The sequence below is a fragment of the Calidris pugnax genome, unplaced genomic scaffold, assembly GCF_001431845.1.
Source record: "Calidris pugnax isolate Ruff unplaced genomic scaffold, ASM143184v1 scaffold12, whole genome shotgun sequence".
NCBI lineage: Eukaryota > Metazoa > Chordata > Aves > Charadriiformes > Scolopacidae > Calidris > Calidris pugnax.
In genome coordinates, this window is record NW_015090767.1 from 605,071 (window position 1) to 676,283 (window position 71,213).

General features: G+C 40.4%; 2 protein-coding genes across 3 annotated transcripts; both read left to right on the top strand.

The window, feature by feature from the left end:
• Positions 1-858: 858 nt before the first annotated feature.
• LOC106885040 (probable lysosomal cobalamin transporter) lies at positions 859-2,671 on the top strand. Its single transcript, XM_014936868.1, has 3 exons — positions 859-939; positions 1,453-1,629; positions 2,551-2,671. The coding sequence occupies exons 1-3, from the start codon at positions 880-882 to the stop codon at positions 2,572-2,574; spliced, it is 261 nt and encodes an 86-aa protein (XP_014792354.1). The 5' UTR covers positions 859-879; the 3' UTR covers positions 2,575-2,671.
• Positions 2,672-5,978: 3,307 nt separating this feature from the next.
• Positions 5,979-59,247, top strand: LMBRD1 (LMBR1 domain containing 1). 2 transcript variants are annotated; one of them, XM_014937065.1, is made up of 16 exons: positions 5,979-6,059; positions 6,573-6,749; positions 12,409-12,469; positions 20,315-20,412; positions 21,389-21,456; positions 27,700-27,788; positions 34,523-34,596; positions 42,012-42,137; positions 44,538-44,690; positions 50,040-50,104; positions 51,294-51,396; positions 52,830-52,934; positions 54,157-54,306; positions 54,920-54,998; positions 57,957-58,048; positions 58,213-59,247. In XM_014937065.1, exons 1-16 carry the CDS (start codon positions 6,000-6,002, stop codon positions 58,330-58,332), a joined length of 1,620 nt encoding a protein of 539 aa, XP_014792551.1. In that variant the 5' UTR covers positions 5,979-5,999; the 3' UTR covers positions 58,333-59,247. The 2 variants fall into 2 exon arrangements, with proteins under 2 accessions (XP_014792551.1, XP_014792543.1); XM_014937057.1 differs by lacking the exon at positions 50,040-50,104 and adding an exon at positions 50,388-50,452.
• Positions 59,248-71,213: the final 11,966 nt, after the last annotated feature.

Genomic DNA, 71,213 nt, shown 5'->3' on the forward strand with positions numbered 1-71,213 from the left:
TGGACTATATGATATTAAAGGTCCCTTCTGACCTAGGCAATTCTGTGATTCTATGAGATATAAACATTTAATAGAACAAAACTAGATGCTTAATAACGCTAAAGAATCAATATTTCTCCTGATACCAATATAAAATATATGAGGATTACACTCAGCCCGTTCTCTCAGCAGGGGGCCGTACACCCCCAGCAGGGGCAGCCAGTGTGGGGCCCTGCGAGCGCTGCGGCTTTGGGTGGAAGGGAAGGGCTCAAGGCTCTGGCACCTGGAGCAAGGAGTTATCTGGACCATCACCATCAAGTAAGAAAAAACTTTGCAACCAACTTTCTCATTTTTATTGAATATGACATTCATGGTATGAAATAATCCTGTTGGCCAGCTTGGGTCAAGTGCCCAAGTCTTGTTCCTCATCCCTGCACCTGGCCATCTCGAAAGCACTGAGACCTTGAAACCCACACAGCATAGCTGGCTATAAAGCAAAAATTTTCACAAATCCAGGCGCAAGAGTCTTCTAGAAGTGCAGTTTTGCCAAGCATGAGGAGAGAAACTAGCTGCCCTGTGTCGCTCAAAGGTATATCTCTCTCCAAACTCCCTCCTTTCCCTCCCTCTCCCGTCAAGGAGGAGACCCCAGGGGCCCAGCGCGGCCCTGTCTTCGCCCCCCGTCCCCGGGAAGGGGAAGGGGAGCGGGGAGGGGAGGCCACCCAGCCGGCCCCTCGCAGCGGCTCCTGCTCCGCCGCCTCCCACCCCTCGGTAGCCGCCAGCCGCTGGCTGAAGCGGACGCTTGCCCCGGCACAGGCCGCGTCCCCATGGTGACGCGACGCTCGCCCCCTTAAAAGTCCCCGCCCGGCGGGGGCGGTCACGCCGGTGCTGACGGGAACCAAGATGGCGGCGGCCGCCTCCGACCTGCTGACGGGATGGTGCCTCTTCGGCTTGGCGCTGCTGGTGAGCGGCGGCTGCCCCGGGCGCACGCCCCTTCCCTCCGCTGGGGTCGGCGGTACCCCCGCCTTCCCCTCCGCTCGCCCCGGCCGCCGAGCCTTTCTGGGCCCCTCGCTGTGCCGCCTCGCTCGGCCTGTGCTTCCTCAGCCCGCCCGGCTCGGCCGCCCTCGGTGCGCGGGCAGGGCTGGGCCATGGCGGCGGCGCAGGGCCCGGAGCTGAGGCCGCGGGGCTGTCCTGCCATCCAGCCTGGGCCTTCAGCCACTCTCGGCTGCGTTTGAGGCTGTTTTTCGTGTGTGAGTGCTGCTGCTCCTGTTGTTGCTGCTGCTCAAACTGTTGTGTATAAACTAGAGAGTGGGAGGAGCGAAGTGTGTGTGGTGAGTGTGCCCCTGGTGCTCGGGCTGAGGGAGTTTGTGTGTTGATGCTGTGCCGGCCCCCCACATCAGGATACAGGGCCTCAAATACCTGCCTTCCGACATCCTTATTGCACAACCCGTAATTGTCTTTCCCTGTGTATTTCAGGCTATCCTAGTTTTCTGCTGGGTTTATGTGCGAAAGTATCAGAGCCGGCGGGAAAGTGAGGTGATTTCTACCATCACAGCCATCTTCGCCTTGGCGGTCGCTCTTATCTCATCAGCGCTGCTTCCAGTGGACATCTTCTTGGTTTCGTATATGAAAAATCCCAACGGCACGTTTAAGGTATGGTCTTTTAAAAACATGGATTGCCTCATCAGAAGAAGCACTTGTGTTGAAACAGGATGTTTGCTATTGGGTTGTCGGAAGTGTTTAAAACCAATGGTGACATCTCTTCTAGTGCCTGAGTTTGAGTAGTGTGAATACAACACTGACATCAGCTTGTTATTTGAGCTGGATTTCAATTTTCATTTCTATTACATATTTTTAAGTTATTACTTCTACTACTTATTTTCAACATTCTACTCATTTCCCAAATGCTCCTTTCTCCTGTTGTGCAAAGAGCAGTGCATGTGCCATTCTGAAGATATAAATAAATCTCTTAAATGTTGCTTTTTAGTACATTGTTATGGGGAGTTTGTTGCCTCTTGGTTCAAAACCAGCCCATTTACAGTTTGAGATTATTTTGATTCTCTTTTTCATCAGCGTTCTTTTATTCTGTTACTGAGACATTAAGACTTATAAAGATTTACGATGTTAATCTATGTATAATGTAAAGCCCGAGTTAATAAGCACTTTTTTAAAGAGAGAAAATAGGGAAAACCGTTGGGCGAAGGGAATACAGTAGTAGCTCTTCTTGGCTGATACTGCCTTAAACTGAACTACTGTTTTTATACTCTTTATGTAAAACTGTAGGGGCTTGCTGTGCAGAATGAGTTTTTAATGAGGTGAGTACTCACTGTAGTCTGCTCTAAGCGTTGCTGTAAGTAAGAGTTCTTAGCAGTGCTTAGAGCATTGGCCTTGAAGGGAGTGACCCGTTGTCTTGGTGATAACACTGCCATTAAAGCTAGATCAAACTGGAGCATATTAGTAATTTGAATAGTTTGGTTGGGAGCCTGTCTGGATCAATAGTAAAAGAGATGATTCTGGAACAAATGAGAGTGGGCAGATGACAACACACTGAGCTCAGACTGTATTCCCTTTCAGCCTTACTTTCAAGGGACAACCTAGGTCCTGCCAGATCCTGGATAATGGTTCAAAACTAGCTTGCTGCCAGTACAGTGCCTTTTGGCTGGTGCTCACAGAATTGCAAGTCATAAGAAGCCTAAAGAATTGAGCTGTGACATGATTTTTGTCCTGTTTATTGCTCAGTGGTAATACAGAATAAATTAAACTATTCTTCAATGTTGCTGTTAAAAGTTTGTCTTCAGACCTTGTTTGTTCAAAATTAAAATGGATGGAAGAGACCTTTCATGTGTCACGGTACCAGCAGTTCAATGACGATAACACTAAGTATTAAGAAATGCATTGAGGCTGACTAGCCAGAGAAATAACAATGATGTAACTGGGCCCAGCTGAAAGATGTGCATCTGCTGAGGACCAAGCAGAATTTCCTGTTGCAAAGGAGACCTATTTTGTTAATGTATGCATTCCCTGATTTGAGAAATAAACCTGTGAGGAGAACAGGAGGCCACATGTAGTCACTACAGTCCTATTTAAGGAAGTGTAATTAACAGAAGGATAACTGCTGTACTTAAAACACTTTTTCTTGATCTAGATTTCTTTCTTAATGGCCACATGCTGGGCTATGATGGGCTGGGTAGATTCTGTTTAAAAATTGTAACTGAAAGCAAGATTTCTTGCTTGTGGTAAAGCTTTTATTTCTCGAAGTACCTTTGCCTATGCTTCTGAGTCTTTTGGTCCTGTCTAGTTCCTCATGTTTGTAGATGCTGCTGATGGCCTACTGAAATAAATGTGCTCTGTGCTGCCATGCAGGAGAGCTCTTCCTTCTCTTCTAAGGCTCATCTGAAGGAGTTTCTAGCTTTGCAGCAATGACATGAGATTTTTACGGTTGATCCAACATAAGTGTTGAAGTTGTGAAAAATACATCCCGTTGAATCTGATCTGTTTGATCTGAAAGCTTGTTGATTTATAACAGCTACTTAAAACCAGAAAACCTCACCCTAGCTTATAGACCTAAGATTGCTGCTGGAATCTGAGACCTCTGGGTCTGACCTACAAGGCGCATAAATATTTAAACCCTAGCTGATGCTGCCTTGCAGAAGGAAGCCAGCTTGAAACAAGGGCATTATCATCACCATGCTGTTTTTTTTTTTTTTTTTTTTTCAAAGCATAAAATCTTTATATACTCCAAGGGCAAATTACTTCCCTTCCCACTTGGGGATAATTTATTTTTAATGCTGTTCTTTAAGTTTTTAATTCTTCATGGGTTCTAGAGAAATTTTGAATTATAACATACATATTTAATAGTAATGACATTGGCTGTGGTGGAGATAATATGTACACATTAATAGTAATATATTAAAAAAAAAATCTAAGAGGACGTACACAATATAGTTATCATTTAACCCTAAACAGGCAGTAAGACATTATTTAAGGTAGTGTTTTCGTTCCGTGTGTTTTCACAGTTTAAAGGATAAAGGATTGATTTGCCACTTCAAGCAAACTTCGTTTCTTAAAATCATAAATATTTCAATTATTCCCAAGTCAAGTATTTCAATATCATTTGCTGAAAAAGAACTGTCTGTGTTCACATCATACAGCATTCATAAGCCTAAGGGCTCAAACAGGAGATACTTACCTTGTTAGCACCTGCAGGGCTGTTTCATGTTCTGCTTCCACAATACTCAGACCATACGCATAAAGAGATGGGAAGTGCCTTTCTGCCTTTAATTCCCTTCATCCCGAAGAGGCTCTATTAGAAAAATATTAACATAGAAAAACCACCGAGGACTTGTGTATTCACTCAATAGAACTCTTTCTGAAGTCTCTGAGTTTCCACTACAGAGAGCTCTTGGGTTCTGAAACCAGTTTTCAAAGAACGTTATCACGGGACCATAGAATAATTCAGGCTGGAAGGAGCCCCAGAAAATCGTCTAGTTCAGAGCATGGGCAAGTATCACTTGAAACCAGATCGCTCGGGGCATTATTACCCCAACGGGTTTGAAAACATCCAAGAACACACAGCCTCTCCAGACAATCTGTTCCACTGCTGAACTGTCCGCACCGTGAAAATGTTCCCTCACACCAAGTCTGTCTTCTTGTCTCAGTTTATGTCTGTTGTCCCTCCTCCTCCCACCACGGGGAAGTGCCTGGCTCCATCTTTCCAATGGCCTCCCTACAGGCACCAGCATACTGCTGTTCAGTTGCCTCAAAACATTACTTGGTTGCCTCATTACTTGCCACCACTCACACCCCCTTGCAGCAGATACCAGGAGGGTGTAGCCAGGGGGGGTCGGTCTCTTCTCCCAAGTCACAGGCAATAGGACAAGAGGAAATGGCCTCAAGTTGCACCAGGGGAGGTTCAGATTGGAGATTAGGAAACATTTCTTCACTGAAAGGGTGATTGCACATTGGAATGGGCTGCCCAGGGAAGTGGTTGAGGCACCATCCCTGGAGGTGTTCAAAAGACGAGTTTACATAGTGCTCAGGAATATGGTTTAGTGTTGGGGTTTTGGTTGGCTTTTAGGGTTTTTTTTGTTTGGTTTGGTTTGGTTTTTTGTTAGGGTTTTTTTGGTCAGAGTTAGGTTGATTGTTGGACTATATGATATTAAAGGTCCCTTCTGACCTAGGCAATTCTGTGATTCTATGAGATATAAACATTTAATAGAACAAAACTAGATGCTTAATAACGCTAAAGAATCAATATTTCTCCTGATACCAATATAAAATATATGAGGATTACACTCAGCCCGTTCTCTCAGCAGGGGGCCGTACACCCCCAGCAGGGGCAGCCAGTGTGGGGCCCTGCGAGCGCTGCGGCTTTGGGTGGAAGGGAAGGGCTCAAGGCTCTGGCACCTGGAGCAAGGAGTTATCTGGACCATCACCATCAAGTAAGAAAAAACTTTGCAACCAACTTTCTCATTTTTATTGAATATGACATTCATGGTATGAAATAATCCTGTTGGCCAGCTTGGGTCAAGTGCCCAAGTCTTGTTCCTCATCCCTGCACCTGGCCATCTCGAAAGCACTGAGACCTTGAAACCCACACAGCATAGCTGGCTATAAAGCAAAAATTTTCACAAATCCAGGCGCAAGAGTCTTCTAGAAGTGCAGTTTTGCCAAGCATGAGGAGAGAAACTAGCTGCCCTGTGTCGCTCAAAGGTATATCTCTCTCCAAACTCCCTCCTTTCCCTCCCTCTCCCGTCAAGGAGGAGACCCCAGGGGCCCAGCGCGGCCCTGTCTTCGCCCCCCGTCCCCGGGAAGGGGAAGGGGAGCGGGGAGGGGAGGCCACCCAGCCGGCCCCTCGCAGCGGCTCCTGCTCCGCCGCCTCCCACCCCTCGGTAGCCGCCAGCCGCTGGCTGAAGCGGACGCTTGCCCCGGCACAGGCCGCGTCCCCATGGTGACGCGACGCTCGCCCCCTTAAAAGTCCCCGCCCGGCGGGGGCGGTCACGCCGGTGCTGACGGGAACCAAGATGGCGGCGGCCGCCTCCGACCTGCTGACGGGATGGTGCCTCTTCGGCTTGGCGCTGCTGGTGAGCGGCGGCTGCCCCGGGCGCACGCCCCTTCCCTCCGCTGGGGTCGGCGGTACCCCCGCCTTCCCCTCCGCTCGCCCCGGCCGCCGAGCCTTTCTGGGCCCCTCGCTGTGCCGCCTCGCTCGGCCTGTGCTTCCTCAGCCCGCCCGGCTCGGCCGCCCTCGGTGCGCGGGCAGGGCTGGGCCATGGCGGCGGCGCAGGGCCCGGAGCTGAGGCCGCGGGGCTGTCCTGCCATCCAGCCTGGGCCTTCAGCCACTCTCGGCTGCGTTTGAGGCTGTTTTTCGTGTGTGAGTGCTGCTGCTCCTGTTGTTGCTGCTGCTCAAACTGTTGTGTATAAACTAGAGAGTGGGAGGAGCGAAGTGTGTGTGGTGAGTGTGCCCCTGGTGCTCGGGCTGAGGGAGTTTGTGTGTTGATGCTGTGCCGGCCCCCCACATCAGGATACAGGGCCTCAAATACCTGCCTTCCGACATCCTTATTGCACAACCCGTAATTGTCTTTCCCTGTGTATTTCAGGCTATCCTAGTTTTCTGCTGGGTTTATGTGCGAAAGTATCAGAGCCGGCGGGAAAGTGAGGTGATTTCTACCATCACAGCCATCTTCGCCTTGGCGGTCGCTCTTATCTCATCAGCGCTGCTTCCAGTGGACATCTTCTTGGTTTCGTATATGAAAAATCCCAACGGCACGTTTAAGGTATGGTCTTTTAAAAACATGGATTGCCTCATCAGAAGAAGCACTTGTGTTGAAACAGGATGTTTGCTATTGGGTTGTCGGAAGTGTTTAAAACCAATGGTGACATCTCTTCTAGTGCCTGAGTTTGAGTAGTGTGAATACAACACTGACATCAGCTTGTTATTTGAGCTGGATTTCAATTTTCATTTCTATTACATATTTTTAAGTTATTACTTCTACTACTTATTTTCAACATTCTACTCATTTCCCAAATGCTCCTTTCTCCTGTTGTGCAAAGAGCAGTGCATGTGCCATTCTGAAGATATAAATAAATCTCTTAAATGTTGCTTTTTAGTACATTGTTATGGGGAGTTTGTTGCCTCTTGGTTCAAAACCAGCCCATTTACAGTTTGAGATTATTTTGATTCTCTTTTTCATCAGCGTTCTTTTATTCTGTTACTGAGACATTAAGACTTATAAAGATTTACGATGTTAATCTATGTATAATGTAAAGCCCGAGTTAATAAGCACTTTTTTAAAGAGAGAAAATAGGGAAAACCGTTGGGCGAAGGGAATACAGTAGTAGCTCTTCTTGGCTGATACTGCCTTAAACTGAACTACTGTTTTTATACTCTTTATGTAAAACTGTAGGGGCTTGCTGTGCAGAATGAGTTTTTAATGAGGTGAGTACTCACTGTAGTCTGCTCTAAGCGTTGCTGTAAGTAAGAGTTCTTAGCAGTGCTTAGAGCATTGGCCTTGAAGGGAGTGACCCGTTGTCTTGGTGATAACACTGCCATTAAAGCTAGATCAAACTGGAGCATATTAGTAATTTGAATAGTTTGGTTGGGAGCCTGTCTGGATCAATAGTAAAAGAGATGATTCTGGAACAAATGAGAGTGGGCAGATGACAACACACTGAGCTCAGACTGTATTCCCTTTCAGCCTTACTTTCAAGGGACAACCTAGGTCCTGCCAGATCCTGGATAATGGTTCAAAACTAGCTTGCTGCCAGTACAGTGCCTTTTGGCTGGTGCTCACAGAATTGCAAGTCATAAGAAGCCTAAAGAATTGAGCTGTGACATGATTTTTGTCCTGTTTATTGCTCAGTGGTAATACAGAATAAATTAAACTATTCTTCAATGTTGCTGTTAAAAGTTTGTCTTCAGACCTTGTTTGTTCAAAATTAAAATGGATGGAAGAGACCTTTCATGTGTCACGGTACCAGCAGTTCAATGACGATAACACTAAGTATTAAGAAATGCATTGAGGCTGACTAGCCAGAGAAATAACAATGATGTAACTGGGCCCAGCTGAAAGATGTGCATCTGCTGAGGACCAAGCAGAATTTCCTGTTGCAAAGGAGACCTATTTTGTTAATGTATGCATTCCCTGATTTGAGAAATAAACCTGTGAGGAGAACAGGAGGCCACATGTAGTCACTACAGTCCTATTTAAGGAAGTGTAATTAACAGAAGGATAACTGCTGTACTTAAAACACTTTTTCTTGATCTAGATTTCTTTCTTAATGGCCACATGCTGGGCTATGATGGGCTGGGTAGATTCTGTTTAAAAATTGTAACTGAAAGCAAGATTTCTTGCTTGTGGTAAAGCTTTTATTTCTCGAAGTACCTTTGCCTATGCTTCTGAGTCTTTTGGTCCTGTCTAGTTCCTCATGTTTGTAGATGCTGCTGATGGCCTACTGAAATAAATGTGCTCTGTGCTGCCATGCAGGAGAGCTCTTCCTTCTCTTCTAAGGCTCATCTGAAGGAGTTTCTAGCTTTGCAGCAATGACATGAGATTTTTACGGTTGATCCAACATAAGTGTTGAAGTTGTGAAAAATACATCCCGTTGAATCTGATCTGTTTGATCTGAAAGCTTGTTGATTTATAACAGCTACTTAAAACCAGAAAACCTCACCCTAGCTTATAGACCTAAGATTGCTGCTGGAATCTGAGACCTCTGGGTCTGACCTACAAGGCGCATAAATATTTAAACCCTAGCTGATGCTGCCTTGCAGAAGGAAGCCAGCTTGAAACAAGGGCATTATCATCACCATGCTGTTTTTTTTTTTTTTTTTTTTTTTTTTTAAAGCCTTTTCCTCCCCCTGGTTTTTTTTTTTTTTTTTTTTTTTGATTCTATTATTGATGCAACAGAAGGTAGGGGAGATTGGCTTTTAACTTCATATAGCAGCAGTGGCCTGCCTTTCATTCTGGTTAGACTGAACACCTCATGGAACTTGGGTGTCTGCCTGAGCTGTTAAAGCCAGTTTTCTCCTTAATGATTTGAGGAGTAGCATCTGTTTAATGGGAGATCCTTTTTGCAAACCACTCTATTAGGACTTTTTGCATCTTGGAAGAGACTCATTATGTAGCTGCTCAGAATACAGAACCACTACAATGTCAGACTTACTCATTCTAGAAAGGTGTTAGCTGGGAAATTGTTACCAACTGAGGCCATGCTTCCTGCTCTGAGTAGGAATTGCTACTTGTGCAGTAACAATACTTGGTCAGCAAAATAATGATGGTAGCCAGATGTGGCTGAGATAGACATGTTTCTGGATGTCACTCTCCATCTGGCAGTCAAAGTCCTGGCTCTGTTCCATTTTGGAGATCACAACCTGGAAGATCTGAGACCTGGATATGAAATTTCTTTATATCTAAGCATGCTTTGACCCATGTTTAGTCTTTGGTATTCCATCTTCCTTTTATTGGCTAATAATTGGGAGAGGCTAATCAGTAGAATGACAGCTTCATCTGCATTTGACAAATACTGAAACCTGGAATATTGCACCACTTTAAGCTCTATCACTTTCGTAGAGAATGGGAGCTATCTTGCAGAGTCTAACTGTGACAGTAGAAATGTCCCCTTTAATGGGGATAAAAGTATGAAATTCATGCCATTCCCTCACCCAAAAGTGGAGAAAGTCAAAAGTGTCAGATTAGTTTGTAATGTTTTTGAGGGGTGGGTGTCTATTTTTGTCAGTCAGGTTGACGGTTGGACAAGATGATCTTTAAGGTCCCTTCCAACCTAGAAGATTCTGTGATTCTTCTGTGATTCTTCTGTGATTCTTCTGTGATTCTTCTGTGATTCTTCTGTGATTCTTCTGTGATTCTTCTGTGATTCTTCTGTGATTCTTCTGTGATTCTTCTGTGATTCTTCTGTGATTCTTCTGTGATTCTTCTGTGATTCTTCTGTGATTCTTCTGTGATTCTTCTGTGATTCTTCTGTGATTCTTCTGTGATTCTTCTGTGATTCTTCCTTCTGTACACTCTTACATTGGCTTGCATTACTGCCACTTGTGTGGAGTAATGCAGAGTTTGTAAGTTCAGCCACATACACACTGGTGAAATGCTCACATCTTTGCATCTTTACAGCTTTTAATCTAAGATAATATTTTAATGAGGTGTAATGTATGTTTCGTAGCATATTACTCTGGTAGAGAAACAAAATAAAAAGCAGTTACAATGTTTTAAAGTTCTACACTTGTACACTGTTGTAAATGCTTTCCTGGAGTTGGAGAAGAGGCAGGTTTTGTCAGTTCAGACCCATTACATTTCAATTACTAGCTACCTTTTTCTGTGAAGTGGCTATGCCACTTAAACTCTGGGTCTTACTGGTGCTTTTCTTGCTGATTCTTGGTTGGTGTGGCTTCTGAGCGTCTCCATAGGAGACACCTTTTTCACTTACTTGGAAGTAAATAGTGCCACCTGATCAGTTCAGTTTTGCTTTTCCCTTCGGCATAATTTAAGTAATGCATTTCCTTAATTTTTAACACTAGGCAATTTAAATATTTTAATATTCTGTGGGCTTATTTGTAACTTATTCTGACCAAATCCTTTTGTGGTGTATCTTCATACAAATGCCTAGAAATTTTTCAGCTGAAACACTGTTGGGTTTGATTTGGACAGTCTTGTAAGATTGGGCTTACTGTACCTGACAGACATTTAACTTAGAGTGTTGCTTCTGTTCCTTCTGCTAAAATATTTTTCAACCTTTCTGAGACCCCATCCAGCTCTGGGGCCCCCAGCATAAGAAGGACATAGACCTGTTGGAGCAGGTCTAGCAGAGGGCCACAAAGATGGTGAGGAAGCTGGAGCACCTCTCTGATGAAGACAGGCTGAGAGAGCTGGGATTGTTCAGCCTGGAGAAGAGAAGGCTCCGGGGAGACCTTCTAGTACCTAAAGGGGTCCTACAGGAGAGATGGGGAGGGGCTCAGGGAGTGTAGTGATAGGATGAGGGGTAATGGTTTTAAACTGAAAGAACATATTTAGATTAGATATTAGGAAGAAATTCTTTACTGTGGTGGTGGTGGTGAGACACTGGCCCAGGTTGTCCATCCCTGGAGGTGTTCAAGGCCAGGCTGGATGGGGCCTTGAGCAATGTGGCCTACTGGGAGGTGTCCCTGCCCGGGGCTGGGAGCTTGGACTAGATGACCTTTAAAGGTCCTTTCCAACCCAAACCATTCTATGATGATCTTAAGAGACCCTCTTATCAAGACACTGTGGGAATTAGCACAACACACATCGGAGCTCCCAAAAGTGCTTGATATTCTTTCTGATCTGTAAAATCTTCCGTTTATGGGATTGCCCTATGCTTATTCCTTTGTACCTTTGCCAGGGCTCTGTAGCCAGAAACTTTTTAGAAGTAGCATTTTGTTATATCTATCTCTATGTACTTGTGCTCTTTAATGAGAGACTCTCTTGTAGTGTTGCCAAGTACAGCAGTAACAGGAAGTGCTGTAGAGATTCTCAGAAGAATATGGTCTTTATATACTATCCCCATCTAGACTTACATGCTTGAAAATAGATGTTTGATACCTTAGAAAGGGCCATCCCTACAGAATTAATTTTTCTTCCTGGTTCAAAGTCCTATCAAAGCAGATGCTGCTTATCAAATTTGACTTTGCCCTTTCTGTTGAGTGGCATCTAGAAAATGTCTTTATCTTTGTTATCTGACTTGAAGGTATTCCCAGACACGTTTGTGGTGCTTTTTCTGTGACTGAAATTCAGTGACGTGGATATCAGCCTCAAGTGGGATTTTGGGGCTGCTCTTCTAGCAATTCCCAGTGTCAGCCTTACTGATAAAAGGCTAGTGCTTTTTGTGATTGAGAGATATTGACTTCAGAATGAGTGCATCCTTCACTTGATGGGGTCCCTCCATTAATGCTTTGCACATTCATATTTTCTGAAGAGTTGCAAAGCCGATATAGATATGTTAATTATAAAATTAAATCCAATGCATCCAACTACTGGGGTGGGCAACTGGTACAGCTTAAGTAGAAAACAAAAGTAAATGTACTAAACTGTTGGTAAAAATGATGTTCACTGATAATTTTATTTCAGTTGAGCATTAACCATATAATGTATGGTAACTGAGGATACTTAATCTGAAAAAAACCAAACTAATTTTGTATGAGGCTAACAGCCAAAGTGAGTATAAACAGTGGGGATACTACTGCAGTGTCTGTCCCCTGAAATGCAACACATTCCTTAATCATCTTTGTTAGGTGAATTAACTCTTACTTAAAAATTCCAGCCCTTAAAATAAGCAAACTCAGTGCTTAATTATTTTCCTTGAGCTTCTATTATGAGCAGGTTTTTTCATTTCTATAAGAATACTGTTGAATGAAGTGTTCTTTTGTTTCATTTGATGTTAAATGCTTCTATCTTTTATTACTAGGAATGGGCTGATGCTAATGTTTCAAGACAAATTGAAGATACTGTGCTTTATGGATACTACAGTAAGTATTTTTAATGTGTTTTTTTTTAATTAATAAGACCTTTAAGTGAATGCATGAAGTTTTCGGGGGTCATACCAGATTATCCCTTTTTTGGTTAAACATTAGTCTTACACTTAGTGCCCTTAATTGATTTTTATTTTTGATCAAGACCCTCCTAAAAGTGCTAATATACTGAAGGTAAATTCATGAAAAGGCTAATGGCTTGTGTTGTGTCATCTGCTGTTAACATGTTTTCTGTGCGGCCATTAAGGGAAACACAGGGCTTTGCTGTGAGTTTTGTGGCATGTCATGTATGCAGCAGTGTGGAACTTGCCTACTGGGTATATAGTTTGTGCAAATGAGAGTGTTAACTCTTGTGTTTTAAGTGTTAGATTCAGCAATTGCCATATTTAAAGGAAGAGCTACTGTAAAGGAGCATAAAGGAGTTGAATTCAAGAGTTGTAATACTAAACAAAACCGAAGCAAAAAATTAACTGCAATAAAATCTAATAAAATATCTGTTCACAAAATCTCTGTGTAGTTTTAGATCAGCTTACTTTAGTTCTTATGAAAAGCTCTATTATGAGTATACATATGTAAGAGGTAGCTATAGAAGAGTGGTGCTTATCACTGAATGAAATGCTTGTCTCCATCAGTGATGCAAATTCAGAGATACTTGCCTGCTTTTGGTCACATTTCCTAAAACTTGTGGTTTTTTCTCTTGGATGGGTTGGCTCCTGAATATATATATGTATTTATTTTTTTTTAGACAAGAAATAATTGGTTCTAAACAGTGGATTTCTTTTTAAGTTACAAAATGCTTACAGCATGCCTGAGATAATGACAGAAACTAGAACGTGCAGTGAAGCCTAAAGCAAAAAGCAGTAAGAAACTTCTCTGCTTTCAAAAAGGAACTTTTAAAATACTATTTTTATCTTCCACAAAAATTCTTCACTACAGAAGACTGGAATTGCTTTGTATTTACTTTCTACTCTTGCTAGGTTGCTAACAGCCCAAGCATTTCCCAATTCCTAATGGGGAGCAGTCTTCACACTCTTCTGTGGACCATTTTCTATAGATTTGTTGGATTAATTTCTGTGATGTTTTGGGCTCTCTTTTTAAAGCAAAATGTCTCTTGTTAAATCCTGAACTAATTTTTGGAGTAAATCTGAGGTTAAATCTGAAAACCTGTTGGTTTTGGTCTATCTGGACAGGTCTACTTCAAATATTGTAAGACTAATACTTTATTTCATAGCCTATCCTCCAGATGGTGGTAGAGATTTAAAGATTGGTTTAAAAATATTTTTCTGTTGTGATCTTAATTTGAGGAATTGATGCACATTTTTATAACTAGAGCTACATTGAAGTGAACAGTAATAAGTAACATATTTTTCAGAAATCTCCATCATTCCTATATAAAACCACAACTTAATGCCTTTCCTGCATCATTAGGTCTAGTCCCCTGCTGCTGTTTCACAGTGTAGTGACATGAAAGCTGAGATGGAACAACTTAAACAAGTCTTCCAGACTTGTAATACTACATTTTTTTTCCTACTTGTATTATCTTATGAAAGTATTTGGTCTTGGCATCATATTTATTTTTTTTTTGAATAAGCAGGATGAGCAGAACTGAAATCTCCTTTTGTCCTTAGGGACATGAATACCAGTACTTTCTTAAATCTCCTAAAATGCAATGATAACTATATATCTTACTTGTCTGCTGTAGCTATACTGGCAACTTATAGTATGAATAATTGTACACTTAGGCCACTGCCATTCAATCCAAGTCACTTCTAATCGTGGCAAGAATTTGGAGGCTGTGGTTTAACTGATGCTTTAGACTACTCAGGATTACTTTGCTACCTGTATTGCAATTTACTGAGAAAGCTGCCACAAAATATGTAAAAGCTTTTTTTACAAAGTCAATAGTCCCCATGAACAATACACACTCTCTCTCACACCCAACTGGTTTCTTGGCTAGACTGATGTAAAAGTGGAATGACTTTGTACTGGTAGAATGATAAGTGAGGTCACTTTCAGAATGAATCTTGAAATATCTATATTTTGAAGTGGGACTTCAGTAGCCTAAAAGCTTTATTTAGGGAAACAGTCTGTGGATTGCTTTGAAGCCATGGTGGCTTAGTGTGTAATTCTCATAAAATCAACTGTGGTAGGATGTGTCTGCCAGTACTTGAGTGGTTGAAGAATGGTCAGTGGTTGGCAGATGCTGTAAAACAGCATGGCAGCTTGTGTGGGGAAGGAAAATCCTTTTCAGAAATGGTTACAATTGGAAACTGTCCAAGGGCAGTTTGTTCTGTACCACAAAGAATCAGGGTGAAACAACTGGCAGTGACCTGGAGCTGTGTTCTGCAGCGTTTCTTCCTCTAGTAAGTGACTTGTACCTGTTGGAGTCAGCCTGATGTTGAGTGTTCTTTGGTACAGTTGTGTGAATGGTGGGAGGGTGCCCTTGGCAGATCCTGCTTTTACTGAGAGGTAGGCTGAGTTCTTGACCTGCATACCTTAAGTGTCTCCCAACTATAGTTTGGCAAGGAGTGTCTGCTAAATTCTATGGGCATCTCTGAATCTGCTTAAAAGTCTAAACTAAACTCCTGATTTTTTTCTATTCCCTTTTTCTGAAATAGAGGTATTTTTCTTAAGCCAACAATAGTTATTGTATGGTGGTTCCTAGGTTAAAGAAGTTCTTGAGTAAGAATTTATCCAAAATAATACTTGATATAAATGGGATGATTTTTGCATGGAGTTGTGTGTGCTTGCTGCAAGTGTTTGATATGGAGTTGTTGACATGAGGATTTAGGCTTCTAGGAGTTAGTAGGCACAAGTCCAACGCGACCACATGTTTTCATGGTCTGTTCCTAGGAGAAGACATGCTAAATATTTGTGGAAGACTTGCATAGTTGGACTTGACAAATCCAGCATTGTGGAGCTATAGCTGTAGAAGTGCTCTCCTAATAAGTGTGATTTTTGAGAAGCAATGTGTCAGAATATAAATTTCTCTGAGAAACATCTTTAAAGCAAACCCTACTGAGGAATTCTTGCTGAAAAATTGCTTACTCTGGGGCAAGAACCATTGTTGTACTGGCTATAGAGTGAAGCACTTTGCCAGTGATAGTGTTTCAAGCTTCTGATACAACCCAGAAAAATGTTTTGAAACAGAAGTTGGACCTCTGAGCAAAGAGCAGTCCCTGATGATGACAGCTGGGCAGCCTGTTGTGCCACAGGGGAGTTAGGGGGAAGGGAGGATCCCTGCCATTTGGCTGGCTGGCTGTTTGCTGCTCCAAAACCTTGGAGTGTGAAGGTTAGCTTTCTAGGGAATAAACAGCCCTTTCAGTGGGCAGAACAACAGGCAATCAGATGCTTGCCTTTAGGTAATTAACTTGTATGACCTGATGAGGAGGTATGGTTTAGTGATGATGCTCCTTGTTTGTTGTGTGGGTGTCTATTTTTGTCAGTTGGGTTGACGGTTGGACAAGATGATCTTTAAGGTCCCTTCCAACCTAGAAGATTCTGTGATTCTGTGATTCTGTGATTCTGTGATTCTGTGATTCTGTGATTCTGTGATTCTGGCTGCTCTTCCTTTTTCATAAATTCTGAAAAATAAAATTCAAAACCTAAATTGTCAATCTCCTGCCTTGTTAGGAACTGCAAATCTTTTAAAAGTTTCCTTTATAGGAAATAATATAATATATATTATCTAATAATAAAAATATATAATATAATATAATTTTATATTCATTATATGTAATATTTTATTATAATTATTATATATTGTATTATAATATATAAAATAATATAGTATAATAGAAGAACAATGTTTTACTACTTTAACTATGTTAGCTATAAATTTATTCTTCAGTTCTATCTAAAAAAATTCTTACAGACTTTACTTGATGGATGAATGACAATGTCAGGTCTGATATAAGAGGGCTTACTGGGATCTTTAAAAAATAACTTTCATCATCCTCTGCTTTACTCCATTTTCCAAAGGATTCAGTAGTCCACTACTTTGGGTTGCAAAAAGCTAGGCTAAACTCTTCCTTGTTGTTTTCCTGCTGATATGACATGCTGTTAAATTGATATGGATTTTTGCTTAATTCGGTGAGAATCTGGGGATTTGAGAACACTGGCAGGAACTTGGGGATTGGATTTAGTTAACTATGATTTCAAGCAAAGTACAATTACTTATCCTTTTGGTAAAGTTAATCTGGATAGTCACTTGCTTTGCTTACAATGACATGAAAGGGAAGCTTATAGAAGTTACCTTCAGAAACTATGAAACTTAGGGAGGATGTCAAGAGCTTTATGCAATATTCTGTTTAGAACTGCTTAGACTTGCATCTAAGCTTGATTTATGTATTCCAGAATGCAAACACTATCCTAAACGTTTTCTGGTGAGCCACTGGATGTGGAAACGGAAATGAGCTTGAAAAAATTGGAATAGAACTGTTGGTAACAGTGCCTAGTTCAGTAGAAGTTAATTTTTACTGAATGAAAATATGTTGTTTAGATGTGTCTCTGATCTGGTTTTACATGAACTCCTTACATATTGCATTTTATTACTGAAATGGTGGGTTTGGGGAACTAATATTTTAGTTTTCCTGACTGCCTCTACTGTGGAAGTTGGATCTGACAAGTAAAAAACCTTAAATTTAGCCACTTGCTTGACACACAAACTCCTCTAGGTGTTCACATAGTCATGGTATTGAACTGTTATAACTCCTGTAAAGTTCTTGCTTTATACAATTGCCTCTGACTTAAAGTTTACTGTAGTGGTTTAAGCTTGCTAATTTACCATTTGAGTTGAGAGGCACCACTTAGCCTGGAATAGATGACTTAATAAGATATATTTCAAAAACTTTTTTTGGCAACTGACTTGTCAGACACTTGTGCCAGTCCTGTAAAAGCTGAATACAGCCTTGTTAACAGCAATATGTGTGAAAACTTTTTTTTGGTAGTGTTTCTTGAACAGAGCTGAAAAATTTGTTTACTTGACTTAGGGTGTTTTGTTCAGATTCTTGTCCTATGAGGGACTTGTACAAAACCTGGGGCAGGCTGGACAAGCTGTATATCAGATCAGCAGCCTCAATCCAATTGAGTAAGACTGCTCAACAAAACCAGTTGAGTGTATCTGATTGACAGTGGCCATTTAGAATTGTCCTCTGCTAATATACTGGAGCAGATCAAAAAAAAAAAATGGACAGCTGGCCATTAGTATGAAGAATTATAAGAAAGTGTCAGGAAACAGCTTTCAGAAAAGAAAGGATTTACAGTTTTATAATACAGTGGTAAAACATACTGCATAAAACAAACTAAAGATATAGATTAGCTAATGTAGTCAGTAACTGAACACCAGCAGTTTAAATTAAAAAAAAAAACCACCTAAGTTTACTGCCAGAAGCTTGAGCTGTTCTCTTAAAATTGAATTAAGTTGCTGCAGCAACAGCATTTAGGCAGTACCAGTATTTTATTGGTGTAGAGATAAACGGTAGCCTTACTTCAGAGTTCATAGATATTCTCTTGGATTTGGAGTCACACATTTCTTCTAAGGGAATAAAGGAAGAGAATCAGTGTCATTATCTAATGAGCTATTCATAAGTAAGGTATGGTGAAATTAATGTAGTAAACCTTGGAAGTGAGAATGTTTTCTGTGCCTGCAGTGACCCCTAAGGGCTGATTATTCTGAGATTAATGATGTGTGTAACTTGCCTTATTTACTGGAACAGTCCAGTGTGCATTTAGGACTACTGTCAAAGTTAGAGAGGCTTGATTTCTGAAAACCTTGACAACACTGAAGCGGTTTGAGTACTGCTCTAGAAGGTCTAAGAATGCAGCATTTCAGAGTTATGAAGAATTATAAGAAAGTGTCAGGAAACAGCTTTCAGAAAAGAAAGGATTTACAGTTTTATAATACAGTGGTAAAACATACTGCATAAAACAAACTAAAGATATAGATTAGCTAATGTAGTCAGTAACTGAACACCAGCAGTTTAAATTAAAAAAAAAAACCACCTAAGTTTACTGCCAGAAGCTTGAGCTGTTCTCTTAAAATTGAATTAAGTTGCTGCAGCAACAGCATTTAGGCAGTACCAGTATTTTATTGGTGTAGAGATAAACGGTAGCCTTACTTCAGAGTTCATAGATATTCTCTTGGATTTGGAGTCACACATTTCTTCTAAGGGAATAAAGGAAGAGAATCAGTGTCATTATCTAATGAGCTATTCATAAGTAAGGTATGGTGAAATTAATGTAGTAAACCTTGGAAGTGAGAATGTTTTCTGTGCCTGCAGTGACCCCTAAGGGCTGATTATTCTGAGATTAATGATGTGTGTAACTTGCCTTATTTACTGGAACAGTCCAGTGTGCATTTAGGACTACTGTCAAAGTTAGAGAGGCTTGATTTCTGAAAACCTTGACAACACTGAAGCGGTTCTTAGAAGGTCTAAGAATGCAGCATTTCAGAGTTTCAAGTTTTAAGGCATGAGCCTGAATTTTATGCTCTTGGCAAATAAACCAACTTCTGTTTGTTACACTACCATACTAGCTTAGCAGTCTCAACAGTAGGTGCCTCTAACACCTTGAAATATTTTTTCCAAAGGATAAGTTCTGTTTAGAAATAATTTTCTCATTCATATTTAGGTTCCAGATGTTGATACTTTATTTGGCTTCTAAACCACCTTCGGTAAAAATTGCTGAGGTAGATTTCTGTGAAGCACATGGGTACTGTGAGGAGTGCACTAGCCAAGATAAGAGGCTGTCAACTGAAGTTAGAGATGATTTTATTGGTCACTGGTGGGAACTCACAAATATGCAAATAATGCAAAAATATGCTATACTATACAAAATAAGGCAAAGATTAAAAATAGCCAAAGATCACAGGATTTTTGTAGTCCTGGGTATCTTTACTTACTCCAAGTGGTGACTTTATGCTTTATGCAGTCTTCGTTGTGTGGTACTTGTAACATTTTCTAGGGTGGATCCCTTTCTTGTGGGGTGCCAACACTGTAACGCACTGCTTGATAGTTTGAATTTCCTAATAGTCTTCTGAAAGATTCATGGTATAAGATCTTTTGAAGTACTGAAGGATTTTACTACATGTCCTAAAAAGCACATAACATGTTATAATACACAGAGCTGAAGATTAAGCTTGAGATTCTTGATGTTTGTAAAGACTTGTGGTAGTTTAACCCTTCACTTATGTTAAACTACCTAGTTTAGAGTCTCTTAAGATCATGTGTGCATTAAAGCAATATGACAGTGGGACTGCTTCAATTTAGTGGCTACTCAGGTAACTGCCTGTTGCAACCTTCATTTAGTCCCCCATTTAAAGCAATGATAAGAGATTATACTATATTTCTGTTTTGTGACTTGAGATACGACCATGCCTTCCATCTATAATGGACTTCTATTAATAATAGAACATCCTCTGAAACTTCGCTTTAAATCGGTTCTATTTTTCTGTATATACCTTTTCTGTGAACAACTTGTGTTACTAGGTGGCATTGCTTGCTTTTATTTGCTGTCCTCTATGCTACCTTGTCCTCAGTGTGCTGCTCCTGGGTGTGACCAGCGTGTAGATGATTACTTTTAGTCTCTTTATCATTGCTGAATTGAAGGTGGATCTGAAATCCTTAGTTTGGAAGGGTTAATTCTATAAGTCCTTTGGAGTTCACAAAACATGAATAGTTCATGCCCTGACTGGTAAATTTTACTAAACTTTTCAGTGCTTGAAATTAGTAAGAGCTAGAATGATGTGAAACTAATGTTTGATTCTTTCCTTTGAATTACTATGCAGTAAATGAAGTGTCAATGTAACTTTGTCTTTTCACTTAACGAAATTCTTTCTCCTAGCTTTGTACTCCATCATCCTGTTCTGCGTCTTTCTGTGGATTCCCTTTGTCTATTTCTATTACGAAGAGAAGGAAGAAGATGATGGCAACACATGCTTAGTAAGTTCACTCTACCAAATGCACCAAGCAGTGAAAAGACAAACGAATACAGGCAAGAATGACAGTCTAACTTGAATACTGCAATGGAAGTAGCATTTCTAAGTCTATTGCTACCATTCCTTTAAAATACTGAGATAGCTCTTAAGTCTGGCATAGTTACTCTGAGCACTGTGATCTCACATGAAATGAAACTTTACTGAGAGAAGTAATTAAAATCTATATTGCCATGAATTCTTTAAGCTTCCTACAAATTCCTTTGCGTGTGACTTTTATATACAGGAAGAAACATCTAAGAAAACTTCTTAGATGAGATTTTCCTTAAAACAGAAAACATGTATGAACAGGTTTTACAGACAGGGAGATTACACTGATTCTGAGATAGATACTCAAATCTAGTTTCTTCCTTCTTGCAGCATTCACATTTTTTCTTCAAGTAGGCAATAGTACTTTACCTGAAGCTGGCACGTGGTTATTTTTGTAGTGCACTGAAGATTTTTGACATGCACAACATTCCAGAGTATACAGTAAATGCATGTCAGTAAAGTTCTATCTTCTCAAATGAAAATATTTTTCTTAAAGAATCGTTTAGTCATCGATCATAATAATTTCCTCTCTATTTGGTTGCAACCTCAACATAATAAAGACTTCTAATTATAACTATAATATAAAGCATTGGTAATAAGAATTTTCTTTGAGTGTATTTGCATGAAATAAATGTACCCTGGCTTCTGGCCACAGCTGCTCAAGCATATAGCTTATCATAGAAGCATAATTCAGTGTAATTGTTCATAGTTCTCAAGCCATGAGACTCTTCAAAAATATGTTCTTCTGACTTGTTTCTAAAATGATTCATGTTTTCCGTGGAGCTTCTTTTGTCTAACACTTGTTATGCTAAGTATGCTTTGCCATAACTTGTTGGACAAATCCCTTTGGATTTATTTTATGTTAATATATTAACTTTTTCTTTAATATACAGCAGGTTAAAACTGCACTCAAATATACTCTGGGATTCATCACAATTTGTGCAGTTCTTCTCTTAATTGGGTGAGTATTTGTTGGGTCAAACATTAGTGGGTATATACTAAGTAGAACTTTGTCCTGTGCAAGATTAAAAAGGTGGATCATGGTCCACTCGTTCTGTGTTAATGACTATCTAGTTAATCTCTAATAGGGTTTAAATAATCTGAGAACTAAGTTATTTGAAAAGTAGGAGCTAAACTAGAAGCTAGAAAGGTTTTCTTAATTGTGGAGGTACTTGTGCTTCCAAGCTCTGCCTGTTTGTGCTCATTAAGAACATGATGGCTATGGCATTTATTTACCACAGGATTGATATCTTGGTGTTCAACAGGGAGTGACAATATTTGTGCTCTTCTGTTTTCTGCCTCTATCAAATGTTTTCATGGACATCTCAAAGCAGCTTTTAGGAATACGAGGTGGTGTTGTGTGCTTGGTACTTTCCTGAATGGAAGTGTTGTGTGAAGGATGTAAATATGTGTGAGGTTAGACTTGTACCCTTTGGAGAAAGGTTTTCCTGGCCTTTCTTTGAAAGGCGGACAGGACTGAAGTAGGTAGCTTGTTTGCAGCAAGTGCTATCACTCTGAAACTCCAAGCAGTATTACAGATTGAGTTGAAGATAAGCATGAAGCATGACATGCATACCAATACTGAATGTTTCTAATGTATGCTGTGTCATAAGCTTTTTAGCATTTTGACTGCAGCAGTAGATAAAATTTACAAAATGTATGCTAAAATGATCTGTATCAAAGTACTGGAGTGTAAAGTAGGAACTAGAGTGAAATTAATGCTTCTAATTGTATACTACCTTGTTGGAATATTGTTTCTAGTTTTGTAAACACTTAAGGTCCATTTCTAAGAAGTCTGTTCTTTCAATTAGAAGTAACATCTTTGCTGTTATGAGAGACTAAGGGAGTGTGAGTTAGCTTAATCATAGTCTAGAAATATTACTAAAACTTCTGACAAAAGCTGGTTCTCTGGCTGTTGGCTCACACAACAGGCATAGATACAGGTACGTATATACATCCGGTTTAGGAAATCTCTCATTATCTCTGGGAGGTGTCATCTGAATCCCCAGTAGCTGTAAGCATGTTTGGTCCTCTCTTCCAGTGAGATGGAACTTGGGTTTTGACTTCCTAATTGTCCTCTGTCCTCTTCTGTTTGTTCTTTAAAGTCTTCCCAAGGTGTGAATTGCAGCAGTGTTCCCCTGACACTGCCCCAGGAGGGTGAGAAGGACCAGCAGAGCAGGAGCTGCAGTGCTGGGGCTGAGACTGAAGTAGATAAAATTTACAAAATGTATGCTAAAATGATCTGTATCAAAGTACTGGAGTGTAAAGTAGGAACTAGAGTGAAATTAATGCTTCTAATTGTATACTACCTTGTTGGAATATTGTTTCTAGTTTTGTAAACACTTAAGGTCCATTTCTAAGAAGTCTGTTCTTTCAATTAGAAGTAACATCTTTGCTGTTATGAGAGACTAAGGGAGTGTGAGTTAGTAATATTTCTAGACTATGATTAAGCTAAAACTTCTGACAAAAGCTGGTTCTCTGGCTGTTGGCTCACACAACAGGCATAGATACAGGTACGTATATACATCCGGTTTAGGAAATCTCTCATTATCTCTGGGAGGTGTCATCTGAATCCCCAGTAGCTGTAAGCATGTTTGGTCCTCTCTTCCAGTGAGATGGAACTTGGGTTTTGACTTCCTAATTGTCCTCTGTCCTCTTCTGTTTGTTCTTTAAAGTCTTCCCAAGGTGTGAATTGCAGCAGTGTTCCCCTGACACCCACAGGAGGGTGAGAGGGACCAGCAGAGCAGGAGCTGCAGTGCTGGGGGCTGTTGGCTCACACAACAGGCATAGATACAGGTACGTATATACATCCGGTTTAGGAAATCTCTCATTATCTCTGGGAGGTGTCATCTGAATCCCCAGTAGCTGTAAGCATGTTTGGTCCTCTCTTCCAGTGAGATGGAACTTGGGTTTTGACTTCCTAATTGTCCTCTGTCCTCTTCTGTTTGTTCTTTAAAGTCTTCCCAAGGTGTGAATTGCAGCAGTGTTCCCCTGACACCCACAGGAGGGTGAGAGGGACCAGCAGAGCAGGAGCTGCAGTGCTGGGGCTGAGACTGAGGAGTGACTGAGCGGTGATTCTCCACAGGGACAGATCTGAAATCCGCTGGCCTAAAGGGCAGGAGTACCTACTGCAGGGGGCAGGACTCCTGTACATACTGATCAGGATTTTAGTATTTCTGGGGTCTAATCAGAACCATTTTTTTTTGCTATTACATATATGAGGTTGATTTCTTTTAAGATGGTAATAATTAAATAGCGTCATCATCCTAATGCCCTTGGAATGAAAAAGTACCCTTGCTACTTAAGATGCTGCTGCAAAGAATATAATTCTTGTCTGTCCCTTTAAGGGGAAACTACAAGACTGAACGGCTCAGTTTAGGAAGCAAATGAGGTAACTGCTGAAGAAAAATGAACTTTGGTTCTAGCGTAGTTACTTATTTATATATCTTTTAAAAAAGCAGGTGTCTGACTGTTTATGCACATGCTTGATATGGAAAAGTTATTGGTCTTGGAGTTGCTCAGCTACCTGCATAACCAGGGCAAACAGCAGCCTCGGAGTGCGATGGGGAAGAGATGTGTTGGAGCTGAACACTGCCACGTTCAGTCCTGCCCCTCGTGTGGAGTCAAGACAAACCTTGCAGTACTGCCTGTACCTGGCAATAGCAGGAGATTTTCTGTGGTCAGGATCAGACCAGTGTTGTAACAGAGGGGAATTGTACATACTGGATTTAATTTTAGGAGGCCAGGCTTAATGGGCTAGAATTGTCATGCACACGGGTTAGGAGAGCAAGAGGGATTGGAATATTTCCTGCTAAGTTCCTACAAATAGTCTGTCACTGTTGTGTGATTGCATGGCTAGTGTCTCTTATCAGAACCTCTGCTCTGGTTAATTTAGCAAGAGATCTGTGTAACTTAAACAGGTCAATAAATAGCCTGGTTCCTTTAAAGATAGCTCTACACAAGAAGTCCCTACCTTTTTTTCTGCAGTCCTCAAAGAAACCGTAAAAGCTGAATTAACCTCAAATCTCAAGAATATTTTATTCTTACCTAGATGTTTACCTTGCTCCACTAGAGATCTATTTGACAATTTTGGGAAACATAATGTCTGTTTTGTGCCAGATGATCTTGGAGCTTTTTTTGAAGTGGATACCATAGCTCAATGAGCAGTATTCCATTGTCCAAATTGTTATACCTGTTAACAGATACAGTATTTCTACCTCCTAGTCTAGCCCTCTGCACATAGTCTCTTGCTGTGGCACTTAAATGCTCTGCACACAAATCACTTGATGCAAAGTATCATTAAAAACAAAATACAGGACCAATATATACTGGAATATGCAGAATGAATATTTACAAATAGTGCTTTCCCTTCTCAGAAATGTATCTGTTTACCTTGAATATAGTAAATACTCTAGCTGTCATGTGCTGGAGCCAAGGGGCTTGAGATAATACAATCTACATTAAGGCACCCTTATACAGCAGTCTGGTTTGAACTAAAATATTTGCTTTTGAGGCTAATGAATATTTGGTTCTAAAAGGAATGATTCCCTGTCAGTGTTTGGAATTAAACTGATTACCTCTAAATTTTTTAGAACCATTAGTTTTTAAAAACCTATGATTATATGTCTAATTAGCCTATAAATAGTTATGCAAATGGTATTATAGCAGAACACACTTTAATGAAATGAGTTTAAATCTTAGTGTGTTGGAAATTGTTTTCCTAAGGGTGGCAGTTAATGATTCAAGGATCAACCTTGACCCATCACTAACAGCACTGTGTTGTTAGCCCTATCGAAAGCTAATGGTTTTAAACTGCCTGCCTTGCATTCACTTTCCTTGTTCTGCAGTCCAGATATTGATCTAGATCTTAATCATGATATTCCCAGGGTGTGTTTTAAACAGCACAGCAGTTTGCTTCTATTTTTAAAATTACCTCAGTTAATAATTTCTTTTGTGTCCAAGCGGAGTTCCTCACAGCTGAGCTCTCTCTGCATTAACTCAGCTCTCAGCTACACCTTCAAAACCATGCCTGGTCCTTGTGCTCTGGTCCCTTGCTCTCAGTGGGCTGCCTTGTATTTCATGGCAGCCATGACAGACAAATGGAGTTATTTAGCATGGAAACTTCTCATTCTGGAGATGGCTCCTGTGGCCCTCAGGCTGTGTTGATCATTTAAGTGAACACAGCGAAATAGCCAAGACTTTTGTTAAATATCTTCCTGCTTAGTGTGCATGAAGAATAGGCTTGACCTGCTGTTTGCTGTGCTGGGGCAATAGATGGGCTCTGTTTCAGAGGTCTTTGAGGAGTGTGGGCTGGATACAGGTCTGTGGATGGCTAGGTTTGGGAACTGTCTTGTTCTTTTTTCGGCCTGTTAAGTAGAGGCCAACCACCTGTGCAAGTGGCCTTGCTAGTTGAGGGACCCTGTTTGCAAGGGGAAATTAAGATTCCTGCTTGCTTGGGATTAAAATGTCTGAATTTGTGGCTCCTGCATTCTTTTCTGAGGCCCTTGGTGCATGGAACTTGAGGCAGAGCAGAATCAGGTGTCCATCTCCTCCAGTTGCCTTTTAGCTGAGCACTAACTGAGGACAGTGCGTGGTGTGGTACTTTGGCTTCTCTTCTGATCAGTTAGGTGGGAGTAGATTACAACAGGCTGGGTGTAAGCAGTCTTGGTTAAAAAAAAAAAGCTCTTGGAGGCAGGAAGAGGGGGGAAGGCAAGCAAGTTATGAATATCCTAAGATATTATTCCATCTCATTTGTTCCCTGCATGTGGTCCACAGATAGCACATTCACACTGGTGCTAACATAAAAGGGCTTGAGCTCCCTTAGTTTCCCAGAGTCTCCTATTGTGACCCTTTCTAGCAAATAAACCTGCAGTTGTTTGTGTTGCTCTCTCTTGAAGTAGAAATTTTGCCTTGCATGGCTTTAATACTTGTCTTGATATTTTTTATTTTTTTTTTTGCCTGGATGCTGTTTTACAGAATGAATTGCTTCTAAATGTAGATACAAGAACAAAATCTAAAGTCAGCAAACATGTATCAACTTAAGTAAATGCTAGCCTTAATCTGTCTCTTGCACAGCCAAGAAGCAAAAAATCAAACTTCTAAAAAGTTAAGGTTTTAATTTTTATTAATTTTGCAGTGTACTGTTCTGGTTTTGATGTGAAACTTATAAGTGGACTTAGTTTAGCACTAACCTCTGAAACACACGCTCATGTTCTGTTCTTGAAGTTTGAAACATAGTCCTGGAAGATGCGTATTTGTTATTCCTTTGTTGTTGGGTCTTGAAGCAGGGATCTAATTATGTATTTTCTTGGAAAAGTCTAAAAAGTACCTGTGAGCCTTCTTTATGGAGGTTGGTTTGGGTTCTCATGTTCTTTACCTAAAATGTTTCTTTTCACGTCTGACTTCCTGGTGCCTTGTTGGCATTCTGTTTCCTGTCTGGAAGCTATGGTTTCAGACTGGTATGGAGGTACTGGTTTTCCAGCTGTTACAGAACTAGCTGTCTTTTCTCTGGCTATGCTAAAGAGTTACTCTTACTGTTGGACTTCAGCTGGGGAGGGTGACAGCAGGAAGCTATCAGCTGGGCAACTGTTCTACCTGACATCCTTCTGAGCACTCTCTGCTAGTCCCTGCTTATTGGGAGATCAAAAATAGCTAATGATCTTCTCTGCAGTTCTCTGGGCCAACTACAGAACCAAGAATGGAATGCAGAAGATCTGATATTATTATACTTGTAATAATGGAAGATAAACATGCCTCTTTAATCTTTAATTAATGCTTGGTGTGGGAATTGTTAATTGTTTTATTCTAGCTTCCAGAAGTGTGGATTTATAAGAGAATATGTCTCAATTGATACTTAAAGTCTTTTTGCTCCTCTGCACACGAGTCAAACCAGGATAGTAAATTAGATTAATACATCATTTAATGATGCTTGAGTGTTGGGTCCTTACCTCTGCTAGTACTGCTAAATAGAAAATTACTTGTTCATTGACCTCAGACCTGACTGCACACACGTACACATGTACTCTGCTGATCTAAATAAAGCATTTGAAGGAATGTGAATTATATTAAACATTGCCTTCAGAATTTTTTAAATGTAACATAATACAATTTTTCTTCAGGAGTAAGTGGGTTTCTGTTTTCTTGGAAGTAGAATTTTTTTTTATTTGACTAATTAGGGTAAGTGAGATCTTGTGCTTTGTTACAGTGCTTTTGTTCCTTTGGATATTCCCAACAAGAAAAACTCCACAGAATGGGAGAAAGTGAAGCTCTTGTTTGAAGAATTCGGAAGCAGTCGTAAGTTTGGGATTTGTTCTGAACTTTATGTAACTTGCTACTAACTTATTTTGGCACACTTGTCATTGATTGAACAACACAGCTTTCTTGGTGACAGTTTTCTATCTTTAGCTGCTCACACTAAATCTTTGCAATAAGTTGTTCTGTTTCTGTTCAGACAATAAAAAAAGGAATTATCTTTAAAGTAGAGAGAGGAGATGCTGGTAGTGTCTGCTTTCAGTACAGTCCCCATTTGAAAAGGATTCTGGTGTTGTGTCTTAGGATGTTAATCGTGGGGAGGGAAAGGTAATTTTTTCCATGGAGTCTTCTGTTACTTTGATACCTTAAAATCAGTGAACTTCAGTATGGTGTGTATCTTGTATAACAGTTTTTGAGTGCATACCTTACTAAACATGATACTACTGTTCACTGTAAGAACAAGGTTATTTTATAAGTAGCTTTGACTATTTAGACAGGAAAATCCTATGGGTGTTAGGATTTTTTCCCTTTGTTCTCCCAGTATTGACCTTTTCTAAAACTTTTTTGTTTACATTTGTTGTTCTTTATGCAACGGCTATAAAGAACTATTGTGAAGGCCAAACTCCAAGAAGTTGTGTTTTACCTTTACCTTACACAGTTCGTGTATTTAGCCAGAGTGTTTTCAGAGCAAAGGTGTGAAGAAAGTTTTATAGGTGAGCTGAAGCAGACTTGGTATCACTTTTCAGATATATCAGAAAACTGGTAACTAAAAGTTACCTAACAAGCATTCATCCAAATGCATAAGTATTCTAATAATTGTGCCTAATTCTTGCTATGAATCAGGATACTGGCTTCTGTCTGAATGTTTTAGAATATAGTGCTATGAGCCTTGGTATAGTCATATTCTGTATTATTCTAGGCATTTTGTCCTGAGTAAAAGTTCCCTGCAATGAAACTCATCAATACTTGGTACATCCCCTCTGGGATGCTTTGTCCAGTTTGCTTAAGTATTCTCAACCTCTCCTGCTGTCGTGGGTTTGGCTCGATTTACCAAAACCAGACTGACAGGGGCCCTTCCTCCCTCTTTCCCCACCCCCTAAAAGAGTGTTTTATACCAAGCATGGTGCAGATGGGGTGGAATACCCTGTTGGTCAGGTTTGGGTCCCCTCTCCTGTCCCCTCCTCCCCACAGATGTGACCCCTCTGCATTTTTCTGTTTCTGACCCTCTAATGGGGCAAAGAACGAAAATTGGCTGCCCTTGGTTGTTCTAACAATAAGGATAAGCAAGGGCCTCTCTGCACCCCGTTCCTGGGCATGGAGCACAAACATGGGTCTGATACTCTGAGAAGGAGCAGTTTTCTCCACAATACGCTGTTGATTTCAGAGAGTTGGAAGAGGCCTGGCTAAAATGTAAAATTACAGAGCAGGAAATTGGTTCAGTTTTACTTCAAACCGGGACCAAGGGTGCATCATCTTTAAAGCCTTCTGCCCTGTTGTCTTGGGCCTGGGTTTCCTGAAGTCTGATCTTGCTAGTAAAGACTGAGCTAAAGAAGGCATTCAGTACTTTGGCCCTTTCCATCACCTGTGTTGCCAGGGCCACTCAGTAGTAGACCCACATTTTGCCTTGTTTTCCTCTTGTCACTTATGTACTTGAAGAAGCCCTTCTTGTTCATCATGATAGGTGCTGTGAGCTGTGCTTGCAGGCGTAGGAGATTGTGGGAGACCTTGGCTCATCCGTGGGAGCCTTAGCATCGGCCTTGTGCAGACATCTGTGTGTCCTTGGAGAGGCCTGAGAGTCTGGAGAAGAAGGGAGTAAATAAGATTAAGGACCTGTCAGAAGCCAGCAGAGGAAAGTTACTGAAGTTACTGCAGAGAACAGAGGAGGAGGAAGTCATCCACTCATGAACTGTTGGACTTTAAGTGAACCAATTATACATGGGCACACGTTTGTAAGAAAGATATAAAAGAGTGTGTTAAAACAATAAAGTGGGCTTCAGCATGATCAAATTGGTCTGTGTCTGGGTCTCGCCGCAGGAGATAAGGAGGACAAGTCCATAGTTTTTTCAGAATTTTGGCTGCCTACTTGTTTGTTTCTCTTACTTCAAAGATTCTAACTGACAGCATAGAATAAAATGCTTCTTAAACTGTTTATACTGGCAGTGACAGTGGTTGACCGAGATGTAAGCTAATTTTTCTAAGCTACCTTGATATGGGTGTCATTGATATGTCTGCACATGTCCTTGATATGAAAGTGTACTATAGCTAGTGCTTACTTCTAGGAAAGCTTCATCATGAAGATGCTGGGTTGCGATGTGGAATCCTGGTTTTGACTTCTTCCTCTGCCAGCATTCTCTTGTGACTTTTAATTTCACAGGAAGGTTCAGACTCAAGAGACTTTAGGTCATCTAGTCCAATCTCCTGCACAAAGGAGGAGATGCTGGTAGTGTCTGCTTTCAGTACAGTCCCCATTTGAAAAGGATTCTGGTGTTGTGTCTTAGGATGTTAATCGTGGGGAGGGAAAGGTAATTTTTTCCATGGAGTCTTCTGTTACTTTGATACCTTAAAATCAGTGAACTTCAGTATGGTGTGTATCTTGTATAACAGTTTTTGAGTGCATACCTTACTAAACATGATACTACTGTTCACTGTAAGAACAAGGTTATTTTATAAGTAGCTTTGACTATTTAGACAGGAAAATCCTATGGGTGTTAGGATTTTTTCCCTTTGTTCTCCCAGTATTGACCTTTTCTAAAACTTTTTTGTTTACATTTGTTGTTCTTTATGCAACGGCTATAAAGAACTATTGTGAAGGCCAAACTCCAAGAAGTTGTGTTTTACCTTTACCTTACACAGTTCGTGTATTTAGCCAGAGTGTTTTCAGAGCAAAGGTGTGAAGAAAGTTTTATAGGTGAGCTGAAGCAGACTTGGTATCACTTTTCAGATATATCAGAAAACTGGTAACTAAAAGTTACCTAACAAGCATTCATCCAAATGCATAAGTATTCTAATAATTGTGCCTAATTCTTGCTATGAATCAGGATACTGGCTTCTGTCTGAATGTTTTAGAATATAGTGCTATGAGCCTTGGTATAGTCATATTCTGTATTATTCTAGGCATTTTGTCCTGAGTAAAAGTTCCCTGCAATGAAACTCATCAATACTTGGTACATCCCCTCTGGGATGCTTTGTCCAGTTTGCTTAAGTATTCTCAACCTCTCCTGCTGTCGTGGGTTTGGCTCGATTTACCAAAACCAGACTGACAGGGGCCCTTCCTCCCTCTTTCCCCACCCCCTAAAAGAGTGTTTTATACCAAGCATGGTGCAGATGGGGTGGAATACCCTGTTGGTCAGGTTTGGGTCCCCTCTCCTGTCCCCTCCTCCCCACAGATGTGACCCCTCTGCATTTTTCTGTTTCTGACCCTCTAATGGGGCAAAGAACGAAAATTGGCTGCCCTTGGTTGTTCTAACAATAAGGATAAGCAAGGGCCTCTCTGCACCCCGTTCCTGGGCATAGAGCACAAACATGGGTCTGATACTCTGAGAAGGAGCAGTTTTCTCCACAATACGCTGTTGATTTCAGAGAGTTGGAAGAGGCCTGGCTAAAATGTAAAATTACAGAGCAGGAAATTGGTTCAGTTTTACTTCAAACCGGGACCAAGGGTGCATCATCTTTAAAGCCTTCTGCCCTGTTGTCTTGGGCCTGGGTTTCCTGAAGTCTGATCTTGCTAGTAAAGACTGAGCTAAAGAAGGCATTCAGTACTTTGGCCCTTTCCATCACCTGTGTTGCCAGGGCCACTCAGTAGTAGACCCACATTTTGCCTTGTTTTCCTCTTGTCACTTATGTACTTGAAGAAGCCCTTCTTGTTCATCATGATAGGTGCTGTGAGCTGTGCTTGCAGGCGTAGGAGATTGTGGGAGACCTTGGCTCATCCGTGGGAGCCTTAGCATCGGCCTTGTGCAGACATCTGTGTGTCCTTGGAGAGGCCTGAGAGTCTGGAGAAGAAGGGAGTAAATAAGATTAAGGACCTGTCAGAAGCCAGCAGAGGAAAGTTACTGAAGTTACTGCAGAGAACAGAGGAGGAGGAAGTCATCCACTCATGAACTGTTGGACTTTAAGTGAACCAATTATACATGGACACACGTTTGTAAGAAAGATATAAAAGAGTGTGTTAAAACAATAAAGTGGGCTTCAGCATGATCAAATTGGTCTGTGTCTGGGTCTCGCCGCAGGAGATAAGGAGGACAAGTCCATAGTTTTTTCAGAATTTTGGCTGCCTACTTGTTTGTTTCTCTTACTTCAAAGATTCTAACTGACAGCATAGAATAAAATGCTTCTTAAACTGTTTATACTGGCAGTGACAGTGGTTGACCGAGATGTAAGCTAATTTTTCTAAGCTACCTTGATATGGGTGTCATTGATATGTCTGCACATGTCCTTGATATGAAAGTGTACTATAGCTAGTGCTTACTTCTAGGAAAGCTTCATCATGAAGATGCTGGGTTGCGATGTGGAATCCTGGTTTTGACTTCTTCCTCTGCCAGCATTCTCTTGTGACTTTTAATTTCACAGGAAGGTTCAGACTCAAGAGACTTTAGGTCATCTAGTCCAATCTCCTGCACAAAGGAGGCAGTAAGGTCAGAACAGGCTGCTCAGGGTGTTATGAACTAGCTCTTGGAAAGCCTGGAAGGATGGAGACTTGAATCTCATGGTGAAACAGAATTTCTCCTCTTATTCAGTGTGGATACACACGCTGTCGCCCGCTGCCTCGCACTCCACTGCTGCGCACTGCTGAAGAGCCAGGTCTCGCCCTCTGACAAGCAGGCAGGCTGTGTTAGGGCTCTCCAAAGCTCTCTGTGATCCAGGCTGAACAAGTTCCCTCAACTTCTCTGCACAGCATGTGTTCCAGCCTCTGACTGCCTTAGATCTGCCTGCAACTTGCTCAGATTCATCTGTCTTGCCTGTAGTGGGGCCTCAGTGCCGGTTGCAGCATTCCCTGTGTGGTCCCTTCCCTGAACAGATGGGGATGCTCCGGCTGATCCAGCCCCTGGTGCTGTCTGATTCCTGCACAGTGCCTTATCTGCAGGGTGCTGTCTGCCCACACCCCCAGGCTTTTGGAGAGCTACTCCCCAGCCAGCCAGTCCCAGCTGGTATTGTTGCAAAAGCTTCTTTCATGTTTCAGATGCTGGAGAAAGGAGGACAAAACTCTTGCCTGTTATCTTCACTTGTACACATTGCCCTGGTTTTGTGTTAACTTACCCTTTTGTCTTTCTGCAGTTAGCCCAAGAAATACAAAGATCTCAATTTTGGATGTTTGTTCTATGCCTATTCAGTCTCTAGTGGGATTATAAAAGGAACACCAACTCATCCACTGAGGCAGAGCCTGATAATATACTCCTAGTATAAAACTATCAATTTTTCAGCCAGTTAGTTTCTCAATGTTGATATTAAATGCTGCTTTCAAATGTATGTGCAGGAGGATCATCGAATATGGTGTTAAAGTACATTGTGTGAATTACACACAATTGTGTGAAGTACATTAGAAACAGATGCCACTTACATGTGAGGTTTTCCCCATTAACCTAAGAATATAGGTAAAACTTTTTGCAAGTACTAAAGGGGGAATAGTGCTGGAGGGTTTTTTCTGGTTTTAAATATAGCTGTGGTATTTGAAATTTAGAACATATTGCTCTTAGCTTTGGGAAAGTTGTTTGGTATTATCTAGTAAAAATAGCAAAGGAGAGATTTGAGCTGTGAAGTTGGATTTGGTTGTTGGATTGGGCTTTGGTATTTTTGAAAGGAGACCTGTAGGGTTGGTCGGAAGAAAGATGCAGTTTCTCATAGAGGATAACTCTAACAGGATTTCTCAGTTTGTGAGTGCTTGATGCTGTGTTCAGGTAAGGAACAGAAACTAGCTCTTGGATAGAAACTGGCTAATTCTGTGTGAGGAGGAATAAGTTACTGTTCTCTAAGCTCTTGAATTAACTGGAGGGAAGGGAGGACACGGGTAGAAGGTTTAGTAGTAGCTTAGTTATTATGACTGGGTGCAAACATGAAATTGATTCCTTGAAGTGAATTTCTATTGTATCATGGAAACATAGTAACTATTATTTAACAAAAGAAGCTTGTCCTATGATGTCCTGCAGAGTGAGGTTAGGGACAGGGCTGTTGTGGAAAAAATACACGTGAGTATTCAGGAGGGTTTGCCTTTGGGGGAAGAGTTTGATACTTTTCTTCTATTATCCTTTTATTTCTCGAGCGGTAATAAGGCTACAGTGACTCCTCAGTTACCTCACCTTTTCCAGTTTGTATATCTGGGTGTACACAGTCTGAGGGAAGGAAAGCCCACAGCCTGAAGGATGTATGCTTGCCTAATTCTCTGGATAGTGCTTTATTATAAGAAATCAGGAGGTAACAAACAAAACAATGTGAAAATTGCCACAGCACCCTGTGGAGGCCAGAAAGTCTTGAACAGGCCTTAGACAGCTGTGGGGGCAAGTTCCTTAGTAGCTGTTTAACCATTTGTCTGAATGCAATGTCTGTGAACTTGGAGCACTAGGGAAATGGCTGTCCTGCTGCTTGCAGTGTTGTAGGAGGATCTACTGCTGCCAAAAAGATGTGGCAGTAGGTGAATTTTTCATTGGAGTTGTTAATGGCTGGTAACTATGGCTCAGTTTTTTTCTTCACTCTAATGAACTTAAATATCTTCAGGATGTTAATTCAGGAATAAATGTTCTTCTACTGTAGTAATTTTAAATAGGCTTTTCTTTCTTTTGCAGATGGCCTGACTGCTCTTTCGTTTTCCATTAGTTCCTTGACTGTGATTGGGATGTTGGCAGCTATCACTTACACAGTAAGTTCTTTTGCAAATGTTTCAGCTCTTTACATCTATGATACTTGCAGTTATGGCAGACTAAACCTGTACAGAAAATGGTCATCATGCTAAGTAGCTTCAACTGTGTCTTCTAGCTTTGCATTCTCATGGTTTCAACACTTAGAAGTACTAAGTTCTTGGAATGAGAGGAATAAAGTTTTACAGCAAGTTTAAGAACCGCTGTTTCAGTACTTAAGCACAGATCAGACTTAATGTTTCTGCAAGGAGATGTCACATGATTCCTTATGGCTTGTAACACATTCACTGACTCCTCCTGGCTTTAGGTCTCTCTCTTTTTCCCTCCAGCAGTGGAGAACTAAATACTGCTTTTTCTTTATTCATGGAACTATGGCGTGACTTAGGCTTAGTCTGGTCAGTCTATAATGCTGAATATAACCTTTACTGCGACTTTTCTCCACTGGTGTTTTTATCTTTACAAGGCTTTACAATGAAAAGTCTGGCAGAATAACTTGATTCACAAAGATGTATACAAAATGTTCTTAATCATAACTGTCTCTTTGTAAAAGGCTGCTCTTCGTTCAATGGTTGTCATTATACTAGCCTGCTACTTCTCATTTCCTATGGCTTCAAACATCAAAATCTGGTCACTAAATTTGACCTAATGATACATACAGAAAAGATCTTGTCTCATGGTTTGGGGAAAAATAAAGAATTTTGCTGCTGAGCTGTGAGTTTCTCTGCAGTTTGTGAGTGGGATAACATGAAATTCACTGTTAAAGCTGAAGATGCTAAAGAGATAAAACTTACTTGGTATGGAAAATTCCCGAGTTCCTCAATTTCTGTGAAATACTACCTAGAAATTTGGGGAGGGATTAATAATATACACTGAATCTGAGAGCATCTCATCCCTGAAGGTAAATCACTGGGAGGGTACTAACAGAAATTACCGGCTTAAGGAGTTAAAAAGTTGCTTCTCCCAGGGAAGGTCAGGGCTTCCTCAAAACTATTTTCAGTGATGACTTAATACAGAAGATGGTCCATGTCTTTGCAGATGCTCTTGGTTAAAAGCAAGAACTATTGCAAGAATTTGGTTTGAATTCAAGTTTTTTGGTTGCTAGGAAATCCCTTCAGGAGTCAACAGCTAATATTTGAATAAAGGAGCAAATTAAATGTTTTATGGCATTTCTTAATACCATGTCATTCAAATGAGAGTAGAATGAGATGCAAGGAGGATGACTGAGGAGTAAAAGGAGTGTTGAGAGAGAGGATCTCGGATCTTCACACTTCAAGTGGAAAATAAATTGGCTTGTTCTGTTTGACTTTCCCTGTGATGACATTTGGGACAGTCCTGCAGAATGTGGAAGTGTGGCTTCTCTGGACCTGTACCAGTGTCTGGCTGTGGGGTTCTCCAGTCTGTATCTCCTCCAGTAGCGTTAGCCTTCTATAGGGAAACCAGAGCTTCTCTAACTCTCAATTGCAAAGGGAGATGAAGTGTCCAGCATGAGGCTGAACACTTTGAAGATGGTCTGTAAGAACAAGCTAGAGCAGACATCTTTGTATTTGACAAGTCCTTTGGCGGCTTAATTCTGTAACAGTAAATTCTCAAGTTGCCTCTTACATTTTCCCTGCAAGCATATGTTCTATTAGCTTAGTTTCTCATTTTTACTATAGCCATTCCATTGCAGTTTCTCTTCCTAAGGTACTTGTTTAATCAGGAGGTGGGCATGGAACTGAATTGTCTAAATTTTCCCAAAACTTAAAACTTTTTACAGAGTGTAGCAAACTTACAGTGCAAAGTCCTGCTGCTGCTGACCTTGATGCTTTAGACTGACAGCTTTCCATGTCTATAAATGGGAAATATAAGAAGAAAATGTTAGGGCTGCAGTGCTTGGTTTGAAACAGTTTCACAGATAATGTATTTTGCATCTATTCTTTCATTAATGTATTTTGCATTGAAATGGTTTTACATTGCCTTAGGTATTAATACAATAGTTTTGTCAGCTCCAGATTGCTGTTTGAATTCCAGGCAGAATAACATATTACTCACACAATGATAGGCAGATTAACTTTTGAGTGATCTTGTGCATCTCATTTAGCATGTCCTTGAAGGATGATTATAATTGGCTCGGTAATTTTTCCAAAACAATTAATAAGCATAGTTTGATTTCTTATGAAACTGCGAAGTGATCCTTCTTCCTCCATCCTGAGCAAGGAGGTGTTAAAGCTCAGTTTCTGTACTGACAAATTGAATGACCTCTTCACACCTGATTTTTGGCCAGAGTATGATTTGCTTTTCTTGCAGTTGACTTTAACAGCCAAAAAGCCTGAAGCCTTTTATAATCTTTCTAACCTTAAAATCAGTCATTTGCTACTGATTTTTCTTTTAAGTAGACATCAAACAGTTAGTGAGAAATCTACAAGTTAGTAGCATTCATCATCATTACCACTTAATCACTTCAATGTCAATTCTTAACTATAAAAGAAATGTAGTGATTTGATTATATTTGCTTCTCTGTGAAGCAGTAAATAACAAAAAGCACACCCGTTTGCGTGTCCTTTGTTTTAACAGCCTGATTGCTGCTGCAGCCTTGGAGAACTGTAGATATTAAGCTGCCAGATCAATGATAGTTTTGTACTTCGTTTAGAGTTGTAGCTTGAAAGGAGGTTAATCTTTTGGTTGTTAGTGCTCTTCCAAGCCTGATGGAGCAATGCAGAAGATGGCAGCTGGCATCATAGTTACGTTCAGTATCACAGCTGAGTCAGAGTTGACTTTTTTTACAGAAGATATGTCCAGCAAGCACAAGTTTACTGGCATGGTAGAAAAACATGCTGTAGTATAGAGGCTGTTAGACTTGGTTTCTGCATCTTAGAAACCTTGATTGCATTGTCCACTTAAACATTGATAAATGAGGTAATGTTTCCTCTCCACCATCAAGATTCAAAAATTAATATGAAAACTGAAGGTGAATACACAAGATACTGTAGTGATGAGTGTTAGAGAAATGGATGAACAGGTATTTGGGGGACTGTTGCTGTAGTGTACAACTGATCACGCAGGAAATGCTGTATGCTACATACTGGTTCAGTTGGGTCTCTTTGTTCCATGCTTTGAGACTTTTTTTATAAGCATGTCTGATTAAGCTCCCTTTTAGCAACTCAAGATTGGATACTAAAACTTCCCATGAAAGAACTGAAGTTTTATTGGTTAACATATTCAATGATTTTTGCAAGGTGTATGGGCTATGCTTTTAAAAAAAAAACAACCAAAACCAACCAGAAACCAACAAAACACCCCCACCAAACCAAAAACCTGTCCACAAGATGGTCTGCCATCTTCAGATGTAAAGGAGATAAGCCTCCTAAACACTTTTCACAAATCTGGGAAGATGTGTGAACCACTGTCACTCTTTGCTATGTAATGGTGTTCTGGAAATAAGATTCTTGAATTCCAGTTTTTCTTTAGAACAGTGTTGTGTAGATAGCCAGAGACAGGAGGAGATTTCTTTTATGTGAGAAAGTAGATGGCTGTCACTTGGGGAATGAGACTGCTCTTCAAGAGGACTGTGCAGTCAAGGTGCACAGAGAACAAAGGTGCAGTTTCAAGAAGAAGGTGCAGTCCTACTTCTGCAAACTCCAAAGTGTTGCCTGTGTTGGTGTGACACCTGCGTGTACCACATCTGAGGGTACTTCATTGGACTTGCTTAACGCTCCAGCAGAAGCAATTCTGACCAGGGCACATTGTGTCCTTATGAAACAGGGCTTAGGGTAAGCAACTGAATGATATCGATTCTATCCTCTATCAGTTGTGACCTCTCTCAGTTGCTGTGAGGGATGGAAGGTATAGTAATACGATTTCCATTGTGCTTAACATAATTGAAATAAAAAGCTGATTAGGCTATGAATACAGAAAAATCTCTTCTATAGCAAAATGTTCTTGAAATGGATAGGGTTTTTTGTGGGACCTTCATATTGAAATAAACTAACTTGCTTTTCACTTGCTTGTCCTAACTCTAGTTTAGGATATGCAGTATAGTTGGGTTTAGACTTGAATAGATGCGTATTTGATCAGGGTCTAGTTGTTAGAATTGAGCATTTTGTCTTTTATGGTCACACTTTCAGATAAAGTCCTTAAACAACCTGTTATAAGAAAATAGGAATTTGAATATTTGTTAAAGCTATGAACGTTTCTTATGTCTCCTCTATAGTGATCTAACAATAAATGGAGTGCTATCACTTTTTTGAGTTGTTTGGTGTGACTTCACTAGAGGGCAGTGCTATGAAAGAAATGTTTGTCAGCATTAATTTCTACACTTTCTGCACAGGATTATATATGTACCTTTTAAAACACCTCAGTGATAGCATTTAAAAGCAGTATTTGCTTGATCTATGGCCCTGTAAAAACAAATGGAATAGGGGGTCTTTCTGCTGTGCTGTGCAAGTACTGTCTGAGAGTGTCTTGAAATCACAAGGTTAATCCTTGAAAAACTTTAAGTAGGAAAAGTTGGTAAACTCCTTTGAGTTACAGTGCTGGTTGTGTACTGAAGCAGTCACAAACAATTTCTCTCTTCTGCTTGATCCCTAACTAGGAGTCTCTGTCCTGTTTGGGCCACAAGTTAAGGGTTAGACTGTCTGTTATTAGTTGAGGTAGCAGATACAGAAAAGTGAAACACAATTAATTTCTAACTAAACAATGGTGCCTGATGGTTTCAGGTTTTTTGCAGTAGGTGTTCAAAGTTAGCTTTAAGTCATTTAAGTCTGTCCTAAAGACATCTGCTATATTCATTTCACTGTGTTTTTTCTGTGCTTCCAACTGATAGGTGTGCTTAAGCCTGATCTTGGTTGCTTATTAGGTGTTCATGCCTTCGTAATGCACCCTCTTCAGGTGAAGTCTTTGGTAGCTTGTGCCATTTAAAAATCTTAAATTAACAGTGATGGTTCCCAATGGAAAACCTTCTAAGATCTTTTAAATACTCAAAGATTTATCTCTGAAGTAGTTGCTTGCTGCAACTCTTGTAAAACATGATTGTACAACTTGCCTCAACTTCACCTGTTCTATGACTTGTGCTTCTGCGTGACCATTAACACACGGGGCAGCTGCTAAGGAAGGCTGTTCCCTCACCTGGCCATGGGTTAGAGTTTGGCCAGGCTGAAATAGCGTATGGTGCTGAGTCTGCAAGAGACCAAAGGATCACAACGGGAGCTCTTTCTTCTAAATCTTAGCTGTGGAGTGACAGGAATAGCTGGTTCTGCTGCAGACAGGGTGGGAAGGAAAGGACACAGGAGAAGTGAAGATTAAGCAATGTTAATGTAATCTCCATTGAGGTATTTCAGTGCTCTGCCTGGAGCACAGAGTATGTTTGGGTTCCATGGCTTGTCGAGAGAAGGGCTAGAGTGGGCTTCTCACTGTTTTTCAGTGCCTACAGATACAGCATAAACAGTATTGAACTCGCTGCTGCTTCCAGGTGAGTTCCAGGCTTCTGCTTTACTGATGACAGATGTCTTTACGAATTCCTCACAGGCCTAGCTACCACTTCTGGGAATAACAAATAAGGAAGAAGTGCTAGGGGCTTTGTTTGGGCTGGTGGGTTTTTTCATAAGGATAGATAAGCTGGGTTTTCTGTTGCTTTTCTTAAATTGCTCTGTTACTTTTTTACTTTATCCTTTTGAGTAGAAGGCCACCTACTTCATGAAATCTGAGGTATAAATATGCACTTTGTCCATCCAGAGGTATTATCAGTATTGCCTGTGGCCTGTAACCAGTGGTGTCCCCCAGGGGTCAATACTTGGCCCCTCTGCTTTGCCCTGGGGAGGCCCTGGGACCAGTTCTGGGCTCCCCAGGTCCAGAAGGACGGGGAACTGCTGGAGAGGGGACAGCAGAGGCTACGAAGATGAGGGGCCTGGAGCATCTGTCTTACGAGGAGAGGCTGAGGGACTTGGGGCTTTGTAGTCTGGAGAAGAGAAGGCTGAGGGGGGATCTGATCAACACCTATAAATACTTAAAGGGAGGGTGTCAGGAGGATGGGGCTAGTCTTTTTTCAGTGGTGCCCAGGGACAGGACAAGAGGTAAGGGGCATAAACTTGAATATAAGAGGTTCCACTTAAACATGAGGAGGAACCTCTTTTCTGTGAGGGTGGCAGAGCCCTGGCAGAGGCTGCCCAGGGAGGTGGTGGAGTCTCCTTCTCTGGAGACATTCATACCCTCCTGGACACGTTCCTGTGGGACCTGCTCTGGGTGGCCCTGCTCTGGCAGGGGGTTGGACTAGATGATCTCCAGAGGTCCCTTCCAACCCCATGTGACTCTGATTCTTATGCAGCTCAAATCAAGTCTTCTCTACAGAAAGCTCATGCGATGTAACAGCAGGTATGGTGATACAACGCACTAGTGTTTGTGTTACATCTATTCTATGAAAAGTAAACCTGTGCTCATGGAGGGAGTGCCACTCTTGGGGAAATCCATAAAACCGCTCAGTGCTGAAGTTTGTGAATGTTCAGATAATGAGCACTCTAGTGAAACTGCATGTGTTAGTTGTGATTAAAAGAAAGAAAAGCCTTCCTGCTGAGCTCTGCACCAAGAACATCCTCCCACCCAGAGCAAAACAAACAAAGCCTGTGGCTAATATCTGTAAATTACTGGGAGAAACTTCTGCCCTTGGCCTGTATCCATAAGACTCAGAGGGTCGCAGGGAAGAAATAGTGTTCTTTTGTTTATCTCACCTTATTTTTTCTTGTGTTAGTAGAAAGCTTACAGATTCTGCACTGGAAAAATCTGGGCATAGCGCTGATGTAGGAGCTGGCAAACACTTTGAATGGTATAGGATTTGTAACTAGGAGTAAATGCCAAGAAAATTTCTGATTGTGAGTGGGTATCTAAGCAGTCTTTGAATGTAACTGAGTTCAGGTGTTCACTGACCTTCTGCTGTGTCTTTACTGCATAATTTTTTTGGTAAATCATATGCTTACTTTTAAAATGAAATGATGCAGAAAGCTGAAGGCTACTGGCCACAAAGGAATTGTGTGTATTTAGCTTCTAAAACGAATTAAATTCAGTATCTATAAATTCCTGTATTACACAATATTTTGATTATGATCTCAAGTGGGAAAGTTAAGGTTTTGGGAAGCGAAGTCATTTGACAAAATCCCCAAGGGCTAGCTTGATAAATCTTTAATGGGCTATGCTTATAGAAAGTCTTATCATGTGCTGTTGTCTTTGTCACTGTGAGATGTTTAAGTACTGTTGGAATAACAAAGGATGCTGGAATCTGCATAGCATGTCTGTTGTGTTTTGCTCAAAGAATGAGAAGAATTGATTGCCTTAGTCTGCGGCAGGGGGGAGGAACCAGCAGGGATACCTTAAGCTTGCTGAGTGTTATACCTATATCAGATGAAAACCCATGGTAGAAAGATTGAGTATGTATGTATCCTTTTTATTTTAGGCTTATGGTATGTCAGCTTTGCCTCTCAACTTGATCAAGGGAACTACCAGTGCAGCTTATGAACGTTTGGAGAACACTGAAGATATTGAGGAAGTGGAGCAACATTTATTAAGGATTAAATCAAAGGTATGGTCTTTACTGTTCTCGCTTTCTTAATGATTTTCTTGCTGGCTTGCTCACTAGCTTATGGTCATGCTGTAGAGAGGTTTTGTTCCAGAAAGAAGTCAGAAGTGAGTTGGTTGCAGTTGTGTAGGAGAAATCAGGGTTTTTTTCATCAGTCCTGAAGCAGGACTGGTGTCTCTAGATAACAATAGTACTGATGAGCTAAACTCAAACTTCTCCGGTCCTCTTTGGAGAGACACAAGAGATACTTTGTAGAATTCAAGAATATTAACTTCACTAAGTCTGCTGCCAGATACGGCACCCCATTTGTTGGTATTTGCTCAGTGCAGTTGTCAACACTGGATACTTGCCACATGGAGCTGTCATGAGTTAAATTCATCAAACTATTAATCATATTTATGATTAAATAACGGCCCTATATGTTCTTGCTTCCCAGCTAGTCTACCTTCCTGTTACAAATAATTTCTTTATGAAAAGCGTGTATATGGGTGTCTCTGTATATGGAATTCTAAATGTGCCTAGGATGTTAGCACCATTTATAAACCCATGATGGCTTTGCAGCTCACTGACATGCTGTGCCTAATGTCAGCACCAAAGAGTGAGCTGGAGGAGGGTAAGGTTTCTCCTTTACGTATGATGTGCTAGGGATGCCTTTTTCCACCTGATTTCAGATAATGTGACTGGTGTTTTCTCCGCCCTGGGTAGGGGGAAGGGGCGTTAAGATGCACGGCTTGTGCTGCTGCACTGCATCTCTGCTGTTGTGTGCTCTGTCCTCCCTCCATACTTGGCTACTTCTACATGGTGTGGGCACCTTCAGTGCTCTAAAAAGCTTACTGCGCAAGGAAACCTGAAAAGTAGGCTCCCCCAGTTTCAGTTGCAAGGTTTTGGCTTTTTTACAGGCTACTGCTACGACAGGCATCTGTATTACTGAAATCAGTAGGAGAAATCCTGGACCATTACTTATTACAGAACACTGTTGGATTATGAAGAGTTTGCAAGCAAATGGTCTTGTTGTTTGATCTAGCTAACAAATAGGATCTAAAAGTAGAAAGTCTTTAAGTTATATCTACATTTTAATGTGAGCATTAGTATAAACTAATTTTCTTTGCTTTATGGATTATGGTCAGGATTCTACCCCTGTGTAATTGAAATCTTAGTTCTTGAGTTACATTTGCATGAAGTGATGAAGAAAGTGAGTGCTACTGAGGGTAATGTACAGTGAAAACTAGAAGTAAGTAAGTATGCTGCTTAATTTAATGTAAAGATTCAGTATATAGTAAGGTTTTCTGCTGTTAATACACCTGGTAACTTTATTATGTTAGTCTTAAATAATCAAGGCTTGGACTGTTTTCAGCAAGTCGTTTTCAAGTCACTGAGGTGCTATAAAGGGTGTGGAGAATGTGTGTTCCTGTTAAAAGTACAGTGTCATCTCCAGTTGTTTACATATGCCTAGAATGTAGCTTTAGTCTTGTAAGCTTTTTGAGGAATTTATCTAAAATAGATTTCTTTAACTTCACTGGTGTGAAGTGTTTCACTATTTGCAGGAAGGCTTATTTGAAATAAGAGGGGGGAAAAACTGAATAGGGAATTCCAAAATTATAAATACATGGTGGGAGACAAAAAATTCTTGTGGTTTTAGTATAATGTAAGGATCAGTTTGTTATATGGTAGCATCAATGTTAGAAACAATTCTGGTTCAGTTACCTAATGCCTATTTTGTTGGATTTCCTTATTAGTGCATAACTGAGATTTAAGCATGTGCTGCTCAATTGACAGCAGAGTGCAATGGTAGGTACCTTCTCAGTACTTAGAGGCTCAGAATTAAAGTACATCCTTGAGTATAATCATCAAACCAACAATTATCTGGTACACTTAACTAATTCTTGGGGTAGTGGTGCCACTTGGTTGGGTTTATGTAAGGTTAGTTTTTGGAGCAGCAAGTCATCTTGCTCTTGCAAATACGAGAAACATAGGTGAGTATCTGTAGTGGGATGCTGGAAAGAAAATGCAGATGCCAAGCTTAATATATTGGCTTAATCATGGAATTTAATTGGAAGAGAGCTCTGGAAGTTACCAGGTTCAACCCTCTACACAAAGCAAAGACCCTTTTCAGATTAGATCAGGTCATTCAGATTGCATCTGGGTGTGTTAAGTGTTTCTAGCCATGGAGACTTCCCCCCCATTAACATCTGTGACCATCCTTGCTGTGAAGAGTGCTTTGTACCACCTGATAGGAATTCCCTTGTAGCTTCTGACTCCTGCACTGCACCCTCTTGCTGTGCATAGAAAGAGTGGGAGTTTTAGACTAGAAAGTCCTTCCAGTTGTTGTAACTCAGACTAGATGTCAAGTCTATTTTGTTGAGTCAGTGTCCTTGATTTCCTGCGCTGTCTCTTGGTGCGCAGTGCAGGGACGGCCGGCCTCTGTCATCAAGGGACAGACGGGCTGTGCAGCAGCTGGAGGAGAGGCTGAGGACGCTTCGGAGGAGAGAGAGGCACCTGGAGTCTATTGAGAAAAGCTGGTGGACGAAGTTCTGTGAAGCTATCCGACCTCTAAAGGTAAGCTTTTCTTACTTTTTGAAATGTAAATTGGAATAGCTTCTACTTTTCTTCTTGCAATATAAATTGTAGGTCAAGTTTATCAGTTACCATCCTGAATATCAACTACTTATTTTTTTAATAATTATTGTACTATAGAATGACAGTCCTATAGCAAGCTCTGAGCTCTTGGAAAACCTTTTACTTTGCTTAAAATATGATTAAGATTGAAAAGGAGCAAGTCCTAGCTGATCTGCTATAGTGTGACTGCCAGGGAAAATCTGAATGTCTTCTTGGGCATGTGAAAATGGGAAGAAGAAATGAATTCTGTAGCTGTAAGGCAGCTTAAGTTAGTCTAAAGTACATGTAGCCAGCAGAAGTGAGAGATACTTTGAGAATATATGCATTTGGAATTATCATCTTGCCAAGTAATTAGTTGATCAATAGTAAGGTAGCTGTGTGGAACTTGAGTCTTGATACATAACCAGTGCAAAGGAAACTGTTACTGGGGAAAGCTTTGATCTTGGTGTCTTTTTGATCTCAGCATTTAGATTTTAGTAGATACTTTTTTTTAAAACCAGGTTTTCTTAAGGAATGGTATTGCCATATAAAGTATTTTTTGCCAACTAGTTGTAGGAAGAAATTTTAGCATTATTTTAAAGTGTAGCCTGTGTTCTGAAAAGCTGAGTGGGGGGTACAAGTAATTTCCTCTAATGTTGTTGCTGCTGTTAGTGCTGAGTAGCAATGGAAATGGCTGAGATTGCAGTGGAACAAAAGCTTTCAACTGAGATTTGTTAGAACTGTGAAACTGTAAGTGGAGTTATCTTTCTGCGATACATTAGAAATCTAGACTTAGCCTTTTCATTTAAAGGACAAATATCTCATAACGTATCACTTCAACAGTTTAGATGTGCTTCCTTTTATTCAAAATAGCTTGTGTAGTTTCTTTAACTTTCCACGTTAACCTTAACTTCGATAAATGCGTTGGCTGTATCTATTGTGTGTAGGGCTTCAGCAGTTCAGTGTGTTCTCATAGGACAGTGTACAGTATCATAAGTTATTTACAGATTATCACTTAAGAGCAAGATATTATTCCAGTGTTTCTTTGTTCTTGTAGTGGAGGAGGTAACATAGCTTGAGGTATGCTTTGAGGTCCTGCTTTCAAAAGGACTAGGGAGTAAGAAATAAGATTGTCTTGCATTGAAAGATAGACTTCTCATGTAGATCAAGGGTTGCTTTTTTTTTTTTTTTTGGAAATGACCTTACTAAATTCCTCTGTGTGTTGTTTGGCTGGAATCCAGGCTTTTTGTTTTTGCCTGTTGTAGTACTGAAAGCTTTTCAGCATCAGTCGATAAATAGTCGTGCTGTAAGAACAAGAAGTTTTGATGAAGCACTGTGGTTTGAAGTTGAATGTGTACTCATGTTCTCAGGGGCTAGGATTCCTTCTCATTTTTGCTGTAACAAAGCAAAATTATTTTGTAAATTTCCATGGCTAAGTGTACCTACAGTCTTTTGAAGATACTATAGTTGGTCTGAAGCTAGTGAACAGCCGTACGGTAGTGTCACAGTAAGATTGTGGATGAGATTTGTCCTTTGCTAGAAGTGAAGTAAAAGGCAGCAGTGAGTGTCTAGCTGTGGCTGCAGTGTCTTTCTAGCTTAACTTAGGCTTGATGTGGGGGGGAAAGGAAAGGAAGTACCTATTTGCTCCCTTCCTCAGGTAGCAAATGATACCCAGCTGGAGGGTTGCTTTTAATTGAGGTCAGGTTGATAGCACTTGATAAGGCTCAGCTGGACTGTGTAATATGCAAGCTCAACTACTGGTCTGAGTGCTGGTATTCTCCTTACCATTGGGCAGGGGCTGGTTAATGGGTGAGAAATGAGGTGTTGGTCTGAAATCAGTTGAGGTACAAGGAAAATCTAGGTAAGAAGACAAGAAGCCTTTCTGTGAAAGGCCTGAGTTAACTGACCCTCTGAAATTGTGTATATGTAGGTTGATGTTAATTGCAAATAATTCACGGTTCAGTAGTCTTAATAGCACTGTGAAAAGACAGGATGAACTAAGGTAGAAGGAAGGTCTTTAATATTAAACATTTTAAATCTTGTATTTAATGGAATGGGAGTTGAGGTTGAATCAGGAAAATGAGTGCTTTTTCAACCACTTATCTGCATCTAAGAGTGTTACCCATCACTCTGAAAGACAGACATATTTCAGAGATGTGGATGCCTTTTTACTGGCTATAGTTGGCAGAAGGTAATGAAGTAATGCAGGCTTCAGACTCTTGGTCTTAATTGGTTTTAAATGTCTATTTTCTGTATGGCTAATATCTAGTGGGAGTTTGCTGTGGCGAGCTAAAATCTTAGTACACTTAAATATGTGGAAATGCACAAGTTAATACATACTTTGATATTAATCTGTAAATCTCTACCTAACAAGGCTGACCTAATTTTAGTTGTTTTATAAGCTACGTTTTAATATTTGAGTTTGCAGACAGAAGCCTATCTTCAGAATTTAATGAGCAACAGCATTATAACAATATCTTCAGTGAGCAGCTGTAATAAAGTTCTTAACCTTTTCAAGATGGCTGTGTGCCAAGTTTTAAGCTTAATAAAATAATTTAAGAGTAGCTATGAAACTCTCTCTTTCATGTGAAAGACCATGCATTGTGTTCCTGCATATAACATTTGGAAATAAGCCAAAGCTGTCTCAGGTTTAGCAATCTGAAAACACATTTTTTCAGTGGTGCCCAGGGACAGGACAAGAGGAAATGGGCACAAACTTGAATATAACAAGTTCCACCTAAACATGAGGAGGAACTTCTTTCCTGTGAGGGTGGAAGAACCCTGGGACAGGCTGCCCAGGGAGGTGGTGGAGTCTCCTTCTCTGGAGACATTCAAACCCCACCTGGACACGTTCCTGTGGGACCTGCTCTGGGTGGCCCTGCTCTGGCAGGGGGTTGGACTAGATGATCTCCAGAGGTCCCTTCCAATCCCAGCTCATTCTGTGATTATTGTTTTGGGAAGTCCAGCATGCTTATCTGAGCATATTCTGGCACTAGGGTCACAGAAGGATAAAATGAAACTGTTGGAGCTGTAACCACATGGGTTTGCTACAGAGGCTCACTCTTGTGCATCATCTCAAACCAACCCCCCACCCTCCCAAAGAGAAGCTTTTAAGAGGGGAAAACATCTCAAAGTGGAGAATGATTTACTGAATGGTCTTCTAGCCTAGGAAGAAAGACTAGGAGGTGTTCTTTTGAGGACAGTTTAGAGAACAATGTCCCTGGCTCAAGTGCTCTATTTGGCATATAAAAACACTTTCCTGTGTTTTAATTAAGATTTTAAGCAACAACCTTATTTCTCTGAATGTCCTTGCTTCAGGCCATTCATAGAAGAAAGTAAAGAAATATCTAAAGATTACTAAGTGAGAAGGAAATGGGGAAAATGGAACATACAGGTGTCAGAATATTACTTCCAGTTCTGTAAACTTTTTGCTACGTTGTCTGAATTATCCTGTTTAAGATCTCTTTGGAGATTTTCAAGCCCCGCCTGGATGCTCCTGAGTAACACGCTCTGACAAGCTCTGGGTGGTCCTGCTTTGGCAGGGGAGTTGGACTAGATGATCTCTATGGTCCCTTCCAATTCAGTGAAAGATAAACTTTTCATACTTTGACTATATTCAGGGACTAAATCTGCTAGTTTAAGCTGTTTGTTTATTTTAATCTAGCCCTTAAAACCTGAAAAATCTGAATGCAGGAACCCAATTTAACTGCTGATATCTTCATATACTCCTAGTAAAATTGCTTTAGTGTTTCATATGCCACCTTGGCTTAGCCAAGAAGTTCTATTCTTATCTTGTACATCAGGCAGTTACATATTAGTGTGCAAAGCTTATAAAAAAAAAAGCCTGCTATGCTGATTTTTCAAAACAATAGCAGTATCTGATTTTAAGTATGGTGGTCCTTAAAAATTTTTACTTGGTCTCTTAGCCAGCATAGATAGTACACAGCTGTTACCCTTTTTCTTCAGTTTCCAATTCCTGAATAAGATATGCACTCCAAAGGAAGACTGTGGGGCAAATGACTCTCCTAGTGCAGTGAAAGTGCTGCTCTTCATCTAGAACCTGCTCCCGAAAAGACCTTTACCTGGTGCTGGGAGTACAGTGGTTATAGAAATCTCATCTTAATCGCTTGTGGATATACAGTGGTTTTGAGTAATATTATTCAAGTAACACTTACTTGACTTTCAAGAAAATCTAGCTATTTTTCCTACTACCTTAGTGTTCATAAGTGGTTTTTTTCTAGTCTATTCTCAAGTCTTCACATCACTTCAAAGTTAAATTTCTGGGTAACTTAAACCTTTGAGTCAAAATAATTTGTAAAGTTGATTGTTGCTATAACTTGAACCTTGAAAATGCTTTGTAATACTGGATACTGCAGATGAACTGAGAGGACTTGCAGGCGGAAGGAATGAAAAAGTAGACCTTGTATTTGGGCTTGGTTACGTGGCCCCCTCCAAGCGATTGGTCACTGAGTGTTTGAGTAGTGCTACAGAAGGAAGGTGTCCCTCAGGAAAGGTAAGATGTTCCTGGGTTGCCTCCTGTTGGGAGGTGAGCACACAGGCACGGGGCTCCTGTTTGCCTTCAAGTCAAACGCCTGGATATAGTTAAGGTTTCCCATCTAATTTAGCAGGTACAGATTGTGTGTTCTGCTAAATGCTGCATTCATTCTATATAGCACCCCCTCTGTGTTTTTAATGACACTTTTGACTTATGGGTAGGTTTTTGTATCACACTGGCACATGATGTGCCCCTCCAAGCGATTGGTCACTGAGTGTTTGAGTAGTGCTACAGAAGGAAGGTGTCCCTCAGGAAAGGTGAGATGTTCCTGGGTTGCCTCCTGTTGGGAGGTGAGCACACAGCCATGGTGCTCCTGTTTGCCTTCAAGTCAAACACCTGGATATAGTTAAGGTTTCCCATCTAATTTAGCAGGTACAGATTGTGTGTTCTGCTAAATGCTGCATTCATTCTATATAGCACCCCCTCTGTGTTTTTAATGACACTTTTGACTTATGGGTAGGTTTCTGTATCACACTGGCACACGATGTACAAGCACTTCTCTCAAGTATTTACCAAAAAAAATCACTCTTTCAAGTGTGTTTGAGCTCTGAGGTGGCCAATGTGCTTGTATCACACTGGCACATGATGTGTAAGTACTTCTCTCAAGTATTTACCCAAAAATTCACTTTTTAGGTGTGTTTGAGCTCTGAGGTGGCCAATGTGCATTAGTCCTTTAGTGAAACTTAGACAAGTCTTCACTTCTTGTGTCAACTACAAGCACTTTCAGTTAAATTTCACTAAATATTTTCTTCTAGATTGTGTGGGGAGTATTCCTCATCATCGTGGCACTGCTCTTCACTGTCTCTCTCTTCTTGTCCAAGTAAGTACATTTCAGCATTTTTCTTAATGACTTAAACTGCATGGTTTCTGCTCTGACATCAAAACTGGGGTTGCTTGAAGAGTCAGACCATTTCTTTTCTAGGCTGAATTTCTGTAACTAGAGCTGCATTTCACATTGTAATAGTATATATTGAGGCTGAACAAAATGTGCTAAAGCAGATTCAAAAAAAGGCACTTTCAGTTAAATTTCACTAAATATTTTCTTCTAGATTGTGTGGGGAGTATTCTTCACACTTTCAGTTAAATTTTAATATTTCTTCTAGATTGTGTGGGGAGTATTCTTCATCATCGTGGCACTGCTCTTCACTGTCTCTCTCTTCTTGTCCAAGTAAGTACATTTCAGCATTTTTCTTAATGACTTAAACTGCATGGTTTCTGCTCTGACATCAAAACTGGGGTTGCTTGAAGAGTCAGACCATTTCTTTTCCAGGCTGACTTTCTGTAACTAGAGCTGCATTTCTCATTGTAATAGTATATATTGAGGCTGAACAAAATGTGCTAAAGCAGATTCAAAAAAGGCCATGGTTCAGCTTGATTGACTGCTGAAAGCACTTCTCATTCAGTGGGCAGATCAAGCATACATGGTAAGGAAGTTTAGTTCAGACTACAAAAGTATTCTGATTGCTTGAGTGAATCTTAATGGATGTCTTCTTGGGCTGGGTAATGGGTGCTTAAGTTCTTGCAGTAAATGACATGTATAATCCATTATGATGTGCATTACATTGGAAATTGTTTCATGGTGTTGGAAGGAATATGGCCAGCTGCAAAGCTGCTGTATTTCAATGAAGATTGACGCTAACCAGAGGTCTCAAATATTGGCATTTTTCATTTTTTCAGAGTGGGCAAATAAGCTCTATGACCCAAACTAAGGAAAAGTTGAACTAATCAGAAGTCTCAAATATTGGCATTTTTTTCAGAGTGGGCAAATAAGCTCTATGACCCAAACTAAGGAAAAGTTGAAATGGCAAGGAGTTGCAGAAATTAATATAGCTTTTCATAGGACAAGTGCAATGACTGTGGCAAAACAAAGCGTGTGTCTATATGGATATGAAAAAGCCTCAGTCTCTGGGCTTATTTCAGCTTTTGTTGAGCTGCCCTTTTAAATCAAACTGAAGAGAAAGCTCTGGGAGGACCATAGTACTTACCCATTTTTTTCTGAATTGCTGCAGTTTGGACAAAGCTCTGCATTCAGCTGGCTTCGACTCTGGATTTATAATTTTAGGAACTAATCTGACTAATCCATTGAATATGCTGCTACCTGTTCTTCAAACAGTAAGTAAAAAAAAAACAAACCCAATTGTAGAGAGGTTGGTAATTAGTGATAGAACAAAAGGGAATGGCTTCAAGCTCCAACAGGGTAGGTTTAGACTGAGCATTAAGAAAGAGTTTCTCAGAGAAAGAGCAGTCAGGCATTGGAATGGGCTGCCCGGGGAGGGGGTTGAATTGCCATCCTTGGATGTGTTGAAGAGTCATTTAGATGTGGTGTTGGGGATATGGTGTAGGGGAGAACTTTGTAGAGGAGGGCTGGTGGTTGGACTCGATGATCCCAAGGGTCTTTTCCAACCTAAATGATTCTATGTGTAAGGATGTTTCTTTCTCTTTTGGCAAGCTGTCAAAAGGGAAACTATAATTTTCCCCAAGTAATTCATTAAACCAAAATTGTCTAGATGTGCATTCTGTAAAAGCAAGGCAACTTCCTTGTTAACTTTGTAGTTACTGGAGTCTGGTATGAAAGTCTCAGGTGGATGGAAGCCAGTTGCTGGAGGAATGTGGTGCTTGGAAGTGACTTTACTCTGAGAACACAGTGGCAATGAATAACACTGTCACTTGTAATTGTCATGCACAGAATGAAGGCAACTTTCTCCCATGCCCAATATACATTCTAGTTGTTTATGTACTTGATAGTTAACCCTCCTTAAGTGAATTCTCTTTTTTAGTTTTTAATGTTTATTGCACCTTGAAAAATGCTACCCTGTGCAGTTCTGTCTGTTACAGTAATGCATTAGTCTGAACCAAACCCTACATAAGAACAAATGTCTTAACTTCAGTAGGCTGGAAGAAAACAAGGCTGCATATGAATTTGGCAATCAGTCATGGCCAAGCTAAGAAAAAGCAAAGCCTTAATGTAAGGTAGTGCTTTCCACTCCCCTAGCTGAGGTCTTTCCCTGTTCTTGGTACAGTGGGTTGGCACAATGCATTGCTTCCCCACGCTTCGAAAACTGTTGGACACCTAAGCTTGCAGTTAACAGAAAAATAATGTTCAGCAGCAGTATTATCTCAAGCTGTTAATAATGCAAATATAAAAATCAATTCTGTATACAAATATGTTCAGAAATACTCACAAGTGGAATGCCTATATAGTCCTAAAATGATTGTTGCCACTCTGGATTTTTTTTTTTAAATGTGCTCTCATAAAGGAATTAAATATTTCTTGGCCTACAAATGTATAACACTTCAAAATTAAGGCAAGCTTTAAATTAAAAAAACGCTCAGTTGCTTTCCCAAACTAATTGTATATGCATTTTTAGCAGCAAGCTGTATTAGTTGTATTTAGAACCAGCTATGTTAAACCTTTAAGTGGAAGGACTTTTACTACCTCAGATGTTCCAAGTGGAAACTCCTTATTGAGCTTTAAGTGGGGGAAGAGCTTGTTTCCTAATTTGAATGTTATCTTGCCTTTTTAACTGGTTGTGTTCTTGTTTTAGGTTTTTCCACTTGATTATGTTCTTATTACAACTATTGTTATGTACTTTATCTTCACTTCAATGGCGGGGATTCGAAATATGGGTATATGGTTCTTCTGGATAAGGGTAAATATGACTTAAAAGTTTAGCTTATAATACTCAGTAAGATGCTTAACAAATCTGTGATATTCAGTATATTTAATAAATAGTCATTATTTATTTACTGCTTCATAGATACTGGATGTTGCAAATAGCATTGTCTGTATGTCTGAGTGTTAGAAGCCTGTTGTACCATTTTCACTGCTTCTGAAAGGTGTTCTGTTTTGCTAAGTTACCAGACCAAAACTAATGTTTTACTTCAAATACTACAGTGGGCTGACTTGTGTTTGATCAGTGGCACTTTGGCTTCTGGCTTCTCTAAGTGAAAGCCATTTGATTCTGATATGGTAGAAGTATTAGTGAATTTTATAGTCAAAATCTGAAATGTGCATGCAGTCAGTAGTGCTTCACTTGTCTTTTGGGTGGCAAGCAGGTTTATTTAGGTTGATAAAGAGATAAAAAAGTACAGTGATGATATGGCATATCTAAATGATGCAAATAATACATTATTTGCATTTGAAAAAGCAGCTTTGTATCCGGCAGTATGTCATTCATGTCTGTGATGCTGGGTTAAATATTTCCCTGCTTCTGTGACTCCTTTCCCTTTAATACTTCACCTTTTCATGTGGTGACACCCCAGAGTTGTCAGTAGTGACCCTGAGTCCTTGCAGTGAGTTGTGACATTGGAAGATCAAAAAAACAGCCATTTACTCCTCACTGCCAGCTTCTTTACCCTAACATGGGATTTCAGAATAGAGTGGTATCTCTGGTAATGACGAGACATTATATAGCTCCCTGCAGAGTGAAGTGGAAACAAATGCCATCATGTGGTGTGCAAGTTCTCTCAGAGCCTGGGGGTACTCTCTCCTGACTCCCTCCTCTGTTTCTGGATCTGAGGTGTAGTGATAGATACCACCTCACCTTGACCAAAAGACACAGTATTCTCTGACAAACTAAGGCACAGTTTGCTATCAGCAATAGCAAACATCATTTAAATCATGCTGCTAACTGCAGGTTTATGAATGTTGTAGGTCATTAATACAAACAACAATTAATTTGGTTGAATAGCTGTGCTTTGAAATTCAGGTAAATACACCTGAGAACCTGCTTTGACTCATTGGAATCAGGTTGCCAGAGGATAGCAGCTTCCCACTTCTGTCAGGAGAATTAAAGCTATTACTTGAATGAAATGTCTTCACAAAAAAAATAAATTTCAATATGCTAATATTTGTATGTTTTCTGGTTTTAGCTTTATAAAATCAGGCGGGGAAAAACTCAACCTCAAGCACTCCTGTTTCTCTGCATGATACTCCTGTTGATAGTTCTTCATACCAGTTACATGATCTACAGTCTTGCCCCCCAGTATGTAATGTATGGAAGCCAAAAATACCTGGTACAGGTGAGATATAATACTTCTTTTTAAAAAAAATAATCTTACTGTAAATGGTATAATTGTCCCCGTATAATTGTACGATGCGTAGTAATGTTGTGAAAGAAGCCCTCTGAGGAGTGTCAGCTCTGGTGACAGCTAGCTGAAATACCTTCTGGAGCTGGACCATTGCTACATGTACACTGAATAGTTGAAATTTCATGTCCTCCATGAAATTTCACTATCATCTGGCCTCTAGACCATAAGTGCATTTGGTATCATTATGCAGGCATGACACTTCTATGGTGTCTTCATCCCGAAGTTGAATTCCAGATTCATTTTATGCACAAATGTTTAATTTCAGATATGGAGGGGTTTTTTTAATCTTCAAAAAGAACACAAGCTATTTTTTCTAAATGAAAGCATATTTAGAAATGTTCATGTTGTACCACTTACAGCTTACGCTGCATATACCATTCAAAAATAACCCTAAGCTTTTTGAATATTGTAAGAGATTTGTCAGAGCCTTTTTTATAAAATTAATAATTTATTACAAGATGTGTTTTGTTTCAGGCACTATCATTGTGTATGGAAGAATGTTGCTGGTAGACTAGTATACTAATTTTCTGTATTTGTAACACAGAGTAATAAGACAATTGATGGCCAGCCAAGTAATGTGACGACGTTTGTATCTAAAGACTGTGATGCAGATGCCCCTGAAGGTAAGATAAATTAATTTCTTGTATTTCCTGTGTTATATGTGCATGCTTAACTGTAATAAACAGCTCAGTCTTTCCATGACTTTGATTTGCTTTGATATAATGTGAAACTTTGATACGTAGCTATGTCCAGAAAGCAGCTTGCTTATTTAATTCATTTGAAGAAATAGCTATTTCTAGTAGAAATCATGTGTAGTAGTACATTTCAGTTAACTTCAAAATCTCCCATTTGCTTTAGCACGAACGAAGAAGACCTTAAATACAAACCCTAGCTGGTGAATAGTTTAGCATCTGATGTGTCGCTTCAGTGTTTGTGTTTATCGCACAAACATGCAAAGACATATTTTACTAAATTTCATGATGTAATCAAGAAAACTAAGATCTGAACTTCTCAGTGCAACTTTACTGGTTAGAGTTCTGCAATTCTGCAACAATACCAATGGGACTTGATATCTTAGGCTATTTTCCTGAGATCCTCTTAATTTGTCATTCCCTGTACCTCCCTTACGAGGAAAGGCTCAAAGAGCTACACGAACCTTAAATACAAACCCTAGCTGGTGAATAGTTTAGCGTCTGATGTGTCGCTTCAGTGTATGTGTTTATCGCACAAACATGCAAAGACATATTTTACTAAATTTCATGATGTAATCAAGAAAACTAAGATCTGAACTTCTCAGTGCAACTTTACTGGTTAGAGTTCTGCAATTCTGCAACAATACCAATGGGACTTGATATCTTAGGCTATTTTCCTGAGATCCTCTTAATTTGTCATTCCCTGTACCTCCCTTACGAGGAAAGGCTCAAAGAGCTGGGGCTCTTTAGCCTGGAGAAGAGAAGGCTGAGGGGAGACCTTATGTATCTTTACAAGTGCCTAAAGGGTGGGTTGAAGGAGGATGGAGCCAGCCTCTTCTCAGTGGTTCCCAGTGACAGGACGAGGGGCAACGGGCACAAGCTGGACCATGGGAAGTTCCACTCCAATGTGAGGAAGAACTTCTTTGGGGTGAGGATGGCAGAGCCCTGGCAGAGGCTGCCCAGGGAGGGTGTGGAGTCCCCTTCTCTGGAGATCTTCAAGCCCTGCCTGGATGCTCCTGAGTGATGTGCTCTGGGCAACCCTGCATTGTCAGGGGAGTTGGACTGGATGATCTCTAGAAGGTCCCTTCCAACTCTGAACAAAAAAATCCAGTATAACTGTTGGTTGTCTGTGTTACTGACCATCCCTTTTTGACCAGTTATTTTGTCAGAAGATGTATTGTGGCTATTCTGGAGCTATGAGTAGTGACTAAAAGGATGGATAATTGTGGAGCTCTCATTTGGCTTTCCATCTCTGCAGGCTTTAATGTTGATTAGCTTGTTTTTTTGAGAGAATGTAACATGTTTTCAAGAGAATGTAACACTTCATTCCTCTGTGAAACTTGACTAAAGCTAGGGATGAGTTTTAGCCTGGTTTCATTAAACAAAAACAAATAAGCTAATTGAAATCATACTGGATTTCTTTTTTAGTGCTGTCTTTCCCCTTCCTTTCCCTCTGAATATAAACAATTTTTGCACAGTTTGAATTGCACCAGGCACTGCAATGCTGAGACTGCTATTTAAGGTCACCATTAACTTTATTGATTGCTTTGGTCTCTTGTTTAAAAAATTGATCTCAGCAAAGGATTTATGGCCTTCAGAGTGGTCTAGACTTTTTCAGGCTGAAGCTTTCAATTGTTCTCACTCTAGCAAACCTGCAGCTTCTCTGTAGAAAGAGGAGTTGAATTATGTATGCATTTATATACTTACAAAAAGGCTTGACAGCATTTTTAATTGATAAAAAAAGATAAGTTGTCCTCTGTTCTCATCTTATCAGTGTTCTGTAACTGAATTCTGACTGCTTCTACAAGATGTTAGCAGCTCCTCAAGTTTTCTTCCTACTTCTGTTATTGGGAAAAATAATTTTAAACAATTATTGGACTAGTGAAGATAATTGGACCGTTAGTTCTTCGTTTCCAGTCTCTCAAGCTATGGTTTCTTTTGCAAGGTTACTGGAGTTGTTTAATGTAAATATTCATAGTGTGTGATTATCATCAAGAGGTTGTATGGCTGCTGCAGTAGTTGATGTACAGCAAATAGCTATTGGTTATCCAGATTTGTAACTTCCTTTACGAAATCAGATCAGACTATTTGTTATAAAACCAGATTGATTTGTGTTGATTACCTCCTTTTCTGGCTGTCTACGTTTATATTGGATTGGGTTTGATTTGCAGAAATGCAATATGAAATGTCCTCCCTGGACAGCCTGTCCCAGGGTTCTTCCACCCTCAAAGCAAAGAAGTTCCTCCTCATATTTAGGTGGAACTTGTTATATTCAAGTTTGTGCCCATTTCCTCTTGTCCTGTCCCTGGGCAACCATGAGAAAAGACCAGCCCCATCCTCCTGACACCCACCCTTCAAGTATTTATAGGTGTTGATCAGATCCCCCCTCAGCCTTCTCTTCTCCAGACTAAAAAGCCCCAAGTCCCTCAGCCTCTCCTCGTAAGACAGATGCTCCAGGCCCCTCAGCATCTTTGTAGCCTCTGCTGTCCCCTCTCAGCAGTTGCCTGTCCTTCTTGAGCAGAAAAGAAATAATCTGTTTTTTAATACAGAATCTGCTTTGTATCTCCTGGGAAGTGAGTAACTGGGATCTGTCAGAACAGGCAAGAATTGACACATCTGGAGGAGAAATTGAGCCCAACAGTAATGGGGTCAGCTGTGTAACTCTGAGCTTGGGGGTTACCTGTTGTCACATTCAGTTTCCCATAATAACAAATACTCCCTCCCCCCGTCTACCTTATAGGCAGAGGAGAGTCAACTTGATCTAATGGAGTGTAACTTTTCTTCAGAGCTGCGTAGTCTTCAAAACTGTTGAATTTTTCTCCTATAAATTGGAATCAACTGGCTTTTACTGGTTCTGTGTTTAATTGGTATTAACTGCTTTCCTTTCAGATCAGTGCCTTGTTACTCGGACGTACCTCTTTCTTCATAAATTTTGGTTCTTCAGTGCTGCTTATTACTTTGGGAACTGGGCATTCATTGCAGTAAGTACTTTGGTTATAAAGATCACTGAAGCAAGTTGGATAATTTACAGTAGTTGTTGGATCACTTGCATCACTACACTGCCATTTTGGTTTATGTGTATATTGCTCTTGTATGCCTCTTAATTGAAGAGCACTAACTTTTACTACATATTTTACATTTGCAGGTCTTTTTAATTGGATTAATTGTTTCATGCTGCAAAGGCAAGAAATCTGTCATTGAAGGTGAAGTGGATGAAGATGATTCAGACATTAGTGATGATGAACTGTCTGTTTATTACCGTTGATAGCTTTTTGCCTTCAGGATGGGAAAGTGTAATTAAAGTTATTTTGAAAGTCGTACCCACGTGGAATTGGTATCCAAATAAGCATCCTTGCACCTGTAAAAATAAGTAATAAGTGTACTCGCTTAAAGGGGTAAAAAAATAAATGAGTATCACTTCTTGAGTATCACTTATGTCAGAAGAAATATTGAAGCTGACTTTGAATAATATATAGAAAACACTGTTTTATGATTAAGTGTATATGTAACTGTTATATAATTTGAACTGTTGTAACTATTTCATAATTCATGATGCTTTTCTGTTAACTTAAGTTTTCTTAAATACTTTCATGCCTACCTTTTGGGATGTTTTTTACTCAAGCTCATAAAAAAAACTAGCTAAAATCCTGCAGAACAGCTGGTGCAAACGCTGCTGGGAAGATTTTGGTGAAGTTTACACTTTCAGAAGGATGTGACTTACCAGCAAAACTAATACAAAAGTTATTTCTGGGATTCTCATCTAAAACTATAGCTAAAAAAAGACTGTTCTTAAATTATGGGAAAAACTTCCACTGAAGTGGTGAGTTCCTAGTTTGTGAAGAATAAGTCATTTTCATACTACTCTCCCCATGGGCATCCTCAGGTAACCAGGAGGTGCTTTTGCTGGATCAGAGGAAATCATTAGTGTAAATGGCAATACTTAGCACTGTGCGGTGTTGTACAGTTCAGTTCTGAAACTGCCAGGTGCCTGACTTATCTTAATTACTTCATTGGTTGGTACTGTGATTAACTTCTAACTTATTTTTTTCTTTAATGCAAACTTGTCTAGTTTGAAGTCTTCTTTAAATATTCCATGCAAATGTTGTCAACTTGTTTACAAGCCAGTATGTTTATATAAACACACTTCATAAATATTTGTCACCCCTGTGGTCTTTGTAAAGTCATGTTATTTTAGCTATATACTTACTGAGCTGTATTTCTAAGGCTGAAAAATACCTTCAAATATCATTTGACAGACTCTGAAAGAGAAAATGTTTACAAGTACAGGTTTTTAAACTTCTAATGCTACCTGAGGGAAATTATAGTCCATGCAAGTACATGGAAAAGTAGCTTAGGTAATCTTTTTATAAGACTAATTGTTAAATTGTTGTTAAGATATAGGGGAATTATTAATCTAAGGTCCTGCTCACATGGTTGCAAACTATTTAAGCTGACAGGTTTCTGTTATTTCAAAAGCAGTGTGCCTCTTCCTGTGTTATTTCAGAAAAGCAGGCTCTCAGGAATGTCTGAATTATAATTTAGTTTTAGTAGGGCTACAAAGAGGATGAGGGGCCCAGAGCATCTCTCTTATGAGGAGAGGCTGAGGGACTTGGGGCTTTTTAGACTGGAGAAGAGAAGGCTGAGGGGGAATCTGATCAACACCTATAAATACTAACAGGGTGGGTGTCAGGAGGATGGGGCTGGTCTTTTCTCAGTTTTGCCCAGGGACAGGACAAGAGGAAATGGGCACAAACTTGAATATAACAAGTTCCACGTAAATATGAGGAGGAACTTCTTTCCTGCGAGGGTGGCAGAGCCCTGGCAGAGGCTGCCCAGGGAGGTGGTGGAGTCTCCTTCTCTGGAGACATTCAACCCCACCTGGACACGTTCCTGTGGGACCTGCTCTGGGTGGCCCTGCTCTGGCAGGGGGTTGGACTGGATGATCTCCAGAGGCCCCTTCCAGCCCCGTGTGATTCTCCAACTCATTATTTCAAGAAGTCTTAGGTGAGTTGCTTAGTTAATGCACACAGGGAACTGATGTTTGGACTCCTCCAGGAACAAGCAAATTCTGCTTCTAAATGAAGATATTTTCCAATTGTGGGTAGTTAAATGAATCAGAAATTCTGGTGTCCTTGACCAACCTCAGTGAGGTGTGGTTGTTACAGAAATTACCTGGAAGTTGGACTAATTTTAACATCGTCCTATTCAGAGAGATTGCATGTACAGAGAGATTGAAGTGCATACACTTAAATCCATTTTATAGCTATAGAGAAGATTATTTCCTTTAAATAAACAGACAGTTTAAGCACATTTAACAAAGCCATATTTATAGCTTTCTTCCAGATTCACCTCTAGGCAAAGTGATATATTTAGAGGGTCAGACAGAAAAATTTTGGTTTCTGGAGCACTGATTTTAGAGGTAAGCCATGCAGATCTGGTAAACTTCCTGATACTCCTGTGTTCACCACCCAGAAGGGCGTGTGGGGTTGATCAAGATCAAGTTTTAATTTTGCTTGTTATAAATGTGCCTGTTGGTTGTTTTGTTTTTTATCCAAGGGAAGATACTGGGAGTTTGCAAGTTGTCTGCAAAACATACAACTCAAATCTTCTGAGCATTTTTGAAGAACGATGTCAAAATCCTTATCATCCAAATATCTTGCCTAAAGGTAGGGACTGTGCGAACATGGGAAGCAGGTGTGAAGATGAACATGTGCATGGTGCCTACTGAAATTCCAGTCTGGATATGGGGCTTCTCACCAGAACGCATCAAACTTCCTGTGAGAAAGTAAAATATAGATTGATTCAGCAGCCCCTCAGCTTCTGCTGAGCTGCTTAAGCGTGATGTTCCTGTGATGTGTGGAGAGTTTGGAAATTCTCCCACGTGTAGTAAGTGTATCGCTTCAACTGCGAGTGCTTTGGAGTCAGGACAGCAAGAAAGACTTATTACTGTGAACGTCTGTCTCTGATATTGCCCTCTTCCCCCACCTTGCAGCTTATCAACTTATGATGGCATTAAACACTTGAAGGAGTATCCTGGGACTGAAGTGTTTAATTCTGACACTTAATGTATAACTTGATGGTATCACTTATGCCCTACACTTCTTGGAGTTGTACTTGTTCTCTACACTTCTAAGTTGGGACAGTGCAAGTCTGAATTCCCATTGCCTGCTGACTTCACATCCTCTCCAAAGAGAAATGATGAAGATGCTGGTGCCAGGTGTATCTGCCTTGCATGGAATATTCCTTGGGAATAGGTCAATGGGACAACTTCTATTTATTGTAAAGAGAAGAAGGGTGGGTTTATTTTTTTCTGTTTTGATATGGATAGTCCTGAATGTAAAACAGCTTCTTGTTTGAACCTGAAAGCAAAGTTCTTATCAAGAGACATAACTTCCTAATGCATGGAGGAAAAAACCAAAATCACAATTATGAAACGTGAATGCCACAGGAATCCTCATTTTCCCAACTGTGAAGCAGGTACTTCATCTTTTTCAGAAGTTGATTTTGAAGAAATAATGATAGTTTTATTAATATCCTTAACTAGAAAAATATGCCTTTCAAGTTGTGCAAACAATGATAAGAGGATTATATTAGTGGAGGATTTTCTTAAATGAGGGGTGGAGCTCCTACTGAAAACCTTTGGGAGCTCAGATCCTAGGTGATTTAGAATATGCTGCTTTGTGCTTGAAGTATTTAGGGAAAATATAAACTAAACTCTTTCCCTTCCCAGTTCATGAAAGAATTAAAAAAAATTAAAAATCACTTGAATTCTTTTTCATTTGTATAAAAGATTGATGAAAAGTGGGGCTTCTCACTTCATGCAGACAACCAGCTGGCTGCAGTACCTGCCCAGTACTGGTAGATCATGACACTATCCTTAATTTGAGTAGAACAACCTCTTGTTTTCACACCTGGAAAAGAATCCCCATTGCTATGCTCTGAGGGAGCACTCAGGATCCCTGCTGTTGAACTTGGTGTATTGCAGACTTCTAGACATCTTTTGACATCAAAGAGGGAAAAGCAGAAGAACCAGCTTCTATAGACAGCTGCGGTGTGTCTGCAAGCCAAGAGTGTGCCTTGGAGACCTTGGAGCTATTCCAGGACTAGCTAGATTGGTCCTACAGGCTTGAAAAAATTGCTCTGCAGTGTGTCTGCAAGTCAAGAGGGATGGTGGTGTGCCTTGGGGACCTTGGAGCTATTCCAGGAGTAGCTAGATTGGTCCTACAGGCTTGAAAAAAACATGCATTGTAACAACATCAAGCTAAAAAGCCCTCATTCATCCCACATCGTACCACCTTGGCCTGCTGGACAAAAGATTTGTCATGCTGTGGAACCTGGGCTACCCATGTGATGAGTGGGGAACCACTCTTGGTGTGCAAGACTTGCTGAGCAGACAAGTGGTGCCAGCTCTACGTGGTGACAGCAGAAACCCGCATCCCACCAAAGGAACGCTGCTGCCTTTTACTGATGAAGCATGTCTACTTTTTGCTTCAGAAGAAGCTGCAGATCAGCATCCTGACAAGCTGGCCGCCTACCTACAGGAGAGCGAGGAGCTGGTTTAATGCCTTTCAACTATCTCCAGATTTGTGGTACAACTGCAGCAGTCATGTGAGGGTGGTTCTGTCTCATCCTCTCAGCTCGGTGCGAGCAGTCCCTGTTGTGACAGTCCTGCTGGACGTGTCTCCACAGCTCCCAGTACGGCTCCCGGCTCTCCTGCCAACGACGCGGCGAGAAGTACGTCATTCAGGCCTGGCAAGTCTGTGGTGGGGCTGGGCCAGGGACGTGGACAGGGGCTGGTCTTCACATACGTGAATTTCTGACTGGTGGAATGTGCTGGAAATAGAAGTGTTTCCGTGTTGGTGTTCTGTTTTAAGCTGGTGCCTGAACAAATCTTGGTAACAGCAGCTCCCAGTTGTCTGATACGATGGGGATGTTTTGAACTCAAGAGCTCGTCACAAAAATGCTGGCATATGACTCCTGATGGTTGTACTTTTAATCCTACTCCATCTGTTTCTGGAGGGCCTTACGTAGATTTGCCTACTCATCTTAAATTAAACACAGGACTTAACTCGCTGATCTCCAATGGCAATTTGTAGGCTTTATTAATTTGCCTTAATTTTTGAGCTTGTTTTTTAAAATGCTTTTTCATGCAGTCCTGTAGGCAAATAATCTCCAAGTGCTTTGGGGAATCCACTAATTTTGCTACAATAATGTAGTGTGGGAGTCACATCTAAGCGATGGGGTTGCTCAGGGGGTTCCACATCCCACTCCTCTCCAGGATAAAAGAAACTCCCCTCCTCTGGCTGTGCTCAGTGCCCTCCTGTTGCTCCCTGACATGGGTGTGTTGTTTGGGCTCTTCCCAAAGCTGTTCTCAGGGATTCTTTTTCAAACCCTCATCTCTCTAACTGTGCAGATTATGCTGCTGCTTGGCAGATGTACTTTATTTCCCTTACGTTTTATCGCAGCTTGTACAGCATCATTATCTTTTTTGAAATATGCCAGCACTCCCGGGCCTGGAATGCTCCTGTGTGAGCGATTGCAGTGATAAAACTTTACATATTAGACTTGACTATTAAATTACATGCTGGATGAGAGCTGTTCTCCATCCCGTAATGGATTCGGCTAGCTGCTCTTGTTCCTCCTGTTCTGAAGAGGATCCTGCTTTGTAGTGTCCTGCAGTGGCTGTCATCAATATGAAGAAGAAGAAAAAAAAATATATCTGCTGTGCTCTGGGGAGGAGTTTGGCAGAGTTGCCCAGCCCCAGCAAGCCATGTCCAGTTTTTAACTATCCTTAATTGTTTGTTCGCAGTTGTGTTAGTCTCAGGAGCTAGTAATGAGTCAGATTGTTTGCATTTTATTTGTTCATAGAATAGTTTGGGCTGGAAGGAACCTTTAAAGGTTATCTAGTCCAACTCCCCTGCAATGAGTTGGGATGTCTCTGCTAAGGCCATCAAGGACTTAGTACATTATTATTATTGTGTCAGTCTGCGCTGAAAGGGTTACGTGGCTGACTGGTGGCTGGAAGGTGTGACCCACAGTAGTAAATGAAATGGTGAAATGTAGCTTTGAATAGGCTACAGAACTGTGGAACAGAATAAGAGGCTACTTCACAAAGGTACTTCAAGCTGCATTGAGCCTGCTGAAGTTTATCCTGACATAAAACATCCCTCCCTGTGTCTGACCACCACACCCCCCCACCTCCCAACCCCTGCCAAAAAGAGAAGGGCTAGTGAGATGGGTAGAGCTTGTGGCTGGTGTCTTTGCCATCCCCTAACAGATTGATGGGAAAACCTTAAACAAGTAGCTGACTTGTAAGAACTGTGAAATCATTGTTCTTCTTAACAATCTTAAGGCTTGACCCGAAATACTTCCTGCAGTGCTTGGTGCTGCTTTTCAGAAGCTTGTAAGCAAATGGGAGAAAACTCTCAGGAGAGCAGCGGAGATGATTAGGTGTCAAAATGTGATTTACAAGGACAGGCTGGATGAAATGCTGGGAAAACTGTTCCCAGAGCTAGAACAGTGAAGTCCTGGAACTTGTTGTTTAGGAAAACTATGGGGTCCATCATGGAAGATCTTTGGCCTGTTCTTAAGCATCTGATTGAAGTACTGTGTCCAGGAGCTGCGAGATCCTGCATTGTGCTTCCAAATGCTGAAGCAGTTAAAGAAAGGCTTGCAGTCATGTTAACCAGCACACATTCAAGGCCATATCTCTAATTAACATCTGTCTTGTGAAAGCCTCTTGTTGGTGGACAGTGCTTCCAGCCTGCTGTTCAAGGCTTTTCTGGCAGTCTGTCTGTTACCTGTTCCTACAGGTGAGAGTCGGTGAGAAGGGGGTTGAAGGCAAGAGCATTGCACTGTATTTTCCAGCACCCCACCTACAAGTCACTTGTACTGTGTCCATCCCTCAGTAGGATGGGAGGAACAATACGAAAAAATAGGGAAAACTCCTGGGTTTGTTCAATGAGTAAAGTAAAAGCCACATATGTTCTGTCAGGTCTCACTTCGGGCTTGGTTTGTCGTCTGGTCAGTCTCATGTTTTCTCCTCTGCTTGAGATAAATGGTCTCCTAAGGTACTAATGTCCTCATGCTCAGTGTCAGTCCTTCCTTAGTGACCTTGGTGAAATAAGTGAGGAACCCTCGACTAGCTGTCAAGTGCTTCTGAGAAGAGCCTTTATGCTTGTGTATGTCCGTGCATGTATCTATGTATTCCTGTATATCTTAGCTGCTATAAATGATTACATGCTGGCTCAAGTGCCTTCTGGTCTTCATCTCATTCTAAATTTGTATTCTTCACCTGTAACTAGATTTACTTGGTAGTTGACTGTAAGTGCTAGGAAGGAGAACTCTCTCTTTTAATGGCTATGTGAAATGCCAGCAATAAGAGAATCCAATCACGATCTCCATCTCTCAGGACTCCTGTAACGTAGACAAATGGTTCCTCTCCTACATTGTTCAGACCCACAGTGCAGGGACTTTCATTATTTTCAAGAAGAAATTAAGCCAAAGCCCACTTATATTAGCTCACTATTAAGTAAATGACACACTTGTTATTTAAACATTTTTTATGCTACCTTTTTCACATTCTTCATTGTTATAGCCTATCATAGGCTTTAGATTAAGGTTTTAATGATGCAATTAGGTTTCTAAGGTGTTCGGCGGAACTGATAAAAAAATGTGGTACTTTGCAAAAGCCTGTGTGTAACAGCTCCTTAGAAGACAGATGTAAGAGGACTATTGACATGCTGAAGAACTCCAGCTGAATGCTGATTAAAATAATTCTCTCCAGTTCTTCCTTTTCTAATGAGAGTATAGTTTCAGTTGAAACTACCCCTCATGGCTTTGTTTTTCCATCACGGGTCTGGCTCGTTGTGCCTCCAGCCATACCACGTATCTCCGTTGTTGCACCAGAACTTCCCAATGTTAGAGGTATTGACTTCCTTTGACTGAACGCCACTTGAGACTTTAAAAGTTCTGGATTATTTTTTTTAAATTGAAATAAGTGATACATATACAATAAATTAATAATTGTTTTTTTCAAAGGACTATTTGAACACTTACAATGATCAAGCCACATTAAATAATCCAAGATTTCCTTTATAGCCTTAGTAGTTTGTGCAGGCATGTCTAAATTAGCTGTCTCCTTCGCTGCTCTGATAGCAATCAAACAGGCCAAAAAAGTGAAGATTAACTGGGAAGAAATGTTTGTTTTGGTTTTTTTCTAAAAATTTTAGAAATTCCTTGGTTCTTTTTTCCCTTTCAATTTCTTTTTTGGAAGTTCATGAATCAAAACATAATATTGTCTCTCAGAAGCGACTGATACCACTTCACTGCATCCGAGTAAACCACCTCTATAAAATAAAAAAACTTCCAGTTTTCAGTAATGTCTGGTTTAGAGAATCTGTGGCTGTGGAGTCAGTCACAGGATGAGATTGTGGTTGTGTCCACGGGTTTCCATAATCCTTCTGTAACGTCCTGCTTGAGAGTGGGGAAGCAGCAAAAGATGGGCGAGGAGGACTGTAAACTGCCTGCCTGCGTCGGCTCACACACTGAGAAATAAAATCAGAAATGTGAGGCCAGTAAGAACTGAAATCGAAATCATAGTGACATGAGAGCTGCATATTCAATTAGCTATGTATTTAGCAAGACAATTGCTTATTCTTCAACTGCTCCAATTCCGGGCACAAGATGCTTGTAAATTCTAATGTGGTACTCAGCTGCCTAGCTCAGATTTTAAGTTAAAAAATATCGTTCAATGCAGAAGGTGAAATGTTTTCTTGCTCAGAGAAAAAAGAAGTCTTCTGTTTTGAAGTTCCTTTCTCAAATTCTCATCTGACTCCTACACTTTTTTTCTAAGGAGCCCTGAGAAAGTTGCAGGTTTTTTTCATCTGAGGAACAGAAGAATCTCTGTAATATTCTCTTATGCAACATACTTATTTGATTGCATTTTTAATACTGGAAATTTCTCTACATTGTTCAACACTACCAGTTTAAGGAGCTGCAAAATTTGCAAGTCTTATATGTCCTGAATGGAACTCCTGCTCCCCAGTAACACCTGAGGGTGACACAGCCTAGAAAATTCACGTAACAGTGCGTGAGGTCGCAGTAGCATCTAAACACAAATCAGTACAGGTCAGGGTGTTTATTTAACCCTTTCCTGGGGATGATGTTTGGTTTTTTCAATTGGCTGCTAACACTGAGGGATCCCTATTAATATATGCAGATCCAATCAACTCCTCTAACTCTTGTGGGAGCAATAAAGTATTCTGTACTTTGAGAAATGAGGTTTTTAGTTTGAGTATGTGCAGAAAGTTAAACTCATTAGAATAAATAAAATTTAAGAAAACTTTTATAACATCTCCAAAGAGCTAAACTATTGGCTGACCTTAATGTCTAGAGTTGCAGGTGGTCTTCCTTGCATGTAAAAAAGATAGCTTCTGTCATGAGAGGAGACGCCTCATGTGTAGCAAACATTTCTTATAAGGGTTTTTCAATCAGTTATTCAAAAAGTGGGGGCTTTTTGATTTTCAAAAAGGGTACCAAAGGCCATTGTAGATGAAGTGGAACCTTTAAATTCTGGTCCTAATAATTTTAGAAAATTCAGGAGCTCCACTGAATAACTTTTAACTGCTGGTTTTAGCAGAACTTTTTCCGAATTGGCAGTAATCCAACTCATCGACTCATGGTCTTAGAAAGTGCTATGGATGATTTGTCTAACGGCCCAGCACGGTGCTCCAAAGCAGAGTAAATCACAACGTGTAGGACTTGGGTGTGTGACCAATGTGTTTTGTTCACTGGGTCAGCAAGTAATTAGAGGGAGGATTCAAGCCCTGGCACGCAACACAAGCTTGAGGAAGAAGCTGCCACTATAAGCTCTATCAACCTTCAAATATTTTCTGTTTGCCCCCTAATGTCATCCGCATAAAGTCTTGTGTTAACTGCACTACTAACCTTGTTTTTTCTTTTACCTGAGAGTGGAGAGATTGCACTTTATATTGTGACGTCTTCCTCACAGGAGAAGTTTTCTTCTGTGTCCAAGAAAAGAAAGAACAGGGTGTACAGTGTCTGGTTCATTTCTGCAAGCCTCCTTCACCATCGTTTCTCTTTCTGGCTGCTGTTTGTTGCACCCAGGTTAATCAGACGTTGCAGGCACGGGTGCTCTGAGTTGATGAGGCACCATTTCATCTTTTCACAGCAGCTGAGAACTCAGTCTGCCCAGTGGCCACCTCTTTTTCTCTTACCTGATGCTTGCTTAGACCTGCAGCTTCCCTTTCAGACCTCGTTCTTTTGATTTCTATGAAAAAAGCTGCTTCCGTTTCTCTTTTCTTCCTTTTCCTCATAAAAACCAATGGCCTTAGAATGCCTGATACCTGCATTTGGAATGCATATTCTCGTTTTGTTAATCGGGAAAAGGTCAATTTTTAATGGAATTAGTTTACTCAGTGAGTTTACTCTGTCTGAGGCTGTCTTTTGTCCATTTTATTACTAGTGCCATATTTTCTCTTAATGAGTACAAAGTTCCCACGTGAATGGTTTCGGATAGAGGTAGAGAATAAGGGTTTTGTTATCTTCCCTTTCCCAAGAGCCCTACCTCTTAGCTATTGATAGTGATATTTCACAGAGTAATTTCTCCTTGACAAATTGGTACTGAGCAGGACTGACTGCTTGCAGAACTGTCTTTTCAAATACGTGAAGGCTTTTCCATGAGTCTATCAATTTTTATCTGTCCATCATTGTATACTCCCTGTGGCAGTTGAGCAACCAAGTAGGCTTTTGGCATAACTAGTAGTTCCTCAGTCCTGTCAGTGTAGATTTGTGTGGTAATTCCACAGATGCTTCCTCTTTCTCAAGAGTCTGATCTTGTAAAACCAAGCTACTTTACCCTTTTCACTGACTCCTTATCACATAGCTCCCTGTCATACACAGAGGGGTTTTGACCCTGGAGGGTCTCTCTCCCAGCTCTGTGTTTGAGCTGTTCCCTACCTGGACTGTGGTGTTTCACCCTTGCCCAGTGAGGTGGGGCTGCAGAGGCAGGACAAATTCAGGTCTTCATTTTTCATGTTGTAGGTACTTCAGTGACCCAGTCTTCTTAAAGCTTTTTTTCCTTTTGCGCTTTCGAAAACTAAATCTGAATGAAGTTTGCTTCAAGATGTTTACTGCTTCTTGGGGGTCATAATAGAACCTCCGAAATGCTATGTTAAAATAACTTGATGTTTTAGTCCGAGGTTATGCTACCACTGTCCCATGGAAAGTGTGAATTTGATATGGTAACACATTCTGACTAAATGATTTTGAATTCTTAACATGCTTCACTTGACATTATTTTTATCATCAAAATTAGTAATAATTAGACCTAGAGAAAATTATTTTCCACTAAAGAGCTGAGAACATTTCCTTCAAAATATTTCCTTAGCCCTCACTCTCTTGCACCTCATCTGGAGTCGGAAATCACCCATAAAAGAATGAGCGAAATGTGAAAATTAATTCCATAGAGCTCCTAAGGATGACTTTTATACTGAGGATCATTAAGAAACAGAAATCTGTTTGCTGCTTCTGTAGCAATCAGATAAATCCTGTTGAGTCTACGTACCCTCTTGTGGATTCATCAAAAAGAAGATGTATTCATATCCTCCTCTAAGTACCTCAGTTTAACATTTAGCTCCTGCTAATCTTCAGAGAATATCCATCAGACTTGCACTCACTGAAGCTGACTCTGCAACTAGATTTTACACATCGCTGCCTAAATTCTGGTAGCTTTGTCACTTAGTTCCTAGCATATATAAAAGTATAGCAGAACTGACAAAACAGACATTTGCTTTGGGAAGAGAGAGGTTCTGATACAAATGTAGATGTCATCTAATGTGATTAAGCATATGCCTTCCCTCCCCTTGCTCTTTTAGAGACCCTTGATTTAAGAATCGGGGTGCATGGTGTTTTTCTACTGGTCCTTAAGTTCTTTTGTCTTCTCATAAATCCAGTTTGTACACACCAGTGAAATGTTCATTGAGTGGAAGACAAGGCAGAACCTGGGGCTGTGCGGGCACCCCCTGTGGGGGCACCCGCTGTGGAAGCCAACCTCCATCACTTTGTTTCCTGCTCCAATTAATACTTCATACGAAATGCTGAAATATTCTTTGGTAAGTGGAAATGGTATCTGACCACATAAGAGGTAACATCTTAGGTAAAATGAAGGCAATCCTACAATAAGCCTGACCAAAAAAGGTCCTACATCTGACATGATGCATAAGTAGCTGTTTTTTAGGAAGTGTTAAAAGAAAACTTGCCACCAGTGCTATTGATACCTTACTGAGTTTTTATTAGGAATTTAAAATAATACGTATTTCTTATAATGTAAGGTGTATAACTTATTTTCATTTTATTAGGCCTGGTGGGACCATACCAAAAAAAAAAAGTAATAAAATTTTTCATTTATAACAGCTTGGTCAGTACTAGAAATAAAAAATAGACTCTGCATATTAAATATCAGTTAGTTGTTGCCTTTTCTAAAAGGAATAATGACATTTTCAGTGTGCCATGAAGTGATGAGCACCAAACAAATTTATTTTTGGAGGGAAATTATTATACTGTACATTAATATTTTGCTGCATAGAGTACAGGAAAACGGACCATATATTACAGCGAAGTAGAGAAGTCCAGGCTTCTATGAGTGCTGAACACGTGCTGACTCATGAAAATGTGTTGCTCAATTCAATCCAGGTCCTAATAATGGAGTCATTATTGAGTTACTGGGAAGATGCAAGTGGTAGAAGACCGTAGACGGATGGGCATGTCACAGAGACTGCCACCAGAATTGCTGTTAGGTGGAAGCCTTTGTTGATAGCTTCAGCTTTGTCCTAAATGGACAAGGAAATTAGCTTAGCATCTCTTTCTTGCCTGTTGGTAGTAATTAATCTGATGGATTAATCTGGTGGTGCACGGGTAAGGTGAGCAACTCATAACTCGTTACACAGTTATGCCAATCGAGCACAGCTGCTACTTTTTTCTTGGTGCAAAACACCGAGTACAATTTTGCTCATTTATAAACAAATGGTGGGGAATGTTTTGTATCGCACCGGTGGTTGGCTTTTCGACATTGCGCTGTCATTTGGAAATTATGTAATCATTAACCTCACGTTTTTTTCTTCTTCA

What these genes read in the sequence shown, in the direction of transcription:
- LMBRD1 (XM_014937065.1), top strand. Translation starts at nt 6,000, where the DNA reads ATGGCGGCGGCCGCCTCCGACCTGCTGACGGGATGGTGCCTCTTCGGC. An exon ending in TGAAGAATTCGGAAGCAGTC is followed by an intron (nt 27,789 to 34,522) that starts GTAAGTTTGGGA and finishes TTTCTTTTGCAG; the next exon opens with ATGGCCTGACTGCTCTTTCG. An exon ending in TGCTACCTGTTCTTCAAACA is followed by an intron (nt 51,397 to 52,829) that starts GTAAGTAAAAAA and finishes TTCTTGTTTTAG; the next exon opens with GTTTTTCCACTTGATTATGT.
- LOC106885040 (XM_014936868.1), top strand. Translation starts at nt 880, where the DNA reads ATGGCGGCGGCCGCCTCCGACCTGCTGACGGGATGGTGCCTCTTCGGC. An exon ending in TCTTCGGCTTGGCGCTGCTG is followed by an intron (nt 940 to 1,452) that starts GTGAGCGGCGGC and finishes TGTGTATTTCAG; the next exon opens with GCTATCCTAGTTTTCTGCTG. An exon ending in ATCCCAACGGCACGTTTAAG is followed by an intron (nt 1,630 to 2,550) that starts GTATGGTCTTTT and finishes ATTCCCTTTCAG; the next exon opens with CCTTACTTTCAAGGGACAAC.